This window comes from Dendrobates tinctorius, unplaced genomic scaffold, assembly GCF_039654945.1.
Source record: "Dendrobates tinctorius isolate UK_male_01 unplaced genomic scaffold, ASM3965494v1 ptg000237l, whole genome shotgun sequence".
Classification (NCBI taxonomy): Eukaryota; Metazoa; Chordata; class Amphibia; order Anura; family Dendrobatidae; genus Dendrobates; species Dendrobates tinctorius.
In genome coordinates, this window is record NW_027361904.1 from 8,447,009 (window position 1) to 8,519,097 (window position 72,089).

The 72,089-nt window shown below is 53.2% G+C and overlaps 1 protein-coding gene across 6 annotated transcripts; it reads right to left on the reverse strand.

Annotated features, from left to right (window-relative positions):
* Window positions 1–1,430: 1,430 nt before the first annotated feature.
* Window positions 1,431–25,462, reverse strand: LOC141060459 (uncharacterized). Of its 6 annotated transcripts, none has more exons than XM_073556720.1 (11): window positions 25,328–25,462; window positions 19,291–19,414; window positions 17,248–17,345; window positions 17,091–17,169; window positions 12,974–13,071; window positions 12,445–12,553; window positions 3,917–3,984; window positions 3,749–3,838; window positions 3,444–3,645; window positions 3,198–3,354; window positions 1,431–3,071 (listed from the first exon to the last, which is right to left on the reverse strand). In XM_073556720.1, exons 2-11 carry the CDS (start codon window positions 19,373–19,375, stop codon window positions 1,823–1,825), a joined length of 2,235 nt encoding a protein of 744 aa, XP_073412821.1. In that variant the 5' UTR covers window positions 19,376–19,414; window positions 25,328–25,462; the 3' UTR covers window positions 1,431–1,822. The 6 variants fall into 6 exon arrangements, with proteins under 6 accessions (XP_073412821.1, XP_073412820.1, XP_073412819.1 ...); XM_073556719.1 differs by lacking the exon at window positions 25,328–25,462 and adding an exon at window positions 20,577–20,947 and having other exon boundaries at window positions 19,291–20,463; XM_073556718.1 differs by lacking the exon at window positions 25,328–25,462 and adding an exon at window positions 19,997–20,947 and having other exon boundaries at window positions 19,291–19,711.
* Between the last annotated feature and the right edge of the window lie 46,627 nt (window positions 25,463–72,089).

The window sequence follows — 72,089 nt, forward strand, 5'->3', positions numbered from 1 at the left end:
ATACCTCATCCAGCACCATGACAACCAGCACAGCAAAGCCCTGTGCTGAAGCCCCTGATCATGTGACCCCCTGACTCCGCCCCTCCTGTGACCTCATCACAGGTCCTGTGCGCACAGAAAAGCTCAGGACGTCGTTGTTGGCTGAGGTGGGGGGCGCACTGCTGGCACCGGGGCCCCCAACCACCTTCTCAGGGGCCCATAGCGGCTGGGCGGCAGAGTAGAGAGATCGATTCTCCCTGCTCTGCCGCAGAATGTAACTGTATGGGCGCGCTGTGCACGCCGATACAGTTACAGTAGCGTAGCTCAGTGGGCCCCTCAGAGCTCGGGGCGACCGCCCCCCCTGCCCCCCGGTAGCTAAGCTACTGACTAGTATTATTGCTATAAAAGCCATGTACTTATTTCTTTTTCCATTTTCTGTTCAGCAGATCCCTGGCTACCGGAGACACCTTATCATTTCTACCTTTTCAATTCCGGATTGGAGTGTCCACGCTTTCTGGGATTGCTGGAGACACCTGCCCGTGCTTTATTTGACGTTCTGTGTGAAGAATTCCTTCCCCAACCCATAACTGAACTGCAAAATTACAGGACATTTGTCATTTTCCTAACTGCTTGGGGGCTGTGGACGGCAAACACATTCGGATTATGAAACCTGCTGGAACTGGATCAGAGTATTTTAATTACAAAAAATACTTTTTGATTGTGCTCATAGCGATTGCAGATGCTGTCGATTTGTCGCAGTGGACGTTGGCTCATTTGGACGAGGAAATGACTCACAGACTTTCAATAACTCTGACATGGGCCAACGTTTATATCATAATTTCAATTGTCCATTGCCACCTATTGCAAACACTGAAGGTACGCTATTGCCAATTGTTGTGGTTGGGGATGAGACGTTTCAAATGTGTGCCAACCTCATAAAACTGTACTCAAGTCGGGCCTTGAATTACACCAAAAGGATTTACAACTACCGACTGACAAAGGCACGAAGAACTGTGGAGTGTGCCTTTGGTTTGCTGGCATCTAAATGGTGCATTTTGGGAACAGCCATCAATCTAAAAATTGAGAAAATTGATGAGGTTGTGAAAGCGTGTGTGGTTATGCACAATTACATCCTGGCGAAAGAGCGACAATACTTAGAACTTGACGAACCTGTTGCTAGCACTTTGCAGGATTACCAAGATCACCCTCTGAGGGCTACAGTGGAGGTTGCCCAAATGAGGGATACATTTTCTGCTTACTTTGTTTCTGATATTGGACGTGTGGCATGGCAAGACGAAATGGTTTAAGCCGCTTGTAAGTAAATGTACCTGTAATGTTTGCTGACTTTAACTATAATAAAACACCTCCAGTGAAACACCTGTTACTATTTCACTCAACAATACAATACAAACGTTGTGTGTTTTCACATAAAGAGACAAAGAAAACACAGGGATTGTACAAACAAAAGACAATTTTTATTTACCAACAATAAACAATTGTTTATTTTCAATTAACAACTGGGTTTAGGGTCGGGGTCTGTCCGATGGTGAGATAGTGTGGACCTTGGGGGTGACGAGCTGGGATGATTGAGTATGAGTCAGTGACGAAGGGATTACAGGGGAAGGGGCAATAAAATGCAGGATTGGCTCCCAGTGTGGTCTACGATGTCATAGACGGGACTAAAATGGGCAGATGACACATTGGGAGTAGACGACACGTTAGGAGTTGGATCGTGGGACGGGATAGACACATTAGAAGGGAGAGACCCAAGGCAAGGTGGAGACAGATTTGCAAAGAGACACATTGGGAGGTGAGGGTGGAGGGGGTGCGTCCTTTTTTGGCTTCATTTTTTGCTCCGGGTCTTTATTTTCCAGTGCTGAGCAGAGTCAGTACTGGACGTCTGTTTTTTTTTGGTACCTCTGCGTTTCTTGCTTGGCTGAGTGGGAGTGGTGGCCTCTGTAGAAGTGTGCTGGTGTGGTGCTAGACTCGGCATCGTGGTAGATGCTGCACTGTGCTGGCGTGGTGCTGGACTCGGCAGCGTGGTGGATTCTGCAGTATGCTGGTGTGGTGCTGGACTCAGCAGCGTGGTGGATGCTGCAGCATGCTGGTGTGGTGCTGGACTCGACAGCGTGGTGGATGCTGCAGTATGCTGGTGTGGTGCTGGACTCGGCAGCGTGGTGGATGCTGCAGTGTGCTGGCGTGGTGCTGCACTCGTCTGCATGGATAATACATGCTGCAGGGGTGCTGCACTCAACAGCGTGGTGGATGCTGCATGCTGCAGGGGTGCTCCACTCGTCAGCATGGTGGATGCTTCACTCTGCAGGGGTGCTGCACTCGGCAGCATGGTGGATGCTGCATGCTGCAGGGGTGCTGCACTCGGCAGCATGGTGAATGCTGTATGCTGCAGGGGTGCTGCACTTGGCAGAGTGGTGTAGCTGGGAACTGGAGGAACTGCAGTAACGTCCAGCGGTGGTGGTGGAGGATAGGTCGATGGTGGCATCTTCTGCCACTGATGCTGTGCTTGCCCTTGTTGCCATGTCGGAAAAGAAATGTTTGCCTGCTGGTAATACCCGGCCTGAGGATGGTAGCTTCGGGACTGCTGCAATGCCTGGCTATAAGCAGCCTGGCAGGCCTGCATGACGTTCAGCTGGAGTTCAGGCGGTAGGTTTTCCGACATGCCCCGTTCTATTGCGGAAAAAAAAAAATGTTGCGCCGATCTCTGAAGTTCGGCTTCCAGGCGGTCGAGGCGTCTGTTGACTTCCTGGAAAAGAGTGTTCATGTGAGTGAACCCACTGTCCAGTCTATCAACAATCACCTTCATCCCATCCTGGAAGTTCGAGTTTAAGTGAATAAACTCGGGCATGACTGACCTCTCCCAGGCCCTCTGCCACTGGCGAGAAGACCCAACAAAACCAGTGGCAGAGGGCTGGGAGAGGGGAAAACCTGATGGACAGGCGGCTGCCTGTTCCCCAGCCGGGGAAGCCTGCCTGGTTGCTGCATTGCTGGTGGATGATTGCGAGTGTTTGGTGGCTGTTCGATGAAGGGCCGCTCCAACTGAGGACGATGCAGGTTCTTTGGTGCTGTTCCAGGTTCTGTGTGGAAAAGAAATGAAAAACATTATTAAAAAAGAAAAAACAAAATGTATAAAGCGCCAACATATCCTGTGGAGCTGAACAATTCAGATGTTATACCATGGAATACAACACAAAGATACTCACCTTCGATGACCAACCGCAGGCCTCAGGAAAGACAGCATGCGATGGTATTTGTATTTCGTGACCTTTGGAGCAGCACCACGTCGAACTCGAATCTCCTCTCTCATGTCTTTATTGAATCGATCCTTCATCGAACGCCACCGGACTTTTACTCTCTTCACTGTGAAAGGGGAAAAAAAAATAAAAATAAATTGTAAAACAATGCACCTAGGTTCACTACCGCGTCAGATCACATTGCACAATACTTACGAAAATCCTTTCTGACTTGTGGCTTGACACGGTCCCAATCAGCCAGCAGCAATCTGGCCACTTCTTCCCACAGTCGTCGAATCACTACTAAGTCAGAATGCTGACGATGACGAGTGTCCCACAACGCTACTCGCTCTTGGACAAGATCAATCAGTTGGTCATTGTCAATGTTGGGGGGGTGGCCTTCCTCACGTTGTGGAACCTAGACCTCAAAGCAGCACAAAAAAATAAAGCAAAAAATAAATTATAAGTCATATAGTTTTAAAGCGAAAACACTTAAACCAAAAACAATCAAGACTACTTACACGCCGTGTTTCCACCTCAGGAACTCGGGCCCGATGACGCTGGGAAGAATCATCACTCAACTGCTCCGGCTGTTCAGCACCGGAAATGTCCTGTAAGGAAAATCCATGATTTACCACGTGTCGTATTGACAGTCAATACTTACCAATCAGTACAGCAAATGTACTCACTTCATCTGTGTCTTGTCCACTCTGGGAAGCGTTCAGGTCTTCACTGGAGGACATGGTGGAATAGAAGGCTGCAAGAGAGACAGAGTACACACTGCATAACGTGACACACACAAAGAGACAGAGTATAAACTGCACTGAAAGAGACGACAGACATTTTCATAGCTTCTATACTCAAATAATAAGTCTTGAAAGTTCTGGACTTCCAGTGTCCACCCCCCCCCCTTTTGATACAGCTTGGTTTGTGGAGTGGCTGAAACCAGTTCCTGGACATGTTCAGTCTGAAGTACGCATGCGCATCGAACGCATTAATGCGCATGTCCTTGCGTACCAATGCGTTCCCATAGACAGTAATGCGTTGTTTATACGCACTCATCCGCATGCGTATGCCTGCGCATATTTGCGGCCTCAAAAAATGCAACATGTTGCGTTCGCCGGACACTGTGAAATGACGCACAGGGGACGCATGTGCATAAAACTGATGCCAAGGCATGCCCCTGCGTACACAATGTTAAAGGGAGGTACGCAAGACGCATGCGGAGAGTACGCAGGCCTACGCTGCGCACAGCTAACGTGAATCCGGCCTTAGGGTGAAGGTCAGTGCCTCCTGACTGGTGGAGAATACCTTTCAATTTGTCAATGGATCAGAATTCTAAAAACCAATGCAAAAAGTATAGCCATCCGCTAATAGCGCAAGGCACATGTTTTGTACTGGTGGGTGTCCAGGATGAGCACATTACTCCCTTTAGCAGAAGGTTTGATAGTGATTGGCAAGTCTCAGAGCCGCCATTTGTCATCTCGAGAGATGATGTCTATCCTGTATATCACTAATGTTCCTCATCTCATTAGTTACCAGATTCCAAAAGATGTCTATGGCTGGTAGATCCCCTGTAGGCGGGGGGGCGTTTCTGAACCACGATTTTTTAATGATGTACACGGGCCTCGTCCAGTAGAGGTAATCAGAGGCTGATCAACGATCAGTCCTTTTGGTGTACTGAGATCGGCACAGGTTCTCTCGCCTCTCTGGACATAGAACTAATGCCGCCTCAATTTTCTTACAAAGAAGTTGATGTCATTAATGCTATCAAAAAACAGAAAGATCACTGGTGGGCACGAAAGAAAGACACTTGCTTAATACAGACATTTCTATGTCATCAATGGGTGTCTTGGACAAGTTAACTACTTGTAGCTCTAGTCGCTGTTGAACGGGTTGTGACTCCATAGGGGCAGCTGGGTGAGATCGATCTGCTTCACCTGCATGCGCTGTATGAGCTGTGTGAGTGCGGGGAGCGTCCATCTGCAATCATGCTCACACAGCTCTGACAGTGCGGGCAGGTGGAGCTGGTCGATCTCATCCAGCTGTCAGACCTGGGTGAGTGCGGGGAGCGTCCATCGCCTTGCTATACTCATCAGGAGAGCTTTACACTAGAACAATGCGGGAAGGGAAGCAAAAGACAAGAAAAAGCCATACACCTGACAAATGCTATTGAGAACTCTGCTATTAGAAGTGGAAAGGAAGAACAAAGGCAAAAGAATCTAATTAATAAAAATATTGGAGAAAGAGAAACCAATCACAAACAAAAATGTTTCTATACTAATGCACAGAGCATGGGCAACAAACAAGGAGAATTGGAACTACTAACACAGGAAAAGAAATATGATGTCATTGGAATCACTGAAACTTGGTGGGACGATACACATGATTGGAATACAAGACTAGAAGGATACAACTTATTTGCAAGAAACAGACTTGATAAACGAGGAGGAGGTGTCGCATTGTATGTTAGAAACGCGTATATCTGCACAGAGATCCAAGCTTCAGAGACTGGGAGTTCTGTGGAAACTGTTTGGGTAAGAATACAAGGACAGAACAATGGAAAGGACACCATTGTAGGCATTTACTACAGGCCGCCTGTGCAAGCTGAAGATATGGATGAACTCTTTATGCATCAAATGGCCAAGTTCTCCAAAAAATATGACATAGTTGTCATGGGAGATTTCAACTATCCAGACATTTGTTGGGAATCTCTCTCAGGCAAAACTAACAGGTCAAGGAAATTCTTATCCTCTCTTGCTGACAACTTTATCTTCCAAAAGGTAAGGGAGAAAACAAGGGGAACTGCTACCTTGGATCTAATCCTTATAAACAGGGAGGAAATGGTTGAGGAGGTAAAAGTGGCTGGGACCCTAGGAGGTAGCGACCATGCTATTTTAGAATTAGAGGAGGAAGACCTGTGAAGACTCAGACGTCAAGGTTAGATTTCAGAAAGGCAGATATTAAGGGATTCAGAAAAAGAATTGGAGGGATGCAATGGCTGAATATCCTTAACCCCTTCCTGACATGAGACGTACTATCCCGTCCATGGGACCCGGGCCCCTATGCCCATGGACGGGATAGTACGTCTACAGCGATCAGCAGCGCCCACATGGTGAGCGCCGCTGATCGCGGCCGGGTGTCAGCTGATTGTCACAGCTGACACCCGGCACAATGTGTCAGGGGCGGTCACGGACCACCCCCGACACGTTAACCCCTTGCACACCGCGATCAAACATGATCGCTGTGTACCGGGGGTTATAGGGAAGCATCGGCAGGGAGGGGGCTCCCTCCGTGCTTCCCTGAGCCCCCCACGGCAGCGCAATGTGCAGCGCTGCTGCCGGGGGCTCCTTTCCTGCAGGCCCCCGAATCCAAGATGGCGACGGGGGCCTTCGGGGGCCTGCAGGAAGCTGGCTTCCTCAGTGCCTGCAAAGCGCAGGCATGAGGAAGCCTTCTGCAGTGCCTGTGACAGATCGCTGATCTGTCACAGTGATCTGTGATGTGACAGATCAGCGATCTGTCACAGGACAGTGATGTCCCACCTGGGACTATTTAATAAAGTAAAAAAAATAAAATAAAAAAAAGTGTTAAAATAAATTAAAAAAAATCGCCAAATAAATTAGAAAAAAAAAAAAATATTCCCCCAAATAAATCCATTTTTTAGAAATAAAAAAAATAAAAAAAACAATAAAAAAGTACAAATATTAGGTTTCGCCGCGTCCGTAACAACCTGCCCTATAAAACTGTCCCATTAGTTAACCCCTTTAGCGAACCCCTTAAAAAATAAAAATAAAAAACGAAGCAAAAAATAATGATTTATCATCATACCGCCAAACAAAAAGTGTAATAACGCGCGATCAAAAAGACGCATATAAATATCCATGGTACCGCTGAAAACGTCATCTTGTCCCGCAAAAAACGAGCCGCCACACAGCATCATCCGCAAAAAAAAAAAAAAGTTATAGCTCGCAGAATAAAGCGATGCAAAAATAATTATTTTTTATATAAAATAGTTTTCATTGCATAAAACCGACAAAACATAAAAAAACGACCTAAATGAGGAATCGCTGTAACCGTACTGACCCGAAGAATAAAACCGCTTAGTTTTATCGCACGCTGAACGGTGTAAACGCACCCCCCCAAAAGAAATTCATGAAACGCTGGTTTTTGTTCATTCTGCGTCCCAAAAATCGGAATAAAAAGCGATCAAAAAATGTCACGTGCCCGAAAATGGTACCAATAAAAACGTCAACTCGTCCCGTAGAAAATAAGACCTCACATAACTCTGTGGGTCAAAATATGGAAAAATTATAGCTCTCAATATGTGATGATGCAAAAACTATTTTTACAATAAAAAGCGTCTTTTAGCGTGCGACAGCCGCCAAACATAAAAACCGCCATAAATAGTAAATCAAACCCCCCGTTATCACCCCCTTAGTTAGGGAAAAATAATAAAATGAAAAGAAAATGTATTTATTTCCATTTTCCCATTAGGGTTAGGGCTAGGGTTAGGGCTGAGATTAGGGTTAGGGGTGTGTTGGGGTTAGGGTTGGAGTTAGAATTGGGGGTTTCCACTGTTTGGGCACATCAGGGGCTCTCCAAATGCAACATGGCGTCTGATCTCAATTCCAGCCAATTCTGAGTTGAAAAAGTCAAATGGTGCTCCTTCCCTTCCAAGCTCTGCCATGCGCCCAAACAGTGTTTTACCCCAACATGTAGGGTATCAGCCTACTCAGGTCAAATTGCAAAGCAATTTTTGGGGTCCAATTTCTCCTGTTACCCTTAGGAAAATAAAAAATTGGGGGCAAAAATATCATTTTTGTGGAAAAAAATGATTTTTTTATTTTCACGCCCGAGCGTTATAAACTTCTGTGAAGCACTTGGGGGTTCAAAGTGCTCACCACACATCTAGATAAGTTCCGTGGGGGGCCTAGTGTCGGAAACGGGGTCACTTTTAATAGTTTAGGTACATCAGGGGCTCTCCAAACGCACATGACACCCGCAGACCATTCCATCAAAGTCTGCATTCCAAAACGTCACTACTTCCCTTCCGAGCCCCGACGTGTGCCCATACAGTAGTTTTCTCCCACATATGGGGTGTCAGCGTACTCAGGACAAATTGGACAACAACTTTTGGGGTTCAATTTCTCCTGTTACCCTTGGGAAAATAAAAAAATTGGCAACTAATTGATCATGTTTGTGGAAAAAATGCGATTTTTTTTATTTTCATACCCTGGCATTATAAACTTCTGTGAAGCACTGGGGGGTTCAAAGTGCTCACCTCACATCTAGATAAGTTCCTTAGGGGGTCTAGTTTTCAAAATGGGGTCATTTGTGTGGGGTTTCCACTGTTTAGGTACATCAGGAGTTTTCCAATCGCGACATGGTGTCCGATCTCAATTCTAGCCAAAAACGTCAAATGGCGCTGCTTCCCTTCCGAGCTCTGCCATGCACCCAAATAGTGGTTTACCCCCACATGTGGGGAATCAGCGTACTCAGGAAAAATTGCACAATAACTTTTAGGGTCCTGTTACCCTTGGAAAAATAAAAATTGGGGGTGAAAAGATCATTTTTGTGGAAAAAATATGATTTTTTAATTGTACCGCTGTACGTTATAAACTGCTGTAAAGCCCTTGTGGGTTCAAAGTTCTCACCACATATCTAGATAAGTTCCTTGGGGGGTCTAGTTTCCAAAATGGGGTCACTTGTAGGGGGTTTCCACTGTTTAGGTACATCAGGGACTCTCCAAACGTGACATGGCGTCCGATCTGAATTCCAGCCAAATTTTGCATTGAAAAAGTCAAACGGCGCTCCTTCCATTCTGAGCTCTGCCATGCGCCGAAACAGTCGTTCCCCCCCACATATCAGGTATCAGCGTACTCAGGACAAATTGCACAATAACTTTTGCAGTCCAATTTCTCCTGTTACCCTTGGTAAAATAAAAAAAATTGAACCTGAAGTATTTTTTTTGTGAAAAAAAGTTAGATGTTCATTTTTTTTTAAATATTCAAAAAAATTCCTGTGATGTACCTAAAGGGTTAATAAACTTCTTGAATGTGGTTTTGAGCACCTTAAGGGGTGCAGTTTTTAGAATGGTGTCACTTTTGGGTATTTTCTATCATATAGACCCCTCAAAGTGACCTCAAATGTGATGTGGTCCTAAAAATAAAATGGTGTTGTAAAAATGAGAAATCGCTGGTCAACTTTTAACCCTTATAACTTCCTAAGAAAAAAAAATTTTGGTTCCAAAATTGTGCTGATGTAAAGTAAACATTTTGGAAATGTTAGTTATCAAGTTTTTTGTGTGCTGTATCTCTGTGATTTAAGGGCATAAAAATTCAAAGTTGGAAAATTGCGAAATTTTCAAAATTTTCGCCAAATTTCCGTTTTTCTCACAAATAAACGCAAGTTATTTGAATGATATTTTACCACTAACATGAAGGACAATATGTCACGAGAAACCAATGTCAGAATCACCGGGATCCATGGAAGCGTTCCAGAGTTATGACCTCATAAAGGGACAGTGGTCAGAATTGTAAAAATTGGCCCGGTCATGAACGTGCAAACCACCCTTGGGGGTGAAGGGGTTAAAGACAAAAATGTCCAGGAAAGATGGGAAATCTTGAAAAATGAAATTCTCAAAGCACAATCATTAACAATTCCAAAAAGAGGGAAGAATAGGAAGCATTTAAGGGAACCAGGATGGATGAACACAGAACTTAAGCACATGCTAAAAAGGAAGAAAAAAATGTTTATAAAATGGAAAGAGGGAGGCATATCTAAAGAAGAATATAATGCTGTCTACAGAACCTGCAGGGCACAAATCAGATTAGCTAAAGCTGACAATGAATTGAGGCTTGCAAGAGATGTCAAAAGCAATAATAAAGGATTTTGGGGATATGTCAAAAGTAAAAGAAAAGTCAATGATGCTTTAGGATTTTTACAGGATGCTGTGCGCGCTGCCCGAGAACCACATCAGGCTATTGCGCCTGCGTGTTGTGGAGGCCCCAGATCCACCCCGCGGTGTGTTATGATGTAATCACACTGCGGGGCTGGGAAACTGGAGCCCGCGCAGTTAACAACTCTAGCTGCGTCTTCCCCATCCCCCGCCTCTTTCGTTTCCTCCATGGATAGATAGATGATAGATAGAAAGATGGATGATAGATAAATAGATAGGTGGATAGATAATTGATAAATAGATGGATACATAGATAGAAAAATGGATGGATAGATAAAAATATAGATGATATATAAATAGATGGATGGATAGATATGGGATAGATAGATAGATAGATGAAAAATAAATTGATAGATGATAGATAGATGGATGGATAGATAAATAGATGGATGGATAGATACATAGACAGATGGTAGATAGATAGATGATAGATGGATAGATAAATAGATAGATGGATGGATAGACAGATAATAGATATATAGAAAGATGGATAGATATATAGGGAATGAATAGATAGATAGATAGATAGATAGATAGATAGATAGATAGATAGATCCATAGATGATAAGATAGATGGATGGATAGATACCTCGATAGATGATAAATATTTGAAAAATAAATAGATATATGATGAATAGATACATAGATATATAGATAGAATAATGGACGGATAGATAGATGTATAGATAGAAAAATGGATGGATAAAAAGATGGATAGATGATATATAGATAGATGGATGGATAGATAAAAATAGATAGATGGATCGATACTTGATAAATACATAGATACTAAAAAAATAGATATATAGATGATAGATATAAAAATGGATGGATCGATAGATACATAGACAGATACATAGATAATACATAAATAGATAGATAGATATATACATTGACAGACTGATACATAGATAGATAATAAATAGATGATAGATAAATAGATATATCATACATAAATAGATGGATGGAAAAATAGATAGATAGATAGATGGATAGATAGAGAGATCGATGGATAGAGGGATAGATGGATAGATACATAGATAGATAGATAGATAAAAAATAGGTAGGGCTAGAAGGATAGTGAAATATGAAGCCACCAGAGGACTTTAGAATATATACAATGCTGCAACTTTATTGAAATAAAAGGGGATTTTACAGTCACACCCCATAGCCGAGGACCTGACCAGCCAGTGACCTGATCTGCTTGTGCAGCTCAGCTCTGACATGCGAGGCTGCATGCAGATGGAGGAAACGAAAGCGGAGGAGGCGGGGGATGGGGGAAGACGCAGCTAGAGTTGCTAACGGCGCAGGCGCCAGTTTCCCAGCCCTGCAGTGTGAATACATCATAACACACTGCGGGGGGGATCTGGGGCCTCCGCAACACGCAGGCGCAATAGCCTGATGCCGGTTCTCGGGCAGTGCGCACTGCGCATGCCCGAGAACACTTATCACAGTGCAGGCGCCGGGATTCAAATCAAGAGGAGGCAGCGACGCACGGGGCATCATGATGGACAGATGGTGGGCGGCACCGAGGCACCGGACAGACATGATGGACAGAAGGTGGGCGGCTGAAGGAGGGGGACACATTACCTGTGGGACACATTACAGGTATGAGGAGCTAATTATAAAAGTCAATATTTCAGTGTTACTGGGGGTCAGAAAAAGAAGAGCCACCTTCACAGAATGCAGCCTCAGTGCTGCTGAAGGGGGCTCTTTACCTGAAAAACGCCCAGGGGGGGTGACAGGTTCCCTTTAATTTTTGAATGGAGCATAATTTATAATAAAACTAAATTGCAAAAACATTTATTTATACATTTTCTGCTTAGTTAAATGTGTCCTTTATGGTGTCACAACCCCTTTAAGTATGTAATAAGAAACAATGATTAGGGAACAGGTCACAGGGAAGAGGAAGAAGAGGTGAGCTGTGACATCTATAGCGAATGCTGGATCCTGTGTTATCAGTCATTGTAAAGGAGGAAGAGGTGAGCTGAGCTGTGACATCACCTATTGTGAATGGTGGCTCCTGTGTTATCTACTGTATATAAAGTAGTCACTGGAGAGGAGGAGGTGAGCTGTGACATCACCTATTGTGAATGGTGGATCATGTGTTATCTACTGTATATAGAGGTGTTATCAGTCACTGGAGAGGAGGAGGAGGTGAGCTGAGACATCTGTTATAAATGGTGGATCTTGTGTTACGAGATGTGATCTTATTATAACATTAATACAAATAATGGAAACGATGTCATTATTACGTACCTGTGGCAACATTTGGAATTTCCTCCTTCACGACGTTCATACACGGCTGACCTCTCCTCATCACCTCTTCAATGTCTTCCTCCAGTTTAATAACATTGAGATCTTGCCCCTGATGTGACAGATGTAATAATTCAGTATTACTTGGGGTTTGATGGCACAAGACACTAAGGCGCCATTCACATATCCCAGTTTCATGTACATGTTCTATAAGTTTTTTCACGAAAAGCTTGTTTAGTCTTTTTAGTCTAAATCACCATCTTCTCACATTAGGTAACTGAAGTAATGTAAACTATAGCTTTCTGTTATTTCTGTGTCGGGAGCCGTAAACTCCAGAATACACGGACATTACTCAGCTGGATGTGGTCACTGCTGGGAAGACATACAGGCTTCTCTCATCAGTAATAACCGAGACACAATATGGTGTAAGGCCGGGAAGATCCAACAGATCCACTTAAGAAACCACCAGAATTTATGACATCTATGACCTCAATCAGAAATGTCCCCCCATGTACCGAACAGTGTCGTCTACCTGATGATCCTCCGGGATGCTGTGATTCTCCTCTGGACAGTCATGGGGATACAGAGGACGGGGACATCTCTCTGGTGGATTTCTCCTCCTGGATCCATCTGTGGGAGATTATTATTATTTATTTATACAGCGCCATTAATTCCATGGTGCTGTACATGAGAAGGGGGCTACATACAAAGTTATAGATATCGTTCACAGTAAACAAATTTACAATGACAGACTAGTACAGAGAGGAGGGGATCCTGTCCTTGCGGACTTACATTCTATGGGATAATGGGGAAGAGACAGAAGGTCGGGGGTGCAGCAGCTCTGGTGGTGATGAGGCGGCAGCTCTGGTGGTGATGAGGCGGCGGCTCAGGCGGTGGTGAGGCGACAGAATGGTCATTGCAGGCTGTAAGCTTTCCTGAAAAGATGGGTTTTCAGGTTCCATTTGAAGGATCCGAGAGTGGTAGATAATCGGACGTGTCGAGGCATGGCATTCCAGAGGATAGGGGATATTCGGGAGAAATCTTGGAGGCGGTTGTGTGAGGAACGAATAAGTGTGGAGGAGACTAGGAGGTTTTGGGAGGATCGAAGATTACGTGAGGAAAGATATTGGGAGATTAGTTCAGAGATATAGGGAGGGGAAAGGTTGTGGATGGCTTTGTAGGTCAGTGTAAGTAGTTTGAACTGGATTCGTTGGGGAATTGGGAGCCAGTAGAGGGATTTGCAGAGGGGAGAGACAGGGGAGTAGCGAGGAGAGAGGTGGATTAGTCGTGCAGCAGAATTGAGGACAGACTGGAGTGGTGCAAGAGAGTTAGCAGGGAGGCCACAGAGGAGGGTGTTGCAGTAGTCAAGGCGGGAGATGATGAGGGCATGTACAAGAGTTTTAGTAGATTGAGGGCTGAGGAAAGGACGGATTCTGGAAATATTTTTGCGTTGGAGGCGACAGGAGGTGGCAAGAGTTTGGACGTGTGGTTTGAAGGACAGGGCAGAGTCGAGAGTTACTCCGAGGCAGCGGATTTCAGGTGTGGGAGACAGCGTGATGCCATTTACCATAATAGACAGATCGGGTAGGGAAGATACGTGAGATGGAGGAAAGATAATGAGTTCAGTTTTGTCTACGTTGAGTTTTAGGAAGCGAGAGGTGAAAAAGGAGGATATGGCTTATAGACACTCCGGGATTCTGGACAGCAGAGAGGTGACATCTGGGCCAGAGAGGTAGATCTGAGTGTCGTCTGCATACAGGTGGTAGTGGAAGCCATGGGACTTTATGAGTTGTCCTAGGACAAGACTATAGATGGAAAAAAGTAGGGGCCCCAGGACAGAGCCTTGGGGGACTCCAACAGAGAGAGGGCGGGATGAGGAGGTAGTGTGGGAGTGGGAAACGCTGAATGTGTGGTCAGAAAGGTATGAGGAGATCAAGGACAGGGCAAGGTCTTTGATGCCAAGGGAAGAAAGAATCTGTAGCAGTAGGAAGTGGTCAACTGTGTCAAGGGCAGAGGACAGGTCAAGAAGGAGGAGGATGGAGAACTGTCTGTTAGCTTTGGCTGTAAGTCATTAGCAATTTTGGTCATGGCAGTTTCAGTGGAATGGTGGGGGCGGAAGCCAGATTGCAGGATGTCAAGGAGGAAGTTAGATGAGAGGTGGAAGGAAAGTTGAGCATGGACATGCTGTTTAAGAAGTTTGGAAGCAAATGGGAGCAGTGATATGGGGCGATAGCTGGGCATAGCAGTTGGGTCAAGGTTTGATTTTTTGAGGATGGGTGTGATGGTGGCATGTTTGAAGGCAGAGGGGAAGGTACCAGAAGTTAGGGATAGGTTGAAGAGATAGGTTAGGGCTGGAATGATCATGTTAGTGAGGTTAGGGAGCAGGTGGGAAGGGATGGGGTCAAGTACACAGGTGGTGAGGTGTGATTTGGAAAGGAGATTAGTAAGCTCTCCTTCGGTGATGTTGGAGAGGGAAGTTATTAGGGAAGGGCAGAAGTCTGGTATGTGGAGTGGTTGGGGTGGTGGAACTGTAAAGGTTTGCCTTGTTTGGTCGATCTTGTTTTTGAAGTAGGTGGCAAAGTCCTCAGCAGAGATGAGGGGAGTTGGAGGTGGCAGTGGTGGGCGGAGGAGAGAGTTGAATGTGCTGAACAGTTGTTTTGGCTTGTGGGATGATGAAGATACAAGGTTTGTGAAATAGGTCTGTTTCGCAAAGGTGAGGGCTGATTTAAAGGCAAGTGTAGCTTGTTTGAAAGCAGTGAAGTCATCTGGCAGGCGTGTTTTCTTCCAACGCCGCTCCGCGACCCTGGATGCTTGTCGAAGTTTTTTGGTGAGGTTGTTGTGCCAGGATTGCCTATTGGTTTCTTGCACTTTGCCATGCATGAGAGGAGCGACTGAGTCTATGGCTGATGTGTGAGTGGCGTTGTAGAAAGCGGTGGCACTGTCAGTGATGTGGAGTGAAGATATGGAGGACAGAGGTAGACGAGAGTCTGAGGATGTCTTGATGTGCGAAGTTTCTGCGAGGATGTGCTAGTGGCTGAACATGGGGGGCAGTTGAGAAGGACAAGGATGAGAAGGTGAGTAGATGGTGGTCAGATAGGGGGAAGGGAGAGGTTGTGAGATTAGATAGGGAACAGAGGCGGGTGAAGATGAGGTCTAATGTATGTCCATCTGTGTGGGTGGCTGTGGAGGACCACTGAGTAAACGGCCTGTCACACTAAGAGATATCGCTAGCAATATCGCTATAACTAGTGACGTTATAGCGATATTGCTAGCGATATCTCTGTGTCTGATACTCACCTACGACCGGCTCCCCCGCTGGTAATCGCTGATCGCGCGAGAACGTTCAGGACCGCTTCTCGTCGTCCGCTTCCTGCTGTGAGGACGAGCGACGCGTGGAGCCGGGCGGGAGGACGCAGGATCGCCTGGTGACAGGTAAGTAGCGACCCCCGTCCCCAGCGATGTCGCTAGTGAGATCTGTCTGTGTGGCAGCTCACTAGCGACCACTTAGCAATGTACCAGCGATCCTGACCGCGTCATATCGCTGGTCGGGATCGCTGGTACATCGCTAAGTGTGACAGTACCTTTAGTCCAAAGGATGAGATAAGTGACAGGTGTTTGGAGGCTGCTGGCTGGTGGGTGTCAATGGGGATGTTGAAGTCCCCCATGATGATGGTGGGGATGTCAGAAGAGAGAAAGTGGAGGAGCCAGGTGGAGAATTGGTTGATGAAGGCAGTGGCTGAGCCCGGTGGTCGGTATATGACAGCCATTTGGAGATTAGAGGGAGAGTAAATACGGACAGAGTGAACCTCGAAAGAAGGGAGGATAAGGGAGGGTGGGGGTTGGATATGGTTGAAGGAGCAGTTTTTAGAAAGTAGGAAACCCACTCCTCCACCTTGTCTGTTGCCAGGGGGAGGAGCGTGGGTAAAGTGGAGGCCGCCATAACTCAGTGCGGCCGGGGTGGCCGTGTCAGGGGGTGTCAGTGAGGGCCAGGAAGGAAAGGTTGTGGGAGATAAAGAGGTCGTGGATCACATGGAGCTTGTTGCAAATGGAGCGAGCATTCCAAAGTGCTCCAGAAAGAGGGTGTGGGAGGGAGGGGGTCAGTGGCACAGGTTTTAAGTGTGAGGGATTGCGGTAGTTTCTCTTAGTGTGAGAAAGATAGGGGTGAGGATGAGTGGGATGTATGAGGCGGGGGGGGGGCGCCAGGATTGGGGGATATGTTACCAGCAGTGAGACGCAGAGAAAGGGAAAGAAGGTGGGTGAAGGAGAGTGATCGTCTTGTATTGTATTTTAGTAGGAGAGGTCTGAGGTTAAGGAGTATGTCTGCAGATGAAGCAAGGTAGGGGGGTGAGAGAGAGGGGGAGATAGTTATTTGGTTCAAGGGTGCAAGGGTTTGGGCATAGCGAAGGAGAGTGAAGATTAGTGGAGCAAAAACGGTGATGGCAAATGTGAGCATGGTTAAAGAGCAGAGTAAGAAAAAAAAAAAAAAGCAAGTAAAGAAAGAAAGCAGTGGTTAGTCTTACCGTCTGACCGATTTCTGGACTATTTCTGAGATACACAGTACAGTGATGGAATAGATTGTGTCATGTGATAAGATGATGGGAGTAGTAGTTGGTGACCACAGAACAGACATGACAGTCTCCCCTCCTCACCCTGCTGATCAGTCCATATTGCGGTCGCCTCTTGTGCTCCATGTATAACCTCAACCTTAATATCAATCAGATCTTCACCCTAAAAAGAAAAATGTAAGATGAGCTCAGGTCCCATCACTTCATGGTCAGATGTTGTGGGGGCTTCAGTGTCATCTACCTGATGATCCTCCGGGATGGTGTGATTCTCCTCTGGACAGTCCTGGGAATACAGAGGACGGGGACATCTCTCTGGTGGATTTCTCCCCCTGGATCCATCTGTGGTAAACATACCCACACAAAGATTAATTACATGACCTCCATTCATCTACAATGGCAGCCGGGAGACTGCCAAAAACTCTATACCCCTGTTAAAGTGCCAAATTTATGTCATGTAAAATACATAATTGAGAAGTGGCATGACAGGAACATTACCTAGAACTGGACATCCCTCAAAAACTGGGGAAAAGATGAGAAGAAAATTGGTCTGGGAGGGTGCAAGAAGCAAACAGCAACATTAAGGGAGCTGCAGGAATATTTGGCCAGGCCTGGTTGTGTCCTGCATGTGACAACAATCTCCTGCACTCTTCATATGTGTGGGGTAGGAAACAGAAGCCTTTCCTTACAAAGAAAAACATGCAAACCCAGCAATGTTCTGCCAAACCCTCCAACATGGCTGCCAAAAGCATGAGGGAAATGTGTTATAAAGGTTGAACTTTTTTGCCATAATCCCAAAAGGTTTGTTCAGCGCAAATCTGACACTGTACATCACCAAAAGAACACCATCTCAACAGTGAGGTATGGTGGAGGCAGCATTATACTTTGGGGCTGTTTTTTGGCAGCTGGAACCTGGGTTTTAGTCAAGGTGGATGGAATTATGGAGAGTTCCGAACATCAGTCAATTTTACATAAGAACCTTCCAGCCTCTGCTACAAAGCTGAAGATGAGGAGGAATTTCATCTTTCAACACAACAATGATCCAAAGGGACTTCCAAATTGCAAAAAAATGGCTTCACTAAAAGAAGATGGAAGTTCAGTTCAGGTCTGGGCTCGGCCATTCCAGAAGTGACAATCTGTGAAGACCTCAAGCAGCTTGGATTGTGGCCTCTCCACTCTTCTTCCAAACGCTAGGACCTTGATTTCCAAGGTCAAGTGTGAAGTTTCCAAAATCAGTGATGGTTTGGGGGCCATGTCATCTGCTGGTGTAGGTCCACTGTGTTTTATCAAGACCAAAGTCAGCGCAGCCGTCTACCAGGACCATTTAGAGCTCTTCATGCTTCCCTCTGCCGACAAACTTTTTGGAGATGGAAATGTCATTCTCCAGCAGGACTTGGCTCCTGTCCACACTGCCAAAAGTACCAATACCTGGTTTACACACAACAGTATCACTGGGCTTGACTGGCAGCAAACTCGCCTGACCGTAACCCCATAGAGAATCTATGGAGTATTGTCAAGAGGAAGGTGAGAGACACCAGACCCCACAATGCAGACGAGCTGAAGGCTGCTATCAAAGCAACCTGGGCTTCCATAACTCCTCAGCAGCGCCACAGGCTGATCGCCTCCATGCCACGCCACATTGATGCAGTAACTGATGCCAAAGGAGCCCCGACCAAGTATTGAGTGCATTTACTGATCATACATTTCAGTAGGACAACATTTCAGATATTACAATAATTTTTCAAGCTGGTGTTATAAAGTATTCTAATTTACTGAGATAATGACTTTTGGGTTCTCATTGGCTGTAAGCCATAATCATCAACATTACCAGAAATAAACACGTGACATAGATCACTCTGTGTGTAATGACTCTATAGAATAGAGGACAGTCACTATTTGTATTGAAGAACTGAAATAAATTAAATTTTTGATGATTTTCTAATTTTGTGAGAAGCACCTGAAAGAGATAGTCACACAATGTTTGAATATATGATCTGCTATTCACCTGTCTATATAAGAGACACTGCTCTCAATACCATTTATACTATGTACAGGGGCTTCTCACAAACTTAAAATATCATCAAAAAGTGAATTTATTTCAGTTCTTCAACACAAAAAGTGAAACTCATCTATTCAAGAGAATCATTACACAGCACGAGGTCATCTACATATGAAAACTGATTCCCACCACTCATGGTGCAGGCCATCTCCCGAGTCATGAAAGTACGGAAGCTCCAGAAAATGGCCTCTGGCTATATTATGTATATATGTGAGTGTCACTGCTCACCTCGTGGTGTAAGAGGCCGGCGCTCCTCCATCATCACGTCCTGGTACCGATCCTGGTGTCCTTCTAGATACTCCCACTCCTCCATGGAGAAATAGACAGAGACGTCCTGACACCTTATAGGAACCTGACAACGACACCGTCATCACCCAGAATCCTCCAGTGCTGTATAATGTCCCAGCAGTCACCTCTCCGCTCATCACCCAGAATCTTTCAGTGCCGTCCTGTATAATGTCCCAGCAGTCACCTCTCCGCTCATCACCCAGAATCCTCCAGTGTCGTCCTGTATAATGTCCCAGCAGTCTCCTCTCCTCTCATCACCCAGAATCCTCCAGTGCCGTCCTGTATAATGTCCCAGCAGTCACCTCTCCGCTCATCACCCAGAATCCTCCAGTGCCGTCCTGTATAATGTCCCAGCAGTCACCTCTCCGCTCATCACCCAGAATCCTCCAGTGCTGTATAATGTCCCAGCAGTCACCTCTCCGCTCATCACCCAGAATCCTCCAGTGCCATCCTGTAAAATGTCCCAGCAGTCACCTCTCCGCTCATCATCCAGAATCCTCCAGTGCTGTCCTGTATAATGTCCCAGCAGTCACCTCTCCGCTCATCACCCAGAATCCTCCAGTGCTGTATAATGTCCCAGCAGTCACCTCTCCGTTCATCACCCAGAATCCTTCAGTGCCGTCCTGTATAATGTCCCAGCAGTCACCTCTCCGCTCATCACCCAGAATCCTCCAGTGCCGTCCTGTATAATGTCCCAGCAGTCACCTCTCCGCGCATCACCCAGAATCCTCCAGTGCTGTATAATGTCCCAGCAGTCACCTCTCCGTTCATCACCCAGAATCCTTCAGTGCCGTCCTGTATAATGTCCCAGCAGTCACCTCTCCGTTCATCACCCAGAATCCTCCAGTGCCGTCCTGTATAATGTCCCAGCAGTCACCTCTCCGCTCATCACCCAGAATCCTCCAGTGCCGTCCTGTATAATGTCCCAGCAGTCACCTCTCCGCTCATCACCCAGAATCCTCCAGTGCCGTCCTGTATAATGTCCCAGCAGTCACCTCTCCTCTCATCACCCAGAATCCTCCAGTGCCGTCCTGTATAATGTCCCAGCAGTCACCTCTCCGCTCATCACCCAGAATCCTCCAGTGCCGTCCTGTATAATGTCCCAGCAGTCACCTCTCCGCTCATCACCCAGAATCCTCCAGTGCTGTATAATGTCCCAGCAGTCACCTCTCCGTTCATCACCCAGAATCCTTCAGTGCCGTCCTGTATAATGTCCCAGCAGTCACCTCTCCGCTCATCACCCAGAATCCTCCAGTGCCGTCCTGTATAATGTCCCAGCAGTCACCTCTCCGCGCATCACCCAGAATCCTCCAGTGCTGTATAATGTCCCAGCAGTCACCTCTCCGTTCATCACCCAGAATCCTTCAGTGCCGTCCTGTATAATGTCCCAGCAGTCACCTCTCCGTTCATCACCCAGAATCCTCCAGTGCCGTCCTGTATAATGTCCCAGCAGTCACCTCTCCGCTCATCACCCAGAATCCTCCAGAGCCGTCCTGTATAATGTCCCAGCAGTCACCTCTCCTCTCATCACCCAGAATCCTCCAGTGTCGTCCTGTATAATGTCCCAGCAGTCACCTCTCCGCTCATCACCCAGAATCCTCCAGAGCCGTCCTGTATAATGTCCCAGCAGTCACCTCTCCTCTCATCACCCAGAATCCTCCAGTGTCGTCCTGTATAATGTCCCAGCAGTCACCTCTCCGCTCATCACCCAGAATCCTTCAGTGCCGTCATGTATAATGTCCCAGCAGTCACCTCTCCGTTCATCACCCAGAATCCTCGAGTGCCGTCCTGTATAATGTCCCAGCAGTCACCTCTCCACTCATCACCCAGAATCCTCCAGTGCCGTCCTGTATAATGTCCCAGCAGTCACCTCTCCGTTCATCACCCAGAATCCTCCAGTGCCGTCCTGTATAATGTCCCAGCAGTCACCTCTCCGCTCATCACCCAGAATCCTCCAGAGCCGTCCTGTATAATGTCCCAGCAGTCACCTCTCCGCTCATCACCCAGAATCCTCGAGTGCCGTCCTGTATAATGTCCCAGCAGTCACCTCTCCACTCATCACCCAGAATCCTCCAGTGCCGTCCTGTATAATGTCCCAGCAGTCACCTCTCCGTTCATCACCCAGAATCCTCCAGTGCCGTCCTGTATAATGTCCCAGCAGTCACCTCTCCGCTCATCACCCAGAATCCTCCAGAGCCGTCCTGTATAATGTCCCAGCAGTCACCTCTCCGTTCATCACCCAGAATCCTCCAGTGCCGTCCTGTATAATGTCCCAGCAGTCACCTCTCCGCTCATCACCCAGAATCCTCCAGTGTCGTCCTGTATAATGTCCCAGCAGTCACCTCTCCGCTCATCACCCAGAATCCTCCAGAGCCATCCTGTATAATGTCCCAGCAGTCACCTCTCCTCTCATCACCCAGAATCCTCCAGTGCCGTCCTGTATAATGTCCCAGCAGTCAACTCTCCGCTCATCACCCAGAATCCTCCAGTGCCATCCTGTATAATGTCCCAGCAGTCACCTCTCCACTCATCACCCAGAATCCTCCAGTGCCATCCTGTATAATGTCCCAGCAGTCACCTCTCCGTTCATCACCCAGAATCCTCCAGTGCCGTCCTGTATAATGTCCCAGCAGTCACCTCTCTGCTCATCACCCAGAAGCCTCCAGTGCCGTCCTGTATAATGTCCCAGCAGTCACCTCTCCGCTCATCACCCAGAATCCTCCAGTGCCGTCCTGTATAATGTCCCAGCAGTCACCTCTCTGCTCATCACCCAGAAGCCTCCAGTGCCGTCCTGTATAATGTCCCAGCAGTCACCTCTCCGCTCATCACCCAGAATCCTCCAGTGCCATCCTGTATAATGTCCCAGCAGTCACCTCTCCGTTCATCACCCAGAATCCTCCAGTGCCGTCCTGTATAATGTCCCAGCAGTCACCTCTCTGCTCATCACCCAGAAGCCTCCAGTGCCGTCCTGTATAATGTCCCAGCAGTCACCTCTCCGCTCATCACCCAGAATCCTCCAGTGCCGTCCTGTATAATGTCCCAGCAGTCACCTCTCCGCTCATTACCCAGAATCCTCCAGTGCTGTCCTGTATAATGTCCCAGCAGTCACCTCTCCACTCATCACCCAGAATCCTCCAGTGCTGTATAATGTCCCAGCAGTCACCTCTCCGCTCATCACCCAGAATCCTTCAGTGCCGTCCTGTATAATGTCCCAGCAGTCACCTCTCCGTTCATCACCCAGAATCCTTCAGTGCCGTCCTGTATAATGTCCCAGCAGTCACCTCTCCGCCATCACCCAGAATCCTCCAGTGCCGTCCTGTATAATGTCCCAGCAGTCACCTCTCCGCCATCACCCAGAATCCTCCAGTGCCCTCCTGTATAATGTCCCAGCAGTCACCTCTCCGCTCATCACCCAGAATCCTCCAGTGCCGTCCTGTATAATGTCCCAGCAGTCACCTCTCCGCTCATCACCCAGAATCCTCCAGTGTCGTCCTGTATAATGTCCCAGCAGTCACCTCTCCGCCATCACCCAGAATCCTCCAGTGCCCTCCTGTATAATGTCCCAGCAGTCACCTCTCCGCTCATCACCCAGAATCCTCCAGTGCCGTCCTGTATAATGTCCCAGCAGTCACCTCTCCGCCATCACCCAGAATCCTCCAGTGCCCTCCTGTATAATGTCCCAGCAGTCACCTCTCCGCTCATCACCCAGAATCCTCCAGTGCCGTCCTGTATAATGTCCCAGCAGTCACCTCTCCGCTCATCACCCAGAATCCTCCAGTGTCGTCCTGTATAATGTCCCAGCAGTCACCTCTCCGCTCATCACTCAGAATCCTCCAGTGCCGTCCTGTATAATGTCCCAGCAGTCACCTCTCCGCTCATCACCCAGAATCCTCCAGTGCCGTCCTGTATAATGTCCCAGCAGTCACCTCTCCTCTCATCACCCAGAATCCTCCAGTGTCGTCCTGTATAATGTCCCAGCAGTCACCTCTCCGCTCATCACCCAGAATCCTCCAGTGTCGTCCTGTATAATGTCCCAGCAGTCACCTCTCCGCTCATCACTCAGAATCCTCCAGTGCCGTCCTGTATAATGTCCCAGCAGTCACCTCTCCGCTCATCACCCAGAATCCTCCAGTGCCGTCCTGTATAATGTCCCAGCAGTCACCTCTCCTCTCATCACCCAGAATCCTCCAGTGTCGTCCTGTATAATGTCCCAGCAGTCACCTCTCCTCTCATCACTCAGAATCCTCCAGTGCCGTCCTGTATAATGTCCCAGCAGTCACCTCTCCGCTCATCACCCAGAATCCTCCAGTGCCCTCCTGTATAATGTCCCAGCAGTCACCTCTCCGCTCATCACTCAGAATACTCCAGTGTCGTCCTGTATAATGTCCCAGCAGTCACCTCTCCTCTCATCACCCAGAATCCTCCAGTGCCGTCCTGTATAATGTCCCAGCAGTCACCTCTCCGCTCATCACCCAGAATCCTCCAGTGCCGTCCTGTATAATGTCCCAGCAGTCACCTCTCCGCTCATCACTCAGAATCCTCCAGTGCCGTCCTGTATAATGTCCCAGCAGTCACCTCTCCGCCATCACCCAGAATCCTCCAGTGCTGTCCTGTATAATGTCCCAGCAGTCACCTCTCCGCTCATCACCCAGACCAGAGAATTCAGTTTGAATTTTAGAAAAACATTTTTAGCTGTTTTCTTGGCCGTCACTTTGCTGCATTCTAAAGGATCTGGAAAGAGTTAACAAAAGATCTAGCTAGACACTACTCCCCCTACCACAACTGTGATGTGCCCACGATGCTGCCCAGTCCTGGTCCAGGGTTCACGTTATGACATTGTGAAGTCTAATTAGTGACGGAGACTCCGCCGATCCCAGAAGAGCAGACGGGGCAGCAGTGTCGAGGATTGGGGAGAGTAATGCTTAATTTTTGCAAAGGACCATTCCCAAAACGAAAAAAAAGTCAATTTCTCCACTCCAATCCAAACTATGGGGGATAATTTACTGATCACCCAATGGGACAACCAGCAATCCGGAGACCGTGGCTGCAGAGTCCTGTCCTGGATGGAGCGGAGGCCCCACTACAATGCGACAGCAGGACACAGAGTACACCGCCCGGCCGTCCCCAGCAGACAATAAAGGGAGCTGAGGCTACGAGGACGGTCAGCACAGAATGTTCACACGGAGCGCACTGCATCACGGCGGCCAAACAGCTCAGTGCCACGTCTCCTCCTGTGTTACATCTATCTCTGCCTCTATAAAGCCACAGCTGTCAATCAAAGACGAGAGGAGGAGAAAGCGAGGAGCACGGAACTGTGAGACAAGGTTGATGGAGGGAAGGAGCCTGAGCCTGGTGGGAACAGGAATTCTGTGCTGACAACGTCCCTTTAATCATGTATACTCAGCGACTACAGTGTCTGATATCCCCGGTGAACCCAACTACACCTCCCGCGGGGGACGGTCACCGTGGTAACTACACCCCCAGCGGACGACGGTTCCAGCGGGGGACGGTCACCGTGGTAACTACACCTCCAGCGGGGGGACGGTCACCGTGGTAACTACACCTCCAGCGGGGGGACGGTCACCGTGGTAACTACACCTCCAGCGGGGGGACGGTCACTGTGGTAACTACACCTCCAACGGGGGACGGTCACCGTGGTAACTACACCTCCAACGGGGGACGGTCTCCATGGTAACTACACCTCCAACGGGGACGGTCTCCGTGGTAACTACACCTCCAGCGGGGGACGGTCACCGTGGTAACTACACCTCAAGCGGGGGACGGTCACCGTGGTAACTCCACCTCCAGCGGGGGCCGTGAGGGGAGGAGGAGACGCTGCACATCCCCCATACAATGCTGCCCGTCCCCAACACTGAGGAGCCGCAGTCACATGGAGCAGGAGCCTCCACAGGAACAGCTCTGATCTCCCCCCACACTCTCCTCTCACAGATTCTCACAAACCCTCCTGTCATCTCACCGGAATGGCGGGAACCGGAAATCTGCTGCTGGCTGACCCCAGAGAACACGAGCTGCGCACACCCGGGACGGAGCGGCTGCACTGAGCGCGGGAGGACCTGTGGTGACGTCACCGTCATGTGACCAGGGGGCGGGGCTCAGGAGAGCTGTGGTGAAGGACCTGTGGTGACGTCACCGTCATGTGATCAGGGGGCGGGGCTCAGGAGAGAGGTGGTGAAGGACCTGTGGTGACGTCACCGTCTTGTGATCAGGGGGCGGGGCTCATGAGAGAGGTGGTGAAGGACCTGTGGTGACGTCACCGTCTTGTGATCAGGGGGCGGGGCTCATGAGAGAGGTGGTGAAGGACCTGTGGTGACGTCACCGTCATGTGATCAGGGGGCGGGGCTCAGGAGAGAGGTGGTGAAGGACCTGTGGTGACGTCACCGTCTTGTGATCAGGGGGCGGGGCTCATGAGAGAGGTGGTGAAGGACCTGTGGTGACGTCACCGTCTTGTGATCAGGGGGCGGGGCTCAGGAGAGAAGTGGTGAAGGACCTGTGGTGACGTCACCGTCATGTGATCAGGGGGCGGGGCTCAGGAGAGAGGTGGTGAAGGACCTGTGGTGACGTCACCGTCTTGTGATCAGGGGGCGGGGCTCATGAGAGAGGTGGTGAAGGACATGTGGTGATGTCAAAGCTGAGTGGTTCGTAATGGTGAAGCACCTGTGGGTCACGTGATAGGCGCAGCTGAGGCTCAGGAAAGGGGGATGATGTCAGATAATGGTGGCACCTGCTGCAGCCTCCGCACGCGGGACTGTACACGGTGTGTGACGGCTGCACAGAGCCGCCATATTGTTACTGTGTGGTAATGATAGACTATGGGAGTGGCCACATCACTGCCATCATGGCCGGAAAGTGCTGCAGGTTGTGGCGCTGTAGACAGAGCTCCAGAGATTACACCCTGCTCCGCAGACTCCCAGCTAATACAGGAGGAACCGCGGTCCGCGCCACTGCAGAGATTATACAGGAGGAACCGCGGTCCGCGCCACTGCAGAGATTATACAGGAGGAACCGCGGTCCGCGCCACTGCGGAGATTATACAGGAGGAACCGCGGTCCGTGCCACTGCAGAGATTATACAGGAGGAACCGCGGTCCGCGCCAATCTGCGGAGATTATACAGGAGGAACCGCGGTCCGCGCCACTGCGGAGATTATACAGGAGGAACCGCGGTCCGTGCCACTGCAGAGATTATACAGGAGGAACCGCGGTCCGCGCCAATCTGCGGAGATTATACAGGAGGAACCGCGGTCCGCGCCACTGCGGAGATTATACAGGAGGAACCGCGGTCCGCGCCACTGCGGAGATTATACAGGAGGAACCGCGGTCCGCGCCACTGCGGAGATTATACAGGAGGAACCGCGGTCTGCGCCACTGCGGAGATTATACAGGAGGAACCGCGGTCCGCGCCACTGCAGAGATTATACAGGAGGAACCGCGGTCTGCGCCACTGTGGAGATTATACAGGAGGAACCGCGGTCCGCGCCACTGCGGAGATTATACAGGAGGAACCGCGGTCCGCGCCACTGCGGAGATTATACAGGAGGAACCGCGGTCCGCGCCACTGCAGAGATTATACAGGAGGAACCGCGGTCCGCGCCAATCTGCGGAGATTATACAGGAGGAACCGCGGTCCGCGCCAATCTGCGGAGATTATACAGGAGGAACCGCGGTCCGCGTCACTGCGGAGATTATACAGGAGGAACCGCGGTCCGCGCCACTGCGGAGATTATACAGGAGGAACCGCGGTCCGCGCCACTGCGGAGATTATACAGGAGGAACCGCGGTCCGCGCCAATCTGCGGAGATTATACAGGAGGAACCGCGGTCCGCGCCACTGCGGAGATTATACAGGAGGAACCGCGGTCCGCGCCAATCTGCGGAGATTATACAGGAGGAACCGCGGTCCGCGCCACTGCGGAGATTATACAGGAGGAACCACGGTCCGCGCCACTGCGGAGATTATACAGGAGGAACCGCGTGTGACGAACAACCCACGGCCGTTCGTCTACTTACGGGCGACACCAACGGGGGTCCCGCTGCCACCAAAACGCGACGGACAGCGGACCCTGTGTCACCACTATGTCACAATCCCACCACTGACCCGGGTGTATCAGTGGACGGAGGGGCGTGACACAATGCCGGCACACGGCTATCACAGGCGCAGTGGGGCTTATCTTAGTTATCCCAACACTGGCACCATGTGACCAAAAATATCCAGCAAGCTAATCTCGCTCTACAATTTGCCGCAGGGGGAGTTTAATTTGGATGCCCCACCACTGCTATCAATCTTCCAAGTACTGCGGGGATTTATGTATATCCCACTTTCTCAGTTCCACCTTGGAACTCGCAGCTCTCCGGCGCCCCCCCTTACCCTCAGGTCAGTCAGGGAACTGCACCTAGGATAATTGGTCGCCGGACGGGCTGCCTGTTGTGAACCGGCAATTAGGCTTCTGCAGTAAGGGAATTATCAATACTGTGGCTGAAGCCCCTTACTCAGCAATATAGGACCCTTCTAGACTGCCAGCAAGCCGTAATAGCCGTACACAACGCGCTGCCACCAGTCACGGTTACTTAATTCACAGTGTTAAATTAAGAGGGTCCGTGGCAAACCCCTTGAATTAGTAGCGATTATCTATCAAAGGCGTATAGTTCGAGTCTTAGAGCATAGAGACAGATCTAAATAATTATTTCATTTATTTTCCGAAAGAGGACAGTGATTACAGATAAAAGTTGCTATAAAATTGAGACATAAAATATGTACAGTACAGGTATAAAATAAAAGTGGAGAAAACAAAGAAATTACACTCACAGTTCCATATTGTTCCTTAGGCAGACCATGCGGCTAAGGTGGGTGGAGGCGGAGCTGCACTTCTCCGCTCATCTGAGTTCTTGTCAGCACGGACTCTGCAGCTGTTCTGAGCTGGTTTGCCCAGGAAATGCCTTATAGACTTTCCTATGTGACATCACAGAGAGGTGCATTCTGGGTTGATCCCACCTCTCTTATCCAAGTTATGTTTTGGCTACAAAACTTAGATTAGCTATAACTTTATGGGAGAAGCTGGTATGGACTCATCAGTGGTATCATGTTTCCCAGCGTAATGAGCCCATCAAGAAAACATCAAACATCTATGCGATATGACCGTCCATTTGGGCGCAAATCCTATCTCATGTTCTGGACAGGGTAGAACTTCGAAACATACGCGGTCTCGAAGCTGGGACCGCTCAGGTTACAAAAATATGATTTTCATATCTCTAGGGTATTTGGTTCTTATGGTATAGTCTCTCATAGTTTTATTCGTTTCAAACAAAGAAGTTTAGTTCCCGCACTTTTTCTCTTTCAGCTGAGAGAAGCCAAATGGTGTGAGGAAGATGGTCTAGCTAATTAACATTCCTGCTCTTCCAGAGGAAGTGGCAGGGTTAGTAAAACCTGGGGGGAAGGAATTCCTACTACTGACAGTTTACAATGTCCTAGGATGGAGGATTTGTTAGCACATTGCAACAGAAAACATATCTTGCAGATATTGTACATCACACCGCGGTCCGCGCCAATCTGCGGAGATTATACAGGAGGAACCGCAGTCCGCGCCACTGCGGAGATTATACAGGAGGAACCGCGGTCCGCGCCACTGCGGAGATTATACAGGAGGAACCGCGGTCCGCGCCACTGCGGAGATTATACAGGAGGAACCGCGGTCCGCGCCACTGCGGAGATTATACAGGAGGAACCGCGGTCCGCGCCACTGCGGAGATTATACAGGAGGAACCGCGGTCCGCGCCAATCTGCGGAGATTATACAGGAGGAACCGCGGTCCGCGCCACTGCGGAGATTATACAGGAGGAACCGCGGTCCGCGCCACTGCGGAGATTATACAGGAGGAACCGCGGTCCGCGCCAATCTGCGGAGATTATACAGGAGGAACCGCGGTCCGCGCCACTGCGGAGATTATACAGGAGGAACCGCGGTCCGCGCCAATCTGCGGAGATTATACAGGAGGAACCGCGGTCCGCGCCACTGCGGAGATTATACAGGAGGAACCGCGGTCCGCGCCACTGCGGAGATTATACAGGAGGAACCGCGGTCCGCGCCAATCTGCGGAGATTATACAGGAGGAACCGCGGTCCGCGCCACTGCGGAGATTATACAGGAGGAACCGCGGTCCGCGCCACTGCGGAGATTATACAGGAGGAACCGCGGTCCGCGCCACTGCGGAGATTATACAGGAGGAACCGCGGTCCGCGCCACTGCGGAGATTATACAGGAGGAACCGCGGTCCGCGCCAATCTGCGGAGATTATACAGGAGGAACCGCGGTCCGCGCCACTGCGGAGATTATACAGGAGGAACCGCGGTCCGCGCCACTGCGGAGATTATACAGGAAGAACCGCGGTCCGCGCCACTGCGGAGATTATACAGGAGGAACCGCGGTCCGCGCCCCTCTGCGGAGATTATACAGGAGGAACCACGGTCCGCGCTGCTCTGCGCAGATTATACTGGAGGAACCGCGGTCCGCACCTCTCTGTGGAGATTATACAGGAAGAACCGCGGTCCGCACCTCTCTGTGGAGATTATACAGGAAGAACCGCGGCCCGTGCCGCTCTGCAGAGATTATACAGGAGGAACCGCGGTCCGCGCCACTCTGCGGAGATTATACTGGAGGAACCGCAGTCCTCGCCGCTCTCTGGAGATTATACAGGAAGAACCGCGATCCGCATCTCTCTGCGGAGATTATACAGGAGGAACCGCGGTCCGCGCCACTCTGCGGAGATTATACAGGAGGAACCGCGGTCCGCGCCACTGCGGAGATTATACAGGAGGAACCGCGGTCTGCGCCACTGCGGAGATTATACAGGAGGAACCGCGGTCCGCGCCACTGCGGAGATTATACAGGAAGAACCGCGGTCCGCGCCACTGCGGAGATTATACAGGAGGAACCGCGGTCCGCGCCAATCTGCGGAGATTATACAGGAGGAACCGCAGTCCGCGCCACTGCGGAGATTATACAGGAGGAACCGCGGTCCGCGCCACTGCGGAGATTATACAGGAGGAACCGCGGTCCGCGCCACTGCGGAGATTATACAGGAGGAACCGCGGACCGCGCCAATCTGCGGAGATTATACAGGAGGAACCGCGGTCCGCGCCACTGCGGAGATTATACAGGAGGAACCGCGGTCCGCGCCAATCTGCGGAGATTATACAGGAGGAACCGCGGTCCGCGCCACTGCGGAGATTATACAGGAGGAACCGCGGTCCGTCCCACTCTGCGGAGATTATACAGGAGGAACCGCGGTCCGCGCCCCTCTGCGGAGATTATACAGGAAGAACCATGGTCTGCGGAGATTATACAGGAGGAACCGCAGTCCGTGCCACTCTGCGGAGATTATACAGGAGGAACCGCGGTCCGCGCCCCTCTGCGGAGATTATACAGGAGGAACCGCGGTCCGCGCCCCTCTGCGGAGATTATACAGGAGGAACCGCGGTCCGCGCCCCTCTGCGGAGATTATACAGGAGGAACCGCGGTCCGCTCCCCTCTGCGGAGATTATACAGGAGGAACCGCGGTCCGCAACTCTCTGCGGAGATTATACAGGAGGAACCACGGTCCGCGCCCCTCTGCGGAGATTATACAGGAGGAACCACGGTCCGCGCCCCTCTGCGGAGATTATACAGGAGGAACCACGGTCCGCGCTGCTCTGCGCAGATTATACTGGAGGAACCGCGGTCCGCACCTCTCTGTGGAGATTATACAGGAAGAACCGCGGTCCGCACCTCTCTGTGGAGATTATACAGGAAGAACCGCGGCCCGTGCCGCTCTGCAGAGATTATGCAGGAGGAACCGCGGTCCGCGCCACTCTGCGGAGATTATACAGGAGGAACCGCAGTCCGCGCCGCTCTCTGGAGATTATACAGGAAGAACCGCGATCCGCATCTCTCTGCGGAGATTATACAGGAGGAACCGCGGTCCGCGCCACTCTGCGGAGATTATACAGGAGGAACCGCGGTCCGCGCCACTGCGGAGATTATACAGGAGGAACCGCGGTCTGCGCCACTGCGGAGATTATACAGGAGGAACCGCGGTCCGCACCTCTCTGCGGAGATTATACAGGAGGAACCACGGTCCGCGCCCCTCTGCGGAGATTATACAGGAGGAACCACGGTCCGCGCCCCTCTGCGGAGATTATACAGGAGGAACCACGGTCCGCGCTGCTCTGCGCAGATTATACTGGAGGAACCGCGGTCCGCACCTCTCTGTGGAGATTATACAGGAAGAACCGCGGTCCGCACCTCTCTTTGGAGATTATACAGGAAGAACCGCGGCCCGTGCCGCTCTGCAGAGATTATACAGGAGGAACCGCGGTCCGCGCCACTCTGCGGAGATTATACTGGAGGAACCGCAGTCCTCGCCGCTCTCTGGAGATTATACAGGAAGAACCGCGATCCGCATCTCTCTGCGGAGATTATACAGGAGGAACCGCGGTCCGCGCCACTCTGCGGAGATTATACAGGAGGAACCGCGGTCCGCGCCACTGCGGAGATTATACAGGAGGAACCGCGGTCCGCGCCACTGCGGAGATTATACAGGAAGAACCGCGGTCCGCGCCACTGCGGAGATTATACAGGAGGAACCGCGGTCCGCGCCAATCTGCGGAGATTATACAGGAGGAACCGCAGTCCGCGCCACTGCGGAGATTATACAGGAGGAACCGCGGTCCGCGCCACTGCGGAGATTATACAGGAGGAACCGCGGTCCGCGCCACTGCGGAGATTATACAGGAGGAACCGCGGTCCGCGCCAATCTGCGGAGATTATACAGGAGGAACCGCGGTCCGCGCCACTGCGGAGATTATACAGGAGGAACCGCGGTCCGCGCCAATCTGCGGAGATTATACAGGAGGAACCGCGGTCCGCGCCAATCTGCGGAGATTATACAGGAGGAACCGCGGTCCGCGCCACTGCGGAGATTATACAGGAGGAACCGCGGTCCGTCCCACTCTGCGGAGATTATACAGGAGGAACCGCGGTCCGCGCCCCTCTGCGGAGATTATACAGGAAGAACCATGGTCTGCGGAGATTATACAGGAGGAACCGCAGTCCGTGCCACTCTGCGGAGATTATACAGGAGGAACCGCGGTCCGCGCCCCTCTGCGGAGATTATACAGGAGGAACCGCGGTCCGCGCCCCTCTGCGGAGATTATACAGGAGGAACCGCCGTCCGCGCCCCTCTGCGGAGATTATACAGGAGGAACCGTGGTCCGCTCCCCTCTGCGGAGATTATACAGGAGGAACCGCGGTCCGCACCTCTCTGCGGAGATTATACAGGAGGAACCACGGTCCGCGCCCCTCTGCGGAGATTATACAGGAGGAACCACGGTCCGTGCCCCTCTGCGGAGATTATACAGGAGGAACCATGGTCCGCGCTGCTCTGCGCAGATTATACTGGAGGAACCGCGGTCCGCACCTCTCTGTGGAGATTATACAGGAAGAACCGCGGTCCGCACCTCTCTGTGGAGATTATACAGGAAGAACCGCGGCCCGTGCCGCTCTGCAGAGATTATGCAGGAGGAACCGCGGTCCGCGCCACTCTGCGGAGATTATACAGGAGGAACCGCAGTCCGCGCCGCTCTCTGGAGATTATACAGGAAGAACCGCGATCCGCATCTCTCTGCGGAGATTATACAGGAGGAACCGCGGTCCGCGCCACTCTGCGGAGATTATACAGGAGGAACCGCGGTCCGCGCCACTGCGGAGATTATACAGGAGGAACCGCGGTCTGCGCCACTGCGGAGATTATACAGGAGGAACCGCGGTCCGCGCCTCTCTGCGGAGATTATACAGGAGGAACCGCGGTCCGCACCTCTCTGCGGAGATTATACAGGAGGAACCGCAGTCTGCGCCACTCTGCGGAGATTATACAGGAGGAACCGCAGTCCGCGTCGCTCTCTGGAGATTATACAGGAAGAACCGCGGTCCGCACCTCTCTGCGGAGATTATACAGGAGGAACCGCAGTCCGCGCCGCTCTCTGGAGATTATACAGGAAGAACCGCGGTCCGCACCTCTCTGCGGAGATTATACAGGAAGAACCGCGGGCCGCGCCTCTCTGCGGAGATTATACAGGAGGAACCGCGGTCCGCACCTCTCTGCGGAGATAATACAGGAAGAACCGCGGTCCGCGCCAATCTGCGGAGATTATACAGGAGGAACCGCGGTCCACTCTGCGGAGATTATACAGGAGGAACCGCGGTCCGCGCCCCTCTGCGGAGATTATACAGGAGGAACCGCGGTCCGTGCCTCTCTGCGGAGATTATACAGGAAGAACCATGGTCTGCGCCGCTCTGCGGAGATTATACAGGAGGAACCATGGTCTGCGCCGCTCTGCGGAGATTATACAGGAGGAACCGCGGTCCGTGCCACTCTGCGGAGATTATACAGGAGGAACCGCGGTCCGCGCCCCTCTGCGGAGATTATACAGGAAGAACCATGGTCTGCGGAGATTATACAGGAGGAACCGCAGTCCGTGCCACTCTGCGGAGATTATACAGGAGGAAACGCGGTCCGCGCCCCTCTGCGGAGATTATACAGGAGGAACCGCGGTCCGCGCCCCTCTGCGGAGATTATACAGGAGGAACCGCGGTCCGCGCCCCTCTGCGGAGATTATACAGGAGGAACCGCGGTCCGCGCCCCTCTGCGGAGATTATACAGGAGGAACCACGGTCCGCGCTGCTCTGCAGAGATTATACAGGAGGAACCGCGGTCCGCACCACTGCGGAGATTATACAGGAGGAACCGCGGTTCGCACCTCTCTGCGGAGAATATACAGGAGGAACCGCGGTCCGCGCTGCTCTGCGGAGATTATACAGGAGGAACCGGAGTCCGCTCCACTCTGCGGAGATTATACAAGAGGAACCGCGGTCCGCTCCACTCTGCGGAGATTATACAGGAGGAACCGCGGTCCGCGCCAATCTGCGGAGATTATACAGGAGGAACCGCGGTCCGCGCCAATCTGCGGAGATTATACAGGAGGAACCGCGGTCGGCACCTCTCTGCGGAGATTATACAGGAGGAACAGCGGTCCGCGCCAATCTGCGGAGATTATACAGGAGGAACCGCGGTCCGCACCACTCTGCGGAGATTATACAGGAGGAACCGCGGTCCGCACCTCTCTGCGGAGATTATACAGGAGGAACCGCGGTCCGCGCCACTCTGCGGAGATTATACAGGAGGAACCGCGGTCCGCACCACTGCGGAGATTATACAGGAGGAACCGCGGTCCGCGCCAATCTGCGGAGATTATACAGGAGGAACCGCGGTCCGCGCCAATCTGCGGAGATTATACAGGAGGAACCGCGGTCCGCGCCCCTCTGCGGAGATTATACAGGAGGAACCGCGGTCCGCACCACTGCGGAGATTATACAGGAGGAACCGCGGTCCGCACCTCTCTGCGGAGATTATACAGGAGGAACCGCGGTCCGCGCTGCTCTGCGGAAATTATACAGGAGGAACCGCGGTCCGCTCCACTCTGCGGAGATTATACAGGAGGAACCGCGGTCCGCGCCAATCTGCGGAGATTATACAGGAGGAACCGCGGTCCGCGCCAATCTGCGGAGATTATACAGGAGGAACCGCGGTCCGCACCTCTCTGCGGAGATTATACAGGAGGAACCGCGGTCCGCGCCAATCTGCGGAGATTATACAGGAGGAACCGCGGTCCGCTCCACTCTGCGGAGATTATACAGGAGGAACCGCGGTCCGCACCTCTCTGCGGAGATTATACAGGAGGAACCGCGGTCCGCGCCACTCTGCGGAGATTATACAGGAGGAACCGCGGTCCGCGCCACTGCGGAGATTATACAGGAGGAACCGCGGTCCGCGCCACTGTGCGGAGATTATACAGGAGGAACCGCGGTCCGCGCCACTCTGGAGATTATACAGGAGGAACCGCAGTCCGCACCTCTCTGCAGAGATTATACAGGAGGAACCGCGGTCCGCACCTCTCTGCGGAGATTATACAGGAGGAACCGCGGTCCGCTCTGTGACGAACAGCCCACCGCCGTTCGTCTACTTACGGGCGACACTAACGGGGATCCCACCGCTGCCACCAATATGTGACGAACAGCCCACCGCCGTTCGTCTACTTACGGGCGACACTAACGGGAGTCCCGCTGCCACCAAAACGCGACGGACAGCGGACCCTGTGTCACCACTATGTCACAGTCCCACCACTGACACGGGTGTATCAGCGGACGGAGGGACGCGACACAATGCCGGCACACGGCTATCACAGGCGCAGTGGGGCTTATCTTAGTTATCCCAACACTGGCACCATGTGACCAAAAATATCCAGCAAGCTAATCTCGCTCTACAATTTGCCGCAGGGGGAGTTTAATTTGGATGCCCCACCACTGCTATCAATCTTCCAAGTACTGCGGGGATTTATGTATATCCCACTTTCTCAGTTCCACTTTGGAACTCGCAGCTCTCCGGCTCCCCCCTTACCCTCAGGTCAGTCAGGGAACTGCACCTAGGATAATTAGTCGCCGGACGGGCTGCCTGTTGTGAACCGGCAATTAGGCTTCTGCAGTAAGGGAATTATCAATGCTGTGGCCGCAGACCCTTATTCAGCAATATAAGACCCTTCTGTACTGCCAGCAAGCCGTAATAGCCGTACACAACGCGCTGCCACCAGTCACGGTTACTTAATTCACAGTGTTAAATTAAGAGGGTCCGTGGCAAACCCCTTGAATTAGTAGCGATTATCTATCAAAGGCGTATAGTTCGAGTCTTAGAGCATAGAGACAGATCTAAATAATTATTTCATTTATTTCCCGAAAGAGGACAGTGATTACAGATAAAAGTTGCTATAAAATTGAGACATAAAATATGTACAGTACAGGTATAAAATAAAAGTGGAGAAAACAAAGAGATTACACTCACAGTTCCATATTGTTCCTTAGGCAGACCATGCGGCTAAGGTGGGTGGAGGCGGAGCTGCACTTCTCCGCTCATCTGAGTTCTTGTCAGCACGGACTCTGCAGCTGTTCTGAGCTGGTTTGCCCAGGGAAGGCCTTATAGACTTTCCTATGTGACATCACAGAGAGGTGCATTCTGGGTTGATCCCACCTCTCTTATCCAAGTTATGTTTTGGCTACAAAACTTAGATTAGCTATAACTTTATGGGAGAAGCTGGTATGGACTCATCAGTGGTATCATGTTTCCCAGCGTAATGAGCCCATCAAGAAAACATCAAACATCTATGCGATATGACCGTCCATTTGGGCGCAAATCCTATCTCATGTTCTGGACAGGGTAGAACTTCGAAACATACGCGGTCTCGAAGCTGGGACCGCTCAGGTTACAAAAATATGATTTTCATATCTCTAGGGTATTTGGTTCTTATGGTATAGTCTCTCATAGTTTTATTCGTTTCAAACAAAGAAGTTTAGTTCCCGCACTTTTTCTCTTTCAGCTGAGAGAAGCCAAATGGTGTGAGGAAGATGGTCTAGCTAATTAACATTCCTGCTCTTCCAGAGGAAGTGGCAGGGTTAGTAAAACCTGGGGGGAAGGAATTCCTACTACTGACAGTTTACAATGTCCTAGGATGGAGGATTTGTTAGCACATTGCAACAGAAAACATATCTTGCAGATATTGTACATCACACCGCGGTCCGCGCCAATCTGCGGAGATTATACAGGAGGAACCGCAGTCCGCGCCACTGCGGAGATTATACAGGAGGAACCGCGGTCCGCGCCACTGCGGAGATTATACAGGAGGAACCGCGGTCCGCGCCACTGCGGAGATTATACAGGAGGAACCGCGGTCCGCGCCACTGCGGAGATTATACAGGAGGAACCGCGGTCCGCGCCACTGCGGAGATTATACAGGAGGAACCGCGGTCCGCGCCAATCTGCGGAGATTATACAGGAGGAACCGCGGTCCGCGCCACTGCGGAGATTATACAGGAGGAACCGCGGTCCGCGCCACTGCGGAGATTATACAGGAGGAACCGCGGTCCGCGCCAATCTGCGGAGATTATACAGGAGGAACCGCGGTCCGCGCCACTGCGGAGATTATACAGGAGGAACCGCGGTCCGCGCCAATCTGCGGAGATTATACAGGAGGAACCGCGGTCCGCGCCACTGCGGAGATTATACAGGAGGAACCGCGGTCCGCGCCACTGCGGAGATTATACAGGAGGAACCGCGGTCCGCGCCAATCTGCGGAGATTATACAGGAGGAACCGCGGTCCGCGCCACTGCGGAGATTATACAGGAGGAACCGCGGTCCGCGCCACTGCGGAGATTATACAGGAGGAACCGCGGTCCGCGCCACTGCGGAGATTATACAGGAGGAACCGCGGTCCGCGCCACTGCGGAGATTATACAGGAGGAACCGCGGTCCGCGCCAATCTGCGGAGATTATACAGGAGGAACCGCGGTCCGCGCCACTGCGGAGATTATACAGGAGGAACCGCGGTCCGCGCCACTGCGGAGATTATACAGGAAGAACCGCGGTCCGCGCCACTGCGGAGATTATACAGGAGGAACCGCGGTCCGCGCCCCTCTGCGGAGATTATACAGGAGGAACCACGGTCCGCGCTGCTCTGCGCAGATTATACTGGAGGAACCGCGGTCCGCACCTCTCTGTGGAGATTATACAGGAAGAACCGCGGTCCGCACCTCTCTGTGGAGATTATACAGGAAGAACCGCGGCCCGTGCCGCTCTGCAGAGATTATACAGGAGGAACCGCGGTCCGCGCCACTCTGCGGAGATTATACTGGAGGAACCGCAGTCCTCGCCGCTCTCTGGAGATTATACAGGAAGAACCGCGATCCGCATCTCTCTGCGGAGATTATACAGGAGGAACCGCGGTCCGCGCCACTCTGCGGAGATTATACAGGAGGAACCGCGGTCCGCGCCACTGCGGAGATTATACAGGAGGAACCGCGGTCTGCGCCACTGCGGAGATTATACAGGAGGAACCGCGGTCCGCGCCACTGCGGAGATTATACAGGAAGAACCGCGGTCCGCGCCACTGCGGAGATTATACAGGAGGAACCGCGGTCCGCGCCAATCTGCGGAGATTATACAGGAGGAACCGCAGTCCGCGCCACTGCGGAGATTATACAGGAGGAACCGCGGTCCGCGCCACTGCGGAGATTATACAGGAGGAACCGCGGTCCGCGCCACTGCGGAGATTATACAGGAGGAACCGCGGACCGCGCCAATCTGCGGAGATTATACAGGAGGAACCGCGGTCCGCGCCACTGCGGAGATTATACAGGAGGAACCGCGGTCCGCGCCAATCTGCGGAGATTATACAGGAGGAACCGCGGTCCGCGCCACTGCGGAGATTATACAGGAGGAACCGCGGTCCGTCCCACTCTGCGGAGATTATACAGGAGGAACCGCGGTCCGCGCCCCTCTGCGGAGATTATACAGGAAGAACCATGGTCTGCGGAGATTATACAGGAGGAACCGCAGTCCGTGCCACTCTGCGGAGATTATACAGGAGGAACCGCGGTCCGCGCCCCTCTGCGGAGATTATACAGGAGGAACCGCGGTCCGCGCCCCTCTGCGGAGATTATACAGGAGGAACCGCGGTCCGCGCCCCTCTGCGGAGATTATACAGGAGGAACCGCGGTCCGCTCCCCTCTGCGGAGATTATACAGGAGGAACCGCGGTCCGCAACTCTCTGCGGAGATTATACAGGAGGAACCACGGTCCGCGCCCCTCTGCGGAGATTATACAGGAGGAACCACGGTCCGCGCCCCTCTGCGGAGATTATACAGGAGGAACCACGGTCCGCGCTGCTCTGCGCAGATTATACTGGAGGAACCGCGGTCCGCACCTCTCTGTGGAGATTATACAGGAAGAACCGCGGTCCGCACCTCTCTGTGGAGATTATACAGGAAGAACCGCGGCCCGTGCCGCTCTGCAGAGATTATGCAGGAGGAACCGCGGTCCGCGCCACTCTGCGGAGATTATACAGGAGGAACCGCAGTCCGCGCCGCTCTCTGGAGATTATACAGGAAGAACCGCGATCCGCATCTCTCTGCGGAGATTATACAGGAGGAACCGCGGTCCGCGCCACTCTGCGGAGATTATACAGGAGGAACCGCGGTCCGCGCCACTGCGGAGATTATACAGGAGGAACCGCGGTCTGCGCCACTGCGGAGATTATACAGGAGGAACCGCGGTCCGCACCTCTCTGCGGAGATTATACAGGAGGAACCACGGTCCGCGCCCCTCTGCGGAGATTATACAGGAGGAACCACGGTCCGCGCCCCTCTGCGGAGATTATACAGGAGGAACCACGGTCCGCGCTGCTCTGCGCAGATTATACTGGAGGAACCGCGGTCCGCACCTCTCTGTGGAGATTATACAGGAAGAACCGCGGTCCGCACCTCTCTTTGGAGATTATACAGGAAGAACCGCGGCCCGTGCCGCTCTGCAGAGATTATACAGGAGGAACCGCGGTCCGCGCCACTCTGCGGAGATTATACTGGAGGAACCGCAGTCCTCGCCGCTCTCTGGAGATTATACAGGAAGAACCGCGATCCGCATCTCTCTGCGGAGATTATACAGGAGGAACCGCGGTCCGCGCCACTCTGCGGAGATTATACAGGAGGAACCGCGGTCCGCGCCACTGCGGAGATTATACAGGAGGAACCGCGGTCCGCGCCACTGCGGAGATTATACAGGAAGAACCGCGGTCCGCGCCACTGCGGAGATTATACAGGAGGAACCGCGGTCCGCGCCAATCTGCGGAGATTATACAGGAGGAACCGCAGTCCGCGCCACTGCGGAGATTATACAGGAGGAACCGCGGTCCGCGCCACTGCGGAGATTATACAGGAGGAACCGCGGTCCGCGCCACTGCGGAGATTATACAGGAGGAACCGCGGTCCGCGCCAATCTGCGGAGATTATACAGGAGGAACCGCGGTCCGCGCCACTGCGGAGATTATACAGGAGGAACCGCGGTCCGCGCCAATCTGCGGAGATTATACAGGAGGAACCGCGGTCCGCGCCAATCTGCGGAGATTATACAGGAGGAACCGCGGTCCGCGCCACTGCGGAGATTATACAGGAGGAACCGCGGTCCGTCCCACTCTGCGGAGATTATACAGGAGGAACCGCGGTCCGCGCCCCTCTGCGGAGATTATACAGGAAGAACCATGGTCTGCGGAGATTATACAGGAGGAACCGCAGTCCGTGCCACTCTGCGGAGATTATACAGGAGGAACCGCGGTCCGCGCCCCTCTGCGGAGATTATACAGGAGGAACCGCGGTCCGCGCCCCTCTGCGGAGATTATACAGGAGGAACCGCCGTCCGCGCCCCTCTGCGGAGATTATACAGGAGGAACCGTGGTCCGCTCCCCTCTGCGGAGATTATACAGGAGGAACCGCGGTCCGCACCTCTCTGCGGAGATTATACAGGAGGAACCACGGTCCGCGCCCCTCTGCGGAGATTATACAGGAGGAACCACGGTCCGTGCCCCTCTGCGGAGATTATACAGGAGGAACCATGGTCCGCGCTGCTCTGCGCAGATTATACTGGAGGAACCGCGGTCCGCACCTCTCTGTGGAGATTATACAGGAAGAACCGCGGTCCGCACCTCTCTGTGGAGATTATACAGGAAGAACCGCGGCCCGTGCCGCTCTGCAGAGATTATGCAGGAGGAACCGCGGTCCGCGCCACTCTGCGGAGATTATACAGGAGGAACCGCAGTCCGCGCCGCTCTCTGGAGATTATACAGGAAGAACCGCGATCCGCATCTCTCTGCGGAGATTATACAGGAGGAACCGCGGTCCGCGCCACTCTGCGGAGATTATACAGGAGGAACCGCGGTCCGCGCCACTGCGGAGATTATACAGGAGGAACCGCGGTCTGCGCCACTGCGGAGATTATACAGGAGGAACCGCGGTCCGCGCCTCTCTGCGGAGATTATACAGGAGGAACCGCGGTCCGCACCTCTCTGCGGAGATTATACAGGAGGAACCGCAGTCTGCGCCACTCTGCGGAGATTATACAGGAGGAACCGCAGTCCGCGTCGCTCTCTGGAGATTATACAGGAAGAACCGCGGTCCGCACCTCTCTGCGGAGATTATACAGGAGGAACCGCAGTCCGCGCCGCTCTCTGGAGATTATACAGGAAGAACCGCGGTCCGCACCTCTCTGCGGAGATTATACAGGAAGAACCGCGGGCCGCGCCTCTCTGCGGAGATTATACAGGAGGAACCGCGGTCCGCACCTCTCTGCGGAGATAATACAGGAAGAACCGCGGTCCGCGCCAATCTGCGGAGATTATACAGGAGGAACCGCGGTCCACTCTGCGGAGATTATACAGGAGGAACCGCGGTCCGCGCCCCTCTGCGGAGATTATACAGGAGGAACCGCGGTCCGTGCCTCTCTGCGGAGATTATACAGGAAGAACCATGGTCTGCGCCGCTCTGCGGAGATTATACAGGAGGAACCATGGTCTGCGCCGCTCTGCGGAGATTATACAGGAGGAACCGCGGTCCGTGCCACTCTGCGGAGATTATACAGGAGGAACCGCGGTCCGCGCCCCTCTGCGGAGATTATACAGGAAGAACCATGGTCTGCGGAGATTATACAGGAGGAACCGCAGTCCGTGCCACTCTGCGGAGATTATACAGGAGGAAACGCGGTCCGCGCCCCTCTGCGGAGATTATACAGGAGGAACCGCGGTCCGCGCCCCTCTGCGGAGATTATACAGGAGGAACCGCGGTCCGCGCCCCTCTGCGGAGATTATACAGGAGGAACCGCGGTCCGCGCCCCTCTGCGGAGATTATACAGGAGGAACCACGGTCCGCGCTGCTCTGCAGAGATTATACAGGAGGAACCGCGGTCCGCACCACTGCGGAGATTATACAGGAGGAACCGCGGTTCGCACCTCTCTGCGGAGAATATACAGGAGGAACCGCGGTCCGCGCTGCTCTGCGGAGATTATACAGGAGGAACCGGAGTCCGCTCCACTCTGCGGAGATTATACAAGAGGAACCGCGGTCCGCTCCACTCTGCGGAGATTATACAGGAGGAACCGCGGTCCGCGCCAATCTGCGGAGATTATACAGGAGGAACCGCGGTCCGCGCCAATCTGCGGAGATTATACAGGAGGAACCGCGGTCGGCACCTCTCTGCGGAGATTATACAGGAGGAACAGCGGTCCGCGCCAATCTGCGGAGATTATACAGGAGGAACCGCGGTCCGCACCACTCTGCGGAGATTATACAGGAGGAACCGCGGTCCGCACCTCTCTGCGGAGATTATACAGGAGGAACCGCGGTCCGCGCCACTCTGCGGAGATTATACAGGAGGAACCGCGGTCCGCACCACTGCGGAGATTATACAGGAGGAACCGCGGTCCGCGCCAATCTGCGGAGATTATACAGGAGGAACCGCGGTCCGCGCCAATCTGCGGAGATTATACAGGAGGAACCGCGGTCCGCGCCCCTCTGCGGAGATTATACAGGAGGAACCGCGGTCCGCACCACTGCGGAGATTATACAGGAGGAACCGCGGTCCGCACCTCTCTGCGGAGATTATACAGGAGGAACCGCGGTCCGCGCTGCTCTGCGGAAATTATACAGGAGGAACCGCGGTCCGCTCCACTCTGCGGAGATTATACAGGAGGAACCGCGGTCCGCGCCAATCTGCGGAGATTATACAGGAGGAACCGCGGTCCGCGCCAATCTGCGGAGATTATACAGGAGGAACCGCGGTCCGCACCTCTCTGCGGAGATTATACAGGAGGAACCGCGGTCCGCGCCAATCTGCGGAGATTATACAGGAGGAACCGCGGTCCGCTCCACTCTGCGGAGATTATACAGGAGGAACCGCGGTCCGCACCTCTCTGCGGAGATTATACAGGAGGAACCGCGGTCCGCGCCACTCTGCGGAGATTATACAGGAGGAACCGCGGTCCGCGCCACTGCGGAGATTATACAGGAGGAACCGCGGTCCGCGCCACTGTGCGGAGATTATACAGGAGGAACCGCGGTCCGCGCCACTCTGGAGATTATACAGGAGGAACCGCAGTCCGCACCTCTCTGCAGAGATTATACAGGAGGAACCGCGGTCCGCACCTCTCTGCGGAGATTATACAGGAGGAACCGCGGTCCGCTCTGTGACGAACAGCCCACCGCCGTTCGTCTACTTACGGGCGACACTAACGGGGATCCCACCGCTGCCACCAATATGTGACGAACAGCCCACCGCCGTTCGTCTACTTACGGGCGACACTAACGGGAGTCCCGCTGCCACCAAAACGCGACGGACAGCGGACCCTGTGTCACCACTATGTCACAGTCCCACCACTGACACGGGTGTATCAGCGGACGGAGGGACGCGACACAATGCCGGCACACGGCTATCACAGGCGCAGTGGGGCTTATCTTAGTTATCCCAACACTGGCACCATGTGACCAAAAATATCCAGCAAGCTAATCTCGCTCTACAATTTGCCGCAGGGGGAGTTTAATTTGGATGCCCCACCACTGCTATCAATCTTCCAAGTACTGCGGGGATTTATGTATATCCCACTTTCTCAGTTCCACTTTGGAACTCGCAGCTCTCCGGCTCCCCCCTTACCCTCAGGTCAGTCAGGGAACTGCACCTAGGATAATTAGTCGCCGGACGGGCTGCCTGTTGTGAACCGGCAATTAGGCTTCTGCAGTAAGGGAATTATCAATGCTGTGGCCGCAGACCCTTATTCAGCAATATAAGACCCTTCTGTACTGCCAGCAAGCCGTAATAGCCGTACACAACGCGCTGCCACCAGTCACGGTTACTTAATTCACAGTGTTAAATTAAGAGGGTCCGTGGCAAACCCCTTGAATTAGTAGCGATTATCTATCAAAGGCGTATAGTTCGAGTCTTAGAGCATAGAGACAGATCTAAATAATTATTTCATTTATTTCCCGAAAGAGGACAGTGATTACAGATAAAAGTTGCTATAAAATTGAGACATAAAATATGTACAGTACAGGTATAAAATAAAAGTGGAGAAAACAAAGAGATTACACTCACAGTTCCATATTGTTCCTTAGGCAGACCATGCGGCTAAGGTGGGTGGAGGCGGAGCTGCACTTCTCCGCTCATCTGAGTTCTTGTCAGCACGGACTCTGCAGCTGTTCTGAGCTGGTTTGCCCAGGGAAGGCCTTATAGACTTTCCTATGTGACATCACAGAGAGGTGCATTCTGGGTTGATCCCACCTCTCTTATCCAAGTTATGTTTTGGCTACAAAACTTAGATTAGCTATAACTTTATGGGAGAAGCTGCTATGGACTCATCAGTGGTATCATGTTTCCCAGCGTAATGAGCCCATCAAGAAAACATCAAACATCTATGCGATATGACCGTCCATTTGGGCGCAAATCCTATCTCATGTTCTGGACAGGGTAGAACTTCGAAACATACGCGGTCTCGAAGCTGGGACCGCTCAGGTTACAAAAATATGATTTTCATATCTCTACTTGGTACGGTTTTCGCAGGGCAGGCTCTTAAAGTTTTATTTCAAACAAAGACCTTTTTCCCGCATTTTTCTTTCAGCTGAGAGAAGCCAAATGGTGTGAGGAAGATGGTCTAGCTAATTAACATTCCTGCTCTTCCAGAGGAAGTGGCAGGGTTGGTAAAACCTGGGGGGAAGGAATTCCTACTACTGACAGTTTACAATGTCCTAGGATGGAGGATTTGTTAGCACATTGCAACAGAAAACATATCTTGCAGATATTGTACATCACACCTCCCCCCTTAAGAGGGCGCTAAGGAGGCATTACCTCTCGGTAATCGGCCATGCGCACCTCAGCGGGTTCGCCCCGGCGGGACAACCCATCGGCATTGCCGTTTTCACTGCCCTTCCTGTGTTTTACAGTAAAATCGTACTGTTGAAGGGCAAGGCTCCAGCGGAGCAATCTTCCATTGGTTCCGGACACTGTGTGCAACCAGCTCAGAGGGTTGTGGTCGGTTACCACCGTGAAGGCGCGCCCATACAGGTAGGGCTGCAAACGCTGCAGTGCCCACACCATGGCCAGACACTCCTTCTCGATGGTCGAGTATGCCACTTCCCTCGGCAAAAGTTTCCGGCTCAGGTACAACACGGGGTGCTCTTGGTCCCCCGAGTCGACCTGGCTAAGCACAGCACCGAGGCCAACCTCGCTGGCGTCGGTCTGTACCAGAAACGGGCGACTGCTGTCGACTGCTCTCAACACTGGAGAGTTGCACAGGGCTGCTTTCAAAGCTTGGAAAGCCGCCTCACAGTCATCTGTCCAGTTGACTGTTTGGGGTAGCCTCTGCTTGGTGAGGTCAGTCAAGGGTTTGGCAAGGGCGCTATAGTCCTGTATGAACCGCCTATAGTACCCTGCAGTGCCCAAGAAGGACTTCACCTGTTTCTTGGTCCTGGGGGTGGGCCAGGACACGATTGCATCCACTTTTTCTGGCTCCGGACTCATGGAACCCCCGCCTACCCGGTGCCCCAGGTAGTGGACCTTGTGCATGCCTATCTGGCACTTCCCCGGCTTGATGGTCAGGCCTGCCTTGTGAAGACGCTTGAGCACCTCCTGGAGGTGCTGAAGGTGTTCCTCCCAGGTGGAACTGAAGACGGCAATATCGTCTAAGTACGCCACGGCGTACTCCTCCAGTCCCCGAAGCAGGTGGTTGACCATCCGCTGGAAAGTGGCAGGGGCATTCTTCATGCCGAAGGGCATGACCGTGGACTCGTACAGTCCAAAGGGGGTGATAAAGGCGGATTTCTCCTGCGCCTCAGGGCTCAGGGGAATCTGCCAGTATCCCCGACTCAAATCCATGATGGATATGTAGTTGGCGTTTGTCAACCGCTCGAGCAGATCCTCGATGCGCGGCATTGGGTGGGCATCAGAGGTTGTGATGGCGTTGATCCCCCTGTAGTCCACGCAGAACCGGGTGGTTCGATCCTTTTTAGGCACGAGGACTACAGGTGAAGCCCACGCACCTTTTGACCGTCGAATCACTCCCAGCCTTAACATCTCATCGACCTCTTGGCGCATGACTTGTTGCACCGTTTCAGAGATCCGATAAGGTGTTCGCCGTAATGGGGCATGATTCCCGGTGTCCACCTCATGAACCGCTAACTCCGTCCTCCCAGGACGGTTGGTGAACACGGGCCGGAAGAGTTCCAGGGTGGCCATCAACTGCAACCGCTGGGACACGGTGAGCGAACCACTTATCTCCATGTCCTCAATGGACCCATTGGCCTTGGCCTGGGCCAGCATGTCCAGGAGGGAATCTTCCTCCCCATCTGTGATGTACCATGTCTGCAAGATATGTTTTCTGTTGCAATGTGCTAACAAATCCTCCATCCTAGGACATTGTAAACTCTCAGTAGTAGGAATTCCTTCCCCCCAGGTTTTATCAACCCTGCCACTTCCTCTGGAAGAGCAGGAATGTTAATTAGCTAGACCATCTTTCTCACACCATTTGACTTCTCTCCTCTTCAGAGCGGGAAAAACTTCTTTGTTTGAAACGAATAAAACTATGAGAGACTATACCATAAGAACCAAATACCCTAGAGATATGAAAATCATATTTTTGTAACCTGAGCGGTCCCAGCTTCGAGACCGCGTATGTTTCGAAGTTCTACCCTGTCCAGAACATGAGATAGGATTTGCGCCCAAATGGACGGTCATATCGCATAGATGTTTGATGTTTTCTTGATGGGCTCATTACGCTGGGAAACATGATACCACTGATGAGTCCATACCAGCTTCTCCCATAAAGTTATAGCTAATCTAAGTTTTGTAGCCAAAACATAACTTGGATAAGAGAGGTGGGATCAACCCAGAATGCACCTCTCTGTGATGTCACATAGGAAAGTCTATAAGGCATTTCCTGGGCGAACCAGCTCAGAACAGCTCAAGTCGTCGTGCTAGAAAGATCCAGATGAGCGGAGAAGTGCAGCTCCGCCTCCACCCACCTTAGCCGCATGGTCTGCCTAAGGAACAATATGGAACTGTGAGTGTAATCTCTTTGTTTTCTCCACTTTTATTTTATACCTGTACTGTACATATTTTATGTCTCAATTTTATAGCAACTTTTATCTGTAATCACTGTCCTCTTTCGGAAAATAAATGAAATAATTATTTAGATCTGTCTCCATGCTCTAAGACTCGAACTATACGCCTTTGATAGATAATCGCTACTAATTCAAAGGGTTTGCCACGGACCCTCTTAATTTAACACTGTGAATTAAGTAACCGTGACTGGTGGCAGCGCGTTGTGTACGGCTATTACGGCTTGCTGGCAGTACAGAAGGGTCTTATATTGCTGAATAAGGGTCTGCAGCCACAGCATTGATAATTCCCTTACTGCAGAAGCCTAATTGCCGGTTCACAACAGGCAGCCCGTCCGGCGACCAATTATCCTAGGTGCAGTTCCCTGACTGACCTGAGGGTAAGGGGGGCGCCGGAGAGCTGTGAGTTCCAAAGTGGAACTGAGAAAGTGGGATATACATAAATCCCCGCAGTACTTGGAAGATTGATAGCAGTGGTGGGGCATCCAAATTAAACTCCCCCTGCGGCAAATTGTAGAGCGAGATTAGCTTGCTGGATATTTTTGTCACATGGTGCCGGTGGTGGGATAACTAAGATAAGCCCCAACGGTGCCTGTGATAGCTGTGTGCCGGCATTGTGTCACGTCCCTCCGTCCGCTGATACACCCGTGTCAGTGGTGGGATTGTGACATAGTGGTGACACAGGGTCCGCTGTCCGTCGCGTTTTGGTGGCAGCGGGACCCCCGTTAGTATCGCCCGTAAGTAGACGAACGGCGGTGGGCTGTTCGTCACATATTGGTGGCAGAGCGGTGGGATAATCCTAGAGCATTAGTGATTTGGTTTGAGCAATCATTCCTCTCACTAAAAACCTGCACGGTTCCTGCGGGAATCCTGCATCATAGGTTTTGGAGAACAGACTCAGTGGTTACTAGTTCTGAGACATTTGTGTGTACATACAAGTATTCCCTCCCATTTCTTCGTTTTTCTTTTTCTATCTTTTATTTGGCAACCATGGCGGCAAAAGGAGAACCTTGGTACAACCGGCAGACAAAGGAAGTTCTTGCTGGGTTATGCACGTACCAAGGCCTTGACGCCACGAACAAAAACAGAGCTCAAATGATCGCGGCTCTAGTGCAGCTGGACAACGACCAGAATCCAGCGAGCGCAGAAGTTGGCCCAAGTGGCAATGGGGCTGCAGCAGAGGCTCCACTCCTGAGCGCTGGCCCCACATTCAACCAGGACGGGGTGGACCCCTATCTGCAAATGGCCTTGGACGCACTCCCCGCCGAAGACAGTGATGGGCGGGTGAGGCTGATCCAGCAATATCGGCAGGAGGCCCAAGCCGAGCGTCAAGCCCAGGCTGAGAGAGCTGAGCGCCGAGCGGAGGCTGAGAGAGCAGAGCAGCGAGCCGAGAGGGAGGCGCAGAGGGCCCATGAACTGGAGGTACTCCAGCGGGGTGGGAATGCCCCCACAGCCCGAAGCAGTGAGCCCAGCAGCGTCCAGACTCCTAAACCCCGGCCAGAGCATTTTCCCGTGATGGAAAAGGATGGGGACTTGGACACATTTCTGCGAGCCTTTGAGAAAGCCTGCAGACAGTACCAGCTGCCTAGAGACCAATGGGCAAGGTACTTGACCCCAGGGCTAAAAGGCAAAGCCCTGGAGGCATTTGCTTCTCTTCCGCCAGAAGCCGATGACGACTATGACGCCATAAAGCAGGCGCTGATCGCCAAATACCGGCTGACACCTGAGGTATACCGAAAGAAGTTCCGACACCTCCAACGTGGCCCACACGATAGCTACAGTGATGTGGTGCAAGGACTCAGGACCCACTTTGACCAGTGGATCCATGGACTGTCCGTTGAAACCTTTGAGCAGCTACGGGACCTGATGATCAAAGACCAGTTCCTGCATCTCTGCCCAGCTGAGGTCCGACAGTTCATCCTGGACCGCGAACCAACGAACGCGGACAAAGCGGCGCAGATCGCCGACAACCACGAGGCCAACCGGAAGCCCGAGACGCGGAGGCCAGTCGCCACCAGCTGGAAAGGGGGTAAGCCAGCAACCAACCCCAATGCCCCAGCTAGCCGTCCCTCCGGAGGCCCAGTCCCTGTTGCCAACAGCAGGCCGGCTACTGACAGTCGCCTGTGTCACCACTGCCAGCGGCCTGGTCACTTCTTTTACACCTGTCCGAATAGGCCGAAGAACCCCCCAGCCAAGGCCCCCGGGCCCAACGCCTCTGTTCTTTTGGTGGGAGGTGTGGTTGGGAGGGCTGACGACAACGTTCAACCTGTTCAGGTGGGGGCCCGTCTTGCTACAGGCCTCAAGGACACCGGGGCTGAACGAACCCTCATCCGTCCTGGACTGGCGGCCCCTGAAGAGTTTGTTGAGGGGAAAACCCTGACTGTCACCGGGATTGGAGGCACCCGTTGTCCCTTGCCAGTGGCACGAGTTTTTCTTGACTGGGGTGCCGGGAGCGGGTTGAGGGAGGTGGGAGTGTCTGAAAACCTGCCCACTGATGTTTTATTGGGGACTGACTTGGGGAGGATGGTTGCATACTATGTCCCTGACACCCTTCCCCAAACTGATAATAAGGGTAACGTTAACCCTGATGATGTTGATGATGGGAAACTGAATGTGTTACCTGCTAATGCCTTGATGAGTAATGATGCAACTAACAACCATTCTTTCCCAAGGTATGATGCTGATGCTGATGTGAATGTACCAAAGCAAACTGATAACCATTCTTTTCCTAGGAATGATGATGTTGATGTATCTGTGCCGACTGAACCCGTTAACCCTTTCTTTGAAACGGTAGATGTGTCCACAGGTACCGAGGTGCTCAGCCCCGTCACTCTGCGGAGTGAGACGGCTGAGGAACCCCTGGCAGGAGCAAGCAACGGTGCTCAAGAGAATGGGGAGGTGCATGGGGACCATGAGGAAGGTAATGCCATGCAGCTGACCAGTGCCACCGAGGAAGGTAACTGGCCCATAAGTAGCACTGCTCCTAAAGTGTTGGGGGTGGATGGGGAGGTAGAGCCCAGGGCAGCACCAGCTGGTGGGTCTGAAGAAATCCCCAGGGAGACAGCATACATAGCAGCTGTCACACGCAGTCAGAGTGCCCAGATCGCAGGTAACGCACTGTCTTCTGGACCCTCTGCTGCTACAGGAGAGACTGAACCAGAGGTGAACCCAGAGCCGGTTCCAGAGGGTCCCAGTAAAGAGGGGACCCTGACGTCACTTCTGGCAGCCTCCAGCATGGAGTTCCAGGCTGCTCTGCACTCAGATGCCAGCCTGGAGAAGGTGAGAGGTCTCGCCGAGACGCCCACCTCCAAGTCTGATAAGGAGAGGGTGTTCTGGGAACGAGGAAGGTTGTACCGGGAGACAGTACCCGGAGATCCTAAAAAGGAGTGGTTGAGGGAAAGACAGCTGGTCGTCCCCTATCAGTTCAGAACTGAGTTGTTGCGGATTGCCCATGAGATTCCACTCGCTGGACACTTGGGGATCAGCAAAACAAAGGCACGGCTGTCTCAACACTTCTATTGGCCCAAGATGGGGACAGATGTAACACACTACTGCCGCTCCTGTGCCACCTGTCAAAAAGTGGGTAAGGCGGGGCCTGCTCTTAAGGCTCCCCTTATTCCTTTGCCGGTGATAGAGGAGCCTTTCCAGAGAATCGCGGTGGACATTGTAGGACCGCTGTCCGTCCCCAGCAGCTCCGGAAAGCGATACATTCTCACCGTGGTAGACTACGCTACCCGGTACCCAGAGGCAGTAGCTCTGTCTTCAACCAGGGCAGATAAGGTGGCTGACGCACTGGTGACCATCTTTTCAAGAGTAGGATTTCCCAGGGAGATGCTTACCGATCAAGGGCCCCAATTCATGTCTCGCCTAATGGAGGCTCTCTGTGAGAAAATGCAGGTGACGCAGCTGGTATCGAGTCCGTATCACCCACAGACTAATGGTTTGTGTGAACGTTTCAACGGTACCCTCAAACAGATGCTCCGCATACTGGTTGAGACCCAAGGGCGCGACTGGGAGCGGTACCTCCCACACCTGCTGTTCGCTTACAGAGAAGTTCCGCAGGCCTCGACCGGGTTCTCCCCCTTCGAGCTCCTGTATGGCAGGCGAGTCCGGGGACCCCTTGGGTTGATAAGAGAATCCTGGGAAGATGAGCCAAACCCCACAGAAGTGTCCATCGTGGATTATGTCATGCGCTTCCGTGACGAGATGCAGACCTTGACGCAGTTGGTGCATGACAACATGACGCAGGCTCAGGCTGACCAGAAGCGCTGGTACGACCAGAACGCCCAGGAGCGGACCTACCAGGTGGGTCAAAAGGTGTGGGTGTTGGTCCCGGTACCAACGGATAAGCTTCAGGCAGCCTGGGAAGGCCCGTACGTCGTCCACCAACAGCTCAACCCGGTCACCTACGTGGTCACGCTTGACCATGCTCGGGGTAGGCGCAAGGCCTTTCACGTCAACATGCTGAAGGCGCACTACGAACGTGAAGCTTGCATCCTACCGGTCTGCAATCTGCCAGAGGATGGGGAGGAAGATTCCCTCCTGGACATGCTGGCCCAGGCCAAGGCCAATGGGTCCATTGAGGACATGGAGATAAGTGGTTCGCTCACCGTGTCCCAGCGGTTGCAGTTGATGGCCACCCTGGAACTCTTCCGGCCCGTGTTCACCAACCGTCCTGGGAGGACGGAGTTAGCGGTTCATGAGGTGGACACCGGGAATCATGCCCCATTACGGCGAACACCTTATCGGATCTCTGAAACGGTGCAACAAGTCATGCGCCAAGAGGTCGATGAGATGTTAAGGCTGGGAGTGATTCGACGGTCAAAAGGTGCGTGGGCTTCACCTGTAGTCCTCGTTCCTAAAAAGGATCGAACCACCCGGTTCTGCGTGGACTACAGGGGGCTCAACGCCATCACAACCTCTGATGCCCACCCAATGCCGCGCATCGAGGATCTGCTCGAGCGGTTGACAAACGCCAACTACATATCCATCATGGATTTGAGTCGGGGATACTGGCAGATTCCCCTGAGCCCTGAGGCGCAGGAGAAATCCGCCTTTATCACCCCCTTTGGACTGTACGAGTCCACGGTCATGCCCTTCGGCATGAAGAATGCCCCTGCCACTTTCCAGCGGATGGTCAACCACCTGCTTCGGGGACTGGAGGAGTACGCAGTGGCGTACTTAGACGATATTGCCGTCTTCAGTTCCACCTGGGAGGAACACCTTCAGCACCTCCAGGAGGTGCTCAAGCGTCTTCACCAGGCAGGCCTGACCATCAAGCCGGGGAAGTGCCAGATAGGCATGCGCGAGGTCCACTACCTGGGGCACCGGGTAGGCGGGGGTTCCATGAGTCCGGAGCCAGAAAAAGTGGACGCAATCGTGTCCTGGCCCACCCCCAGGACCAAGAAACAGGTGAAGTCCTTCTTGGGCACTGCAGGGTACTATAGGCGGTTCGTACAGGACTATAGCGCCCTTGCCAAACCCTTGACTGACCTCACCAAGCAGAGGCTACCCCAAACAGTCAACTGGACAGATGACTGTGAGGCGGCTTTCCAAGCTTTGAAAGCAGCCCTGTGCAACTCTCCAGTGTTGAGAGCAGTCGACAGCAGTCGCCTGTTTCTGGTACAGACCGACGCCAGCGAGTTTGGCCTCGGTGCTGTGCTTAGCCAGGTCGACTCGGGGAACCAAGAGCACCCCGTGTTGTACCTGAGCCGGAAACTTCTGCCGAGGGAAGTGGCATACTCGACCATCGAGAAGGAGTGTCTGGCCATGGTGTGGGCACTGCAGCGTTTGCAGCCCTACCTGTATGGGCGCGCCTTCACGGTGGTAACTGACCACAACCCACTGAGCTGGTTGCACACCGTGTCGGGAACCAATGGAAGATTGCTCCGCTGGAGCCTTGCCCTTCAACAGTACGATTTTACTGTAAAACACAGGAAGGGCAGTGAAAACGGCAATGCCGATGGGTTGTCCCGCCGGGGCGAACCCGCTGAGGTGCGCATGGCCGATTACCGAGAGGTAATGCCTCCTTAGCGCCCTCTTAAGGGGGGAGGTGTGATGTACCATGTCTGCAAGATATGTTTTCTGTTGCAATGTGCTAACAAATCCTCCATCCTAGGACATTGTAAACTCTCAGTAGTAGGAATTCCTTCCCCCCAGGTTTTATCAACCCTGCCACTTCCTCTGGAAGAGCAGGAATGTTAATTAGCTAGACCATCTTCCTCACACCATTTGCCTTCTCTCCTCTTCAGAGCGGGAAAAACTTCTTGGTTTGAAACGAATAAAACTATGAGAGACTATACCATAAGAACCAAATACCCTAGAGATATGAAAATCATATTTTTGTAACCTGAGCGGTCCCAGCTTCGAGACCGCGTATGTTTCGAAGTTCTACCCTGTCCAGAACATGAGATAGGATTTGCGCCCAAATGGACGGTCATATCGCATAGATGTTTGATGTTTTCTTGATGGGCTCATTACGCTGGGAAACATGATACCACTGATGAGTCCATACCAGCTTCTCCCATAAAGTTATAGCTAATCTAAGTTTTGTAGCCAAAACATAACTTGGATAAGAGAGGTGGGATCAACCCAGAATGCACCTCTCTGTGATGTCACATAGGAAAGTCTATAAGGCATTTCCTGGGCGAACCAGCTCAGAACAGCTCAAGTCGTCGTGCTAGAAAGATCCAGATGAGCGGAGAAGTGCAGCTCCGCCTCCACCCACCTTAGCCGCATGGTCTGCCTAAGGAACAATATGGAACTGTGAGTGTAATCTCTTTGTTTTCTCCACTTTTATTTTATACCTGTACTGTACATATTTTATGTCTCAATTTTATAGCAACTTTTATCTGTAATCACTGTCCTCTTTCGGAAAATAAATGAAATAATTATTTAGATCTGTCTCCATGCTCTAAGACTCGAACTATACGCCTTTGATAGATAATCGCTACTAATTCAAAGGGTTTGCCACGGACCCTCTTAATTTAACACTGTGAATTAAGTAACCGTGACTGGTGGCAGCGCGTTGTGTACGGCTATTACGGCTTGCTGGCAGTACAGAAGGGTCTTATATTGCTGAATAAGGGTCTGCAGCCACAGCATTGATAATTCCCTTACTGCAGAAGCCTAATTGCCGGTTCACAACAGGCAGCCCGTCCGGCGACCAATTATCCTAGGTGCAGTTCCCTGACTGACCTGAGGGTAAGGGGGGCGCCGGAGAGCTGTGAGTTCCAAAGTGGAACTGAGAAAGTGGGATATACATAAATCCCCGCAGTACTTGGAAGATTGATAGCAGTGGTGGGGCATCCAAATTAAACTCCCCCTGCGGCAAATTGTAGAGCGAGATTAGCTTGCTGGATATTTTTGTCACATGGTGCCGGTGGTGGGATAACTAAGATAAGCCCCAACGGTGCCTGTGATAGCTGTGTGCCGGCATTGTGTCACGTCCCTCCGTCCGCTGATACACCCGTGTCAGTGGTGGGATTGTGACATAGTGGTGACACAGGGTCCGCTGTCCGTCGCGTTTTGGTGGCAGTGGGACCCCCGTTAGTATCGCCCGTAAGTAGACGAACGGCGGTGGGCTGTTCGTCACACCATCCTCTGGCAGATTGCAGACCGGTAGGACGCAAGCTTCACGTTCGCAGTGCACCGTCAGCATGTTGACGTGAAAGGCCTTGCGCCTACCCCGAGCATGGTCAAGCGTGACCACATAGGTGACCGGGTTGAGCTGTTGGTGGACGACGTACGGGCCTTCCCAGGCTGCCTGAAGCTTATCCGTTGGTACAGGGACCAGCGCCCACACCTTTTGGCCCACCTGGTAGGTCCGCTCCCGGGCGTTCTGGTCGTACCAGTGCTTCTGGTCAGCCTGAGCCTGCGTCATGTTGTCATGCACCAACTGCGTCAAGGTCTGCATCTTGTCACGGAAGCGCATGACATAATCCACGATGGACACTTCTGTGGGGTTTGGCTCATCTTCCCAGGATTCTCTTATCAACCCAAGGGGTCCCCGGACTCGCCTGCCATACAGGAGCTCGAAGGGGGAGAACCCGGTCGAGGCCTGCGGAACTTCTCTGTAAGCGAACAGCAGGTGTGGGAGGTACCGCTCCCAGTCGCGCCCTTGGGTCTCAACCAGTATGCGGAGCATCTGTTTGAGGGTACCGTTGAAGCGTTCACACAAACCATTAGTCTGTGGGTGATACGGACTCGATACCAGCTGCGTCACCTGCATTTTCTCACAGAGAGCCTCCATTAGGCGAGACATGAATTGGGGCCCTTGATCGGTAAGCATCTCCCTGGGAAATCCTACTCTTGAAAAGATGGTCACCAGTGCGTCAGCCACCTTATCTGCCCTGGTTGAAGACAGAGCTACTGCCTCTGGGTACCGGGTAGCGTAGTCTACCACGGTGAGAATGTATCGCTTTCCGGAGCTGCTGGGGACGGACAGCGGTCCTACAATGTCCACCGCGATTCTCTGGAAAGGCTCCTCTATCACCGGCAAAGGAATAAGGGGAGCCTTAAGAGCAGGCCCCGCCTTACCCACTTTTTGACAGGTGGCACAGGAGCGGCAGTAGTGTGTTACATCTGTCCCCATCTTGGGCCAATAGAAGTGTTGAGACAGCCGTGCCTTTGTTTTGCTGATCCCCAAGTGTCCAGCGAGTGGAATCTCATGGGCAATCCGCAACAACTCAGTTCTGAACTGATAGGGGACGACCAGCTGTCTTTCCCTCAACCACTCCTTTTTAGGATCTCCGGGTACTGTCTCCCGGTACAACCTTCCTCGTTCCCAGAACACCCTCTCCTTATCAGACTTGGAGGTGGGCGTCTCGGCGAGACCTCTCAATTTCTCCAGGCTGGCATCTGAGTGCAGAGCAGCCTGGAACTCCATGCTGGAGGCTGCCAGAAGTGACGTCAGGGTCCCCTCTTTACTGGGACCCTCTGGAACCGGCTCTGGGTTCACCTCTGGTTCAGTCTCTCTTGTAGCAGCAGAGGGTCCAGAAGACAGTGTGTTACCTGCGATCTGGGCACTCTGACTGCGTGTGACAGCTGCTATGTATGCTGTCTCCCTGGGGATTTCTTCAGACCCACCAGCTGGTGCTGCCCTGGGCTCTACCTCCCCATCCACCCCCAACACTTCAGGAGCAGTGCTACTTATGGGCCAGTTACCTTCCTCGGTGGCACTGGTCAGCTGCATGGCATTACCTTCCTCATGGTCCCCATGCACCTCCCCATTTCCTTGAGCACCGTTGCTTACTCCTGCCAGGGGTTCCTCAGCCGTCTCACTCCGCAGAGTGATGGGGCTGAGCACTTCGGTACCTGTGGACACATCTACCGCTTCAAAGAAAGGGTTAACGGGTTCAGTCGGCACAGATACATCAACATCATCATCATCCTTCCTAGGAGAAGAATGGTTATCAGTTTGCTTTGGTACATTCACATCAGCATCAGCATCGTACCTGGGGAAAGAATGGTTGTTAGTTGCATCATTACTCATCAAGGCATTAGCAGGTAACACATTCAGTTTCCCCTCATCATCATCATCATCAGGGTTAACGTTACCCTTATTATCAGTTTGGGGAAGGGTGTCAGGGACGTAGTATGCAACCATCCGCCCCAAGTCAGTCCCCAATAAAACATCAGTGGGCAGGTTTTCAGACACTCCCACCTCCCTCAACCCGCTCCCAGCACCCCAATCAAGAAAAACTCGTGCCACTGGCAAGGGACAACGGGTGCCTCCAATCCCGGTGACAGTCAGGGTTTTCCCCTCAACAAACTCTTCAGGGGCCGCCAGTCCAGGACGGATGAGGGTTCGTTCAGCCCCGGTGTCCTTGAGGCCTGTAGCAAGACGGGCCCCCACCTGAACAGGTTGAACGTTGTCGTCAGCCCTCCCAACCACACCTCCCACCAAAAGAACAGAGGCGTTGGGCCCGGGGGCCTTGGCTGGGGGGGTTCTTCGGCCTGTTCGGACAGGCGTAAAAGAAGTGACCAGGCCGCTGGCAGTGGTGACACAGGCGACTGTCAGTAGCCGGCCTGTTGTTGGCAACAGGGACAGGGCCTCCGGAGGGACGGCCAGCTGGGGCATTGGGGTTGGTTGCTGGCTTACCCCCTTTCCAGCTGGTGGCGACTGGCCTCCGCGTCTCAGGCTTCCGGTTGGCCTCGTGGTTGTCGGCGATCTGCGCCGCTTTGTCCGCGTTCGTTGGTTCGCGGTCCAGGATGAACTGTCGGACCTCAGCTGGGCAGAGATGCAGGAACTGGTCTTTGATCATCAGGTCCCGTAGCTGCTCAAAGGTTTCAACGGACAGTCCATGGATCCACTGGTCAAAGTGGGTCCTGAGTCCTTGCACCACATCACTGTAGCTATCGTGTGGGCCACGTTGGAGGTGTCGGAACTTCTTTCGGTATACCTCAGGTGTCAGCCGGTATTTGGCGATCAGCGCCTGCTTTATGGCGTCACAGTCGTCATCGGCTTCTGGCGGAAGAGAAGCAAATGCCTCCAGGGCTTTGCCTTTTAGCCCTGGGGTCAAGTACCTTGCCCATTGGTCTCTAGGCAGCTGGTACTGTCTGCAGGCTTTCTCAAAGGCTCGCAGAAATGTGTCCAAGTCCCCATCCTTTTCCATCACGGGAAAATGCTCTGGCCGGGGTTTAGGAGTCTGGACGCTGCTGGGCTCACTGCTTCGGGCTGTGGGGGCATTCCCACCCCGCTGGAGTACCTCCAGTTCATGGGCCCTCTGCGCCTCCCTCTCGGCTCGCTGCTCTGCTCTCTCAGCCTCCGCTCGGCGCTCAGCTCTCTCAGCCTGGGCTTGACGCTCGGCTTGGGCCTCCTGCCGATATTGCTGGATCAGCCTCACCCGCCCATCACTGTCTTCGGCGGGGAGTGCGTCCAAGGCCATTTGCAGATAGGGGTCCACCCCGTTCTGGCTGAATGTGGGGCCAGCGCTCAGGAGTGGAGCCTCTGCTGCAGCCCCATTGCCACTTGGGCCAACTTCTGCGCTCGCTGGATTCTGGTCGTTGTCCAGCTGCACTAGAGCCGCGATCATTTGAGCTCTGTTTTTGTTTGTGGCGTCAAGGCCTTGGTACGTGCATAACGCAGCAAGAACTTCCTTTGTCTGCCGGTTGTACCAAGGTTCTCCTTTTGCCGCCATGGTTGCCAAATAAAAGATAGAAAAAGAAAAATGAAGAAACGGGAGGGGGATACTTGCAAGTACACACTAATGTCTCAGGACTAGTAACCACTGAGTCTGTTCTCCAAAACCTATGATGCAGGATTCCCGCAGGAACCGTGCAGGTTTTTAGTGAGAGGAATGATTGCTCAAACCAAATCACTAATGCTCTAGGATTATCCCACCGCTCTGCCACCAATATGTGACGAACAGCCCACCGCCGTTCGTCTACTTACGGGCGACACTAACGGGGATCCCACCGCTGCCACCAATATGTGACGAACAGCCCACCGCCGTTCGTCTACTTACGGGCGACACTAACGGGAGTCCCGCTGCCACCAAAACGCGACGGACAGCGGACCCTGTGTCACCACTATGTCACAGTCCCACCACTGACACGGGTGTATCAGCGGACGGAGGGACGCGACACAATGCCGGCACACGGCTATCACAGGCGCAGTGGGGCTTATCTTAGTTATCCCAACACTGGCACCATGTGACCAAAAATATCCAGCAAGCTAATCTCGCTCTACAATTTGCCGCAGGGGGAGTTTAATTTGGATGCCCCACCACTGCTATCAATCTTCCAAGTACTGCGGAGATTTATGTATATCCCACTTTCTCAGTTCCACTTTGGAAATCGCAGCTCTCCGGCGCCCCCCTTACCCTCAGGTCAGTCAGGGAACTGCACCTAGGATAATTAGTCGCCGGACGGGCTGCCTGTTGTGAACCGGCAATTAGGCTTCTGCAGTAAGGGAATTATCAATGCTGTGGCCGCAGACCCTTATTCAGCAATATAAGACCCTTCTGTACTGCCAGCAAGCCGTAATAGCCGTACACAACGCGCTGCCACCAGTCACGGTTACTTAATTCACAGTGTTAAATTAAGAGGGTCCGTGGCAAACCCCTTGAATTAGTAGCGATTATCTATCAAAGGCGTATAGTTCGAGTCTTAGAGCATAGAGACAGATCTAAATAATTATTTCATTTATTTCCCGAAAGAGGACAGTGATTACAGATAAAAGTTGCTATAAAATTGAGACATAAAATATGTACAGTACAGGTATAAAATAAAAGTGGAGAAAACAAAGAGATTACACTCACAGTTCCATATTGTTCCTTAGGCAGACCATGCGGCTAAGGTGGGTGGAGGCGGAGCTGCACTTCTCCGCTCATCTGAGTTCTTGTCAGCACGGACTCTGCAGCTGTTCTGAGCTGGTTTGCCCAGGAAATGCCTTATAGACTTTCCTATGTGACATCACAGAGAGGTGCATTCTGGGTTGATCCCACCTCTCTTATCCAAGTTATGTTTTGGCTACAAAACTTAGATTAGCTATAACTTTATGGGAGAAGCTGGTATGGACTCATCAGTGGTATCATGTTTCCCAGCGTAATGAGCCCATCAAGAAAACATCAAACATCTATGCGATATGACCGTCCATTTGGGCGCAAATCCTATCTCATGTTCTGGACAGGGTAGAACTTCGAAACATACGCGGTCTCGAAGCTGGGACCGCTCAGGTTACAAAAATATGATTTTCATATCTCTACTTGGTACGGTTTTCGCAGGGCAGGCTCTTAAAGTTTTATTTCAAACAAAGACCTTTTTCCCGCATTTTTCTTTCAGCTGAGAGAAGCCAAATGGTGTGAGGAAGATGGTCTAGCTAATTAACATTCCTGCTCTTCCAGAGGAAGTGGCAGGGTTGGTAAAACCTGGGGGGAAGGAATTCCTACTACTGACAGTTTACAATGTCCTAGGATGGAGGATTTGTTAGCACATTGCAACAGAAAACATATCTTGCAGATATTGTACATCACACGTTCCACTCTGCGGAGATTATACAGGAGGAACCGCGGTCCGCACCTCTCTGCGGAGATTATACAGGAGGAACCGCGGTCCGCGCCCCTCTGCGGAGATTATACAGGAGGAACCACGGTCCGCGCCCCTCTGCGGAGATTATACAGGAGGAACCACGGTCCGCGCCCCTCTGCGGAGATTATACAGGAGGAACCACGGTCCGCGCTGCTCTGCGCAGATTATACAGGAGGAACCGCAGTCCGCACCACTCTGCGGAGATTATACAGGAGGAACCGCGGTCCGCACCACTCTGCGGAGATTATAGAGGAGGAACCGCGGTCCGCACCTCTCTGTGGAGATTATACAGGAAGAACCGCGGTCCGCACCTCTCTGTGGAGATTATACAGGAAGAACCGCGGCACGTGCCGCTCTGCGGAGATTATACAGGAGGAACCGCGGTCCGTGCCACTCTGCGGAGATTATACAGGAGGAACCGCAGTCCGCACCGCTCTCTGGAGATTATACAGGAAGAACCGCGGTCCGCACCTCTCTGCGGAGATTATACAGGAGGAACCGTGGTCCGCGCCACTCTGCGGAGATTATACAGGAGGAACCGCGGTCCGCGCCACTGCGGAGATTATACAGGAGGAACCGCGGTCCGCGCCTCTGCGGAGATTATACAGGAGGAACCGCGGTCCGCGCCTCTCTGCGGAGATTATACAGGAGGAACAGCGGTCCGCACCTCTCTGCGGAGATTATACAGGAGGAACCGCGGTCCGCGCCACTCTGCGGAGATTATACAGGAGGAACCGCAGTCCTCGCCGCTCTCTGGAGATTATACAGGAAGAACCGCGGTCCGCACCTCTCTGCGGAGATTATACAGGAAGAACCGCGGGCCGCGCCTCTCTGCGGAGATTATACAGGAGGAACCGCGGTCCGCACCTCTCTGCGGAGATAATACAGGAAGAACCGCGGTCCGCGCCAATCTGCGGAGATTATACAGGAGGAACCGCGGTCCGTGCCTCTCTGCGGAGATTATACAGGAAGAACCATGGTCTGCGCCGCTCTGCGGAGATTATACAGGAGGAACCATGGTCTGCGCCGCTCTGCGGAGATTATACAGGAGGAACCGCGGTCCGTGCCACTCTGCGGAGATTATACAGGAGGAACCGCGGTCCGCGCCCCTCTGCGGAGATTATACAGGAAGAACCATGGTCTGCGGAGATTATACAGGAGGAACCGCAGTCCGTGCCACTCTGCGGAGATTATACAGGAGGAACCGCGGTCCGCGCCCCTCTGCGGAGATTATACAGGAGGAACCGCGGTCCGCGCCCCTCTGCGGAGATTATACAGGAGGAACCGCGGTCCGCGCCCCTCTGCGGAGATTATACAGGAGGAACCGCGGTCCGCTCCCCTCTGCGGAGATTATACAGGAGGAACCGCGGTCCGCACCTCTCTGCGGAGATTATACAGGAGGAACCACGGTCCGCGCCCCTCTGCGGAGATTATACAGGAGGAACCACGGTCCGCGCCCCTCTGCGGAGATTATACAGGAGGAACCACGGTCCGCGCTGCTCTGCGCAGATTATACAGGAGGAACCGCGGTCCGCACCACTCTGCGGAGATTATACAGGAGGAACCGCGGTCCGCGCCCCTCTGCGGAGATTATACAGGAGGAACCGCGGTCCGCACCACTCTGCGGAGATTATACAGGAGGAACCGCGGTCCGCGCCAATCTGCGGAGATTATACAGGAGGAACCGCGGTCCGCACTGCTCTGCGGAGATTATACAGGAGGAACCGCGGTCCGCACCTCTCTGTGGAGATTATACAGGAAGAACCGCGGCCCGTGCCGCTCTGCGGAGATTATACAGGAGGAACCGCGTTCCGCGCCACTCTGCGGAGATTATACAGGAGGAAACGCGGTCCGCACCTCTCTGTGCAGATTATACAGGAAGAACCGCGGTCCGCACCTCTCTGTGGAGATTATACAGGAAGAACCGCGGCCCGTGCCGCTCTGCGGAGATTATACAGGAGGAACCGCAGTCCGCGCCGCTCTCTGGAGATTATACAGGAAGAACCGCGGTCCGCACCTCTCTGCGGAGATTATACAGGAGGAACCGCGGTCCGCGCCACTCTGCGGAGATTATACAGGAGGAACCGCGGTCCGCGCCACTGCGGAGATTATACAGGAGGAACCGCGGTCCGCGCCTCTCTGCGGAGATTATACAGGAGGAACCGCGGTCCGCGCCTCTCTGCGGAGATTATACAGGAGGAACCGCGGTCCGCACCTCTCTGTGGAGATTATACAGGAGGAACCGCGGTTTGCGCCACTCTGCGGAGATTATACAGGAGGAACCGCAGTCCGCGCCGCTCTCTGGAGTTTATACAGGAAGAACCGCGGTCCGCACCTCTCTGCGGAGATTATACAGGAGGAACCGCAGTCCGCGCCGCTCCCTGGAGATTATACAGGAAGAACCGCGGTCCGCACCTCTCTGCGGAGATTATACAGGAAGAACCGCGGGCCGCGCCTCTCTGCGGAGATTATACAGGAGGAACCGCGGTCCGCACCTCTCTGCGGAGATAATACAGGAAGAACCGCGGTCCGCGCCAATCTGCGGAGATTATACAGGAGGAACCGCGGTCCACTCTGCGGAGATTATACAGGAGGAACCGCGGTCCGCGCCCCTCTGCGGAGATTATACAGGAGGAACCGCGGTCCGTGCCTCTCTGCGGAGATTATACAGGAAGAACCATGGTCTGCGCCGCTCTGCGGAGATTATACAGGAGGAACCATGGTCTGCGCCGCTCTGCGGAGATTATACAGGAGGAACCGCGGTCCATGCCACTCTGCGGAGATTATACAGGAGGAACCGCGGTCCGCGCCCCTCTGCGGAGATTATACAGGAAGAACCATGGTCTGCGGAGATTATACAGGAGGAACCGCAGTCCGTGCCACTCTGCGGAGATTATACAGGAGGAACCGCGGTCCGCGCCCCTCTGCGGAGATTATACAGGAGGAACCGCGGTCCGCGCCCCTCTGCGGAGATTATACAGGAGGAACCGCGGTCCGCGCCCCTCTGCGGAGATTATACAGGAGGAACCGCGGTCCGCGCCCCTCTGCGGAGATTATACAGGAGGAACCGCGGTCCGCTCCCCTCTGCGGAGATTATACAGGAGGAACCGCGGTCCGCACCTCTCTGCGGAGATTATACAGGAGGAACCACGGTCCGCGCCCCTCTGCGGAGATTATACAGGAGAAACCGCTGTCCGCGCCACTGCGGAGATTATACAGGAGGAACCGCGGTCCGCGCCACTGCGGAGATTATACAGGAGGAACCGCGGTCCGCGCCAATCTGCGGAGATTATACAGGAGGAACCGCGGTCCGCGCCCCTCTGCGGAGATTATACAGGAGGAACCGCGGTCCGCGCCCCTCTGCGGAGATTATACAGGAGGAACTGCGGTCCGCGTCCCTCTGCGGAGATTATACAGGAGGAACCGCGGTCCGCGCCCCTCTGCAGAGATTATACAGGAAGAACCACGATGTGCACCTCTCTGTGGAGATTATACAGGAGGAACCGCGGTCCGCGCCAATCTGCGGAGATTATACAGGAGGAACCGCGGTCCGCGCCCCTCTGCGGAGATTATACAGGAGGAACCGCGGTCCGCGCCCCTCTGCGGAGATTATACAGGAGGAACTGCGGTCCGCGTCCCTCTGCGGAGATTATACAGGAGGAACCGCGGTCCGCGCCCCTCTGCAGAGATTATACAGGAGGAACCGCAGTCCGTGCCACTCTGCGGAGATTATACAGGAGGAACCGCGGTCCGCGCCCCTCTGCGGAGATTATACAGGAGGAACCGCGGTCCGCGCCCCTCTGCGGAGATTATACAGGAGGAACCGCGGTCAGCGCCCCTCTGCGGAGATTATACAGGAGGAACCGCGGTCCGCGTCCCTCTGCGGAGATTATACAGGAGGAACCGCGGTCCGCGCCCCTCTGCGGAGATTATACAGGAGGAACTGCGGTCCGCGTCCCTCTGCGGAGATTATACAGGAGGAACCGCAGTCCGCGCCCCTCTGCGGAGATTATACAGGAGGAACCGCAGTCCGCGCCCCTCTGCGGAGATTATACAGGAGGAACCGCGGTCCGCTCCCCTCTGCGGAGATTATACAGGAGGAACCGCGGTCCGCGCCCCTCTGCGGAGATTATACAGGAGGAACTGCGGTCCGCGCCCCTCTGCGGAGATTATACAGGAGGAACCGCGGTCCGCGTCCCTCTGCGGAGATTATACAGGAGGAACCGCGGTCCGCGCCCCTCTGCGGAGATTATACAGGAGGAACTGCGGTCCGCGTCCCTCTGCGGAGATTATACAGGAGGAACCGCAGTCCGCGCCCCTCTGCGGAGATTATACAGGAGGAACCGCGGTCCGCTCCCCTCTGCGGAGATTATACAGGAGGAACCGCGGTCCGCGCCCCTCTGCGGAGATTATACAGGAGGAACTGCGGTCCGCGCCCCTCTGCGGAGATTATACAGGAGGAACCGCGGTCCGCGCCCCTCTGCGGAGATTATACAGGAGGAACCGCGGTCCGCGCCCCTCTGCGGAGATTATACAGGAGGAACCGCGGTCCGCTCCCCTCTGCGGAGATTATACAGAAGGAACCGCGGTCCGCACCTCTCTGCGGAGATTATACAGGAGGAACCACGGTCCGCGCCCCTCTGCGGAGATTATACAGGAGGAACCACGGTCCGCGCCCCTCTGCGGAGATTATACAGGAGGAACCACGGTCCGCGCTGCTCTGCGCAGATTATACAGGAGGAACCGCGGTCCGCACCACTCTGCGGAGATTATACAGGAGGAACCGCGGTCCGCGCCCCTCTGCGGAGATTATACAGGAGGAACCGCGGTCCGCACCACTCTGCGGAGATTATACAGGAGGAACCGCGGTCCGCGCCAATCTGCGGAGATTATACAGGAGGAACCGCGGTCCGCACTGCTCTGCGGAGATTATACAGGAGGAACCGCGGTCCGCACCTCTCTGTGGAGATTATACAGGAAGAACCGCGGCCCGTGCCGCTCTGCGGAGATTATACAGGAGGAACCGCGTTCCGCGCCACTCTGCGGAGATTATACAGGAGGAACCGCGGTCCGCACCTCTCTGTGCAGATTATACAGGAAGAACCGCGGTCCGCACCTCTCTGTGGAGATTATACAGGAAGAACCGCGGCCCGTGCCGCTCTGCGGAGATTATACAGGAGGTACCGCAGTCCGCGCCGCTCTCTGGAGATTATACAGGAAGAACCGCGGTCCGCACCTCTCTGCGGAGATTATACAGGAGGAACCGCGGTCCGCGCCACTCTGCGGAGATTATACAGGAGGAACCGGGGTCCGCACCACTGCGGAGATTATACAGGAGGAACCGCGGTCCGCGCCTCTCTGCGGAGATTATACAGGAGGAACCGCGGTCCGCGCCTCTCTGCGGAGATTATACAGGAGGAACCGCGGTCCGCACCTCTCTGTGGAGATTATACAGGAGGAACCGCGGTCTGCGCCACTCTGCGGAGATTATACAGGAGGAACCGCAGTCCGCGCCTCTCTCTGGAGATTATACAGGAAGAACCGCGGTCCGCACCTCTCTGCGGAGATTATACAGGAGGAACCGCAGTCCGCGCCGCTCCCTGGAGATTATACAGGAAGAACCGCGGTCCGCACCTCTCTGCGGAGATTATACAGGAAGAACCGCGGGCCGCGCCTCTCTGCGGAGATTATACAGGAGGAACCGCGGTCCGCACCTCTCTGCGGAGATAATACAGGAAGAACCGCGGTCCGCGCCAATCTGCAGAGATTATACAGGAGGAACCGCGGTCCACTCTGCGGAGATTATACAGGAGGAACCGCGGTCCGCGCCCCTCTGCGGAGATTATACAGGAGGAACCGCGGTCCGTGCCTCTCTGCGGAGATTATACAGGAAGAACCATGGTCTGCGCCGCTCTGCGGAGATTATACAGGAGGAACCATGGTCTGCGCCGCTCTGCGGAGATTATACAGGAGGAACCGCGGTCCATGCCATTCTGCGGAGATTATACAGGAGGAACCGCGGTCCGCGCCCCTCTGCGGAGATTATACAGGAAGAACCATGGTCTGCGGAGATTATACAGGAGGAACCGCAGTCCGTGCCACTCTGCGGAGATTATACAGGAGGAACCGCGGTCCGCGCCCCTCTGCGGAGATTATACAGGAGGAACCGCGGTCCGCGCCCCTCTGCGGAGATTATACAGGAGGAACCGCGGTCCGCGCCCCTCTGCGGAGATTATACAGGAGGAACCGCGGTCCGCGCCCCTCTGCGGAGATTATACAGGAGGAACCGCGGTCCGCTCCCCTCTGCGGAGATTATACAGGAGGAACCGCGGTCCGCACCTCTCTGCGGAGATTATACAGGAGGAACCACGGTCCGCGCCCCTCTGCGGAGATTATACAGGAGAAACCGCTGTCCGCGCCACTGCGGAGATTATACAGGAGGAACCGCGGTCCGCGCCACTGCGGAGATTATACAGGAGGAACCGCGGTCCGCGCCAATCTGCGGAGATTATACAGGAGGAACCGCGGTCCGCGCCCCTCTGCGGAGATTATACAGGAGGAACCGCGGTCCGCGCCCCTCTGCGGAGATTATACAGGAGGAACTGCGGTCCGCGTCCCTCTGCGGAGATTATACAGGAGGAACCGCGGTCCACGCCCCTCTGCAGAGATTATACAGGAAGAACCACGATGTGCACCTCTCTGTGGAGATTATACAGGAGGAACCGCGGTCCGCGCCAATCTGCGGAGATTATACAGGAGGAACCGCGGTCCGCGCCCCTCTGCGGAGATTATACAGGAGGAACCGCGGTCCGCGCCCCTCTGCGGAGATTATACAGGAGGAACTGCGGTCCGCGTCCCTCTGCGGAGATTATACAGGAGGAACCGCGGTCCGCGCCCCTCTGCAGAGATTATACAGGAGGAACCGCAGTCCGTGCCACTCTGCGGAGATTATACAGGAGGAACCGCGGTCCGCGCCCCTCTGCGGAGATTATACAGGAGGAACCGCGGTCCGCGCCCCTCTGCGGAGATTATACAGGAGGAACCGCGGTCAGCGCCCCTCTGCGGAGATTATACAGGAGGAACTGCGGTCCGCGTCCCTCTGCGGAGATTATACAGGAGGAACCGCGGTCCGCGCCCCTCTGCGGAGATTATACAGGAGGAACTGCGGTCCGCGTCCCTCTGCGGAAATTATACAGGAGGAACCGCAGTCCGCGCCCCTCTGCAGAGATTATACAGGAGGAACCGCAGTCCATGCCACTCTGCGGAGATTATACAGGAGGAACCGCGGTCCGCGCCCCTCTGCGGAGATTATACAGGAGGAACCGCGGTCCGCGCCCCTCTGCGGAGATTATACAGGAGGAACCGCGGTCCGCGCCCCTCTGCGGAGATTATACAGGAGGAACCGCGGTCCGCGCCCCTCTGCGGAGATTATACAGGAGGAACCGCGGTCCGCTCCCCTCTGCGGAGATTATACAGGAGGAACCGCGGTCCGCACCTCTCTGCGGAGATTATACAGGAGGAACCACGGTCCGCGCCCCTCTGCGGAGATTATACAGGAGGAACCGCTGTCCGCGCCACTGCGGAGATTATACAGGAGGAACCGCGGTCCGCGCCACTGCGGAGATTATACAGGAGGAACCGCGGGCTGCGCCACTCTGCAGAGATTATACAGGAAGAACCACGATGTGCACCTCTCTGTGGAGATTATACAGGAGGAACCACGGTCCGCGCCCCTCTGCGGAGATTATACAGGAGGAACCGCGGTCAGCGCCCCTCTGCGGAGATTATACAGGAGGAACTGCGGTCCGCGTCCCTCTGCGGAGATTATACAGGAGGAACCGCGGTCCGCGCCCCTCTGCAGAGATTATACAGGAAGAACCACGATGTGCACCTCTCTGTGGAGATTATACAGGAGGAACCGCGGTCCGCGCCAATCTGCGGAGATTATACAGGAGGAACCGTGGTCCGCGCCCCTCTGCGGAGATTATACAGGAGGAACCGCGGTCCGCGCCCCTCTGCGGAGATTATACAGGAGGAACTGCGGTCCGCGTCCCTCTGCGGAGATTATACAGGAGGAACCGCGGTCCGCGCCCCTCTGCGGAGATTATACAGGAGGAACCGCAGTCCGTGCCACTCTGCGGAGATTATACAGGAGGAACCGCGGTCCGCGCCCCTCTGCGGAGATTATACAGGAGGAACCGCGATCCGCGCCCCTCTGCGGAGATTATACAGGAGGAACCGTGGTCCGCGCCCCTCTGCGGAGATTATACAGGAGGAACCGCGGTCCGCGCCCCTCTGCGGAGATTATACAGGAGGAACCGCGGTCCGCTCCCCTCTGCGGAGATTATACAGGAGGAACCGCGGTCCGCACCTCTCTGCGGAGATTATACAGGAGGAACCACGGTCCGCGCCCCTCTGCGGAGATTATACAGGAGGAACCGCTGTCCGCGCCACTGCGGAGATTATACAGGAGGAACCGCGGTCCGCGCCACTGCGGAGATTATACAGGAGGAACCGCGGGCTGCGCCACTCTGCAGAGATTATACAGGAAGAACCACGATGTGCACCTCTCTGTGGAGATTATACAGGAGGAACCGCGGTCCGCGCTGCTCTGCGGAGATTATACAGGAGGAAACGCGGTCCGCGCCACTCTGCAGAGATTATACAGGAGGAACCGCGGCCCGCGCCACTCTGTGGAGATTATACAGGAAGAACCATGATGTGCACCTCTCTGTGGAGATTAAACAGGAGGGACCGTGGTCCGCGCCGCTCTGCGGAGATTATACAGGAAGAACTGCTGACCGCTCTGCTTTGCGGAGATTATATAGGAGGAACCGCGGTCTGCGCCGCTCTGCGGAGATTATACAGAAGGAACTGCGGTCCGTGCCGCTCTGCGGAGATTATACAGGAGGAACCGCGCGCCGCTCTGCAGAGATAATATAGGAAGAACCACGTTTGCGCCGCACTGTGGAGATTATACAGGAAGAACCACGTTTGCGCTGCACTAGATTATACAGGAAGAACCGCGGTCCGCGTCACTCTGCGGAGATTATACAGGAAGAACCGCGGTCCGCGCCGCTCTCTGGAGATTACATAGGAAGAACCGCAGTTTGCGCTGCTCTGCGGAGATTATATAGGAAGAACCACGGTCCGCGCCACTCTGCGGAGATTATACCGGAAGAACCGCGGTCTGCGCCGCTCTGCGGAGGTTATACAGGAGGAATCGCGGTCTGCACCTCTGCGGAGATTATAAAGGAAGAACCGCGGTCCGCACCTCTGCGGAGATTATACAGGAGGAATCGCGGTCTGCGCCTCTCTGCGGAGATTATACAGGAGGAATCGCGGTCTGCGCCTCTCTGCGGAGATTATACAGGAGGAATCGCGGTCTGCGCCTCTCTACGGAGATTATAAAGGAAGAACCGCAGTCCACACCTCTCTGCGGAGATTATAAAGGAAGAACCGCATTCCGCGCCGCTCTGTGAGATTATACAGGAGGAATCGCGGTCTGCGCCTCTGTGGAGATGATACAGGAAGAACCACGGTCCGCGCCGCTCTGTGGAGATTATTCAGGAAGAACCACGGTTCGCGCCGCTCTGTGGAGATTATACAGGAAGAACCGCTGTCTGCGCCGCTCTGCGGAGATTGTACAGGAAGAACCGCGTCTGTGCCGCTCTGCAGAAATTATATAGGAAGAACCGTGGTCTGCGCTGCTATGCGGGGATTATACAGGAAGAACCACGTCTGCGGAGATTATAAAGGATGAACCGTGGTCTGCGCTGCTCTGTGGAGATTCTACAGGAGGAACCGCGTATGCACCGCTCGGCAGAAATTATACAGGAAGAACCGTAACTCTACGTGGATTATTCAGGAAGAACCATGGTCTGCGCTCCTCTGTGGAAATTATACAGGAAGAACCATGATCCGCCCCGCTCTGTGGAGCTTATACAGAAAGAACCGCTGTCCGCGCCTCTTTGCGATGATTATACAGGAAGAACCGTGGTCTGCGCTGCTCTGCGGAAATAATACAGGAAGAACTGCGTTCCGCGACTCTGCAGGGATTATACAGAAAGAACCGCTGTTTGCGCTGCTCTGTGGAGATTTTTAAGGAAGAATCGCGGCCTGCGCTGCTCTGTGGAGATTGTACAGGAAGAACCGTCGTCCGCGCCCCTCTGCGGTGATTATACAGGAAGAACTGTGGTTTGTGCCGCTCTGCAGAGATTATACAGGAAGAACCGCGGTCTGTTCCGCTCTGGAGATTACTTTATACAGGAAGAACCGCGGTCCGCGCCCCTCTCTGGAGATTATATAGGAAGAATCACGGTCCTCGCCACTCTGCAGAGATTATACAGGAAGGTCCGCGCCGCTCTGCAGAGATTATACAGGAAGAACCACGGTCCGCGCCGCTCTGCAGAGATTATACAGGAAGAACCATGTCTGCACCGCTCTGTGGAGATTATAAAGGAAGAACTGCGTTTGCGCCGCTCCGCAGAGATTATACAGGAAGAGCCGTTGTCCGCGCTGCTCTGCGGAGATTATACAGGAAGAACCACGGTCTGCGCTGCTCTGTGGAGAATATAAAGAAAGAACCGCTGTCTGCGCTGCTCTGTGGAGATTATGGTAAACCAGGAGAAAAAGGAGTACGGGATTCAATATAGTATATAAAAGAGTTTAAATTTTATTAATCATGGACACATAATTAATTAGAATAAATAGCAAAGTTGCAAAAAGCTCCTTGTGTGTGTACACCGCCTGGTAAGCTGGATTAATTTATGTCCTATTCGCCCACTGGGGCTTGGTCACTGTTTACAATGGGTATAGCTTACCGCTACTGCTGTTGCTACTAGTCACTAATTGCGATTCATACCATGCTTTATTTTGGTGGGTATGCGCTGGTGCACACGGCTATTTTATCTCCCCCCGTGTCTGTCCTGTTTGCTTTTTGCAACTTTGCTATTCTAATTAATTATGTGTACATGACTAATAAAATTTAAACTCTTTTATATACTCATCATGGGCAATTTCAACATCCCCATTGCTCTTCCCCTCTCCCCATCTGCTACTCACCTTTTATCTCTAACCTCGTTTGGCCTTTCGCAGCTTACTAATTTTCCAACGCATGAAGACGGAAACTCCCTCGACTTCGTCTTCTCTTGGCTTTGTGCAGTGGATGATTTCGCAAACTCCCCTCTCCCGCTCTCTGACCACAATCTTCTTTCATTCTCTATCAAGAACTGCCAGGCTGCTCTGGTCACCCCCACTGTCCAGACTTATAGAAACATACAAGCCATTAACACCCAGAAACTTCTGAAGAACTTGCAGTCTTCATTGGCCCCTATCTCCTCCCTCTCATGTCCTGATTCTGCACTGAAGCATTATAATGAAACACTTCAAACTGCCCTGGATGAATTTGCACCTCCTATACATAGAACAACTCAACACAGACGGCGACAACCCTGGCACACCCTGCAAAAACGTTTCCTGCAGCGGTGCTCCAGGTGCGCCGAACATCTGTGGAGAAAATCCAATCTACACGAAGATTTCATCCATTATAAGTTTATGCTTAGAACATACAACACTGCCCTTCACCTCTCCAAACAAACCTATTTCAACACCCTCATCACCTCTTTGTCC

Bases quoted from the DNA above. Each gene is read 5' to 3' on its own strand.
- LOC141060459 (XM_073556717.1), bottom strand. From the start codon at position 25,445: ATGACGGTGACGTCACCACAGGTCCTCCCGCGCTCAGTGCAGCCGCTC. The intron at 17,346-25,327 runs GTGAGATGACAG...TGTTTACCACAG, and splicing joins TTCCGGTTCCCGCCATTCCG to ATGGATCCAGGGGGAGAAAT. The intron at 3,839-3,916 runs GTGAGTACATTT...TTTTCCTTACAG, and splicing joins GTGGACAAGACACAGATGAA to GACATTTCCGGTGCTGAACA.